Raw genomic sequence first — 72,089 nt, forward strand, 5'->3', positions numbered from 1 at the left:
AGATACTAGGTTAAATTTGTAGCAAATATCTTTTTCCACCATAGGGCTACTATTTTAACTTGCCTCTTAGTTTCTTTTGATGATAGATATATTTTAATGTTATTCAGATTAATCTTTGTGGAGATGTTAGTGCTTTTTGTCTTTGTTTTAAAAGTCTCAACATATCCAGGAAACATAAAGATGGTGTGTACTATATTATTTTCTAAGTCCTTTACAGTGTTGTTCTATAATAACTCATTGAAAAATCCTGTCTTTTTTCACCAATATGCAGTTACACGCACATACAAATATAAGTGTCCATGTATGCATGAGTTTAAGGATTATGTATTCTACTTAGTTGACATTAATTTATCATTTTTTCACTCTACTGTACCAGTGTTTTTACTACTAAAAATTTATAATACATTTATTATCAGGTAAGTCAAGTCCCTCTAAACACCCAATTCTTCTTCAAAATTTTCTTGGATAATCTTGTGCATAAATTTTATTTATTTATTTATAATTATTTATTTATTTGTTTGTTTATTTCATTACTTATTTATTTATTTTGAGGGAGACAGAGACAACACCAATGGGAGAGGGCAGAGAGAGAGAGACAAAGACAGAGAATCAGATTCTGTGCTATCAGCGCAGAGCCTGATGCAAGGCTCAAACTCATGAAATGTGAGATCATGATCTGAGCTGAACTCAGAGGCTTAACCAGCTGAGCCCCCCAGGCACCCCTGGTGCATACATCTTAAAATTCATATTGATAATGTTAGTAAAATCTGTTAGTTTTTATGGAGATGGCTTTGAATCTATAGATATTTTAGAGGAAACTTTACATCATTAAAATATTGAATTTTGGATCACTGAACAGAAGGTATTTTTCCATTTATTTAAGCTTTTATAAGTGTCTCTCAATAAAATTTTATAAAAATTTTATATGAAGCTTTCATGCATTCATTAAATCTATTTTGATATGTCTTTGGTTCCCAATCCTCTGCTAAAACTTCCAAGATCGCCATCAATGGCCAAAAAAAGAATCTGTTTTCAGTTTTCATCTTATTTGACCTCCCAGCAATATTGACAGAGTTGACCACTCCTTCCTAGATCCTTCTTTCCATATCTGCCATGACACACACAATTCTAATTTTCTTTCTAGATATTTTTTTCAGTTTACTTTTCCAGACCTTCTAAGGCTTCTCCCTTATATCTATAGTTTATCCAGCTAATTTCTTCCTTTCTCATAACTTTATATTTCTTCTGTTTACCAAAACATATATTTAAAAAATATTTTTTCCAGACCTTTCTTATGGATATCTTTCTAACTGGATATTCATACTGATGCATTAGAGTTATCCTAATATTAACACTTCTTACATTGGACCCTTGATTCCTAACTGAAATAAGTTCAAAAAAAAAAAAAGGAAACAATATTTAAAAAATATCCCTTGTACCTAAATAGATTATACCAATATCTGCTAAATTTACAGTGTCTAGGATAAATCTTAGTATTAAATCTTTCTTAAAATATTTTATTATTTCCTGTTAATTTAGAAAAATAAATCAAAATTCCTTAATAGGACTACAAGACCTGATTAACTGACCTTTATATCTCTCTTCATTTTTTAACTCCTTTCTCCTCTCTCTCTCTTATGTTTTTTCATTGTCTTTGACATTTTATTTCTTTTTTCCCATGACAAGTTTTGAAGATACTCCCAAATGTTTTCTCCTGTTAATAAATCTCTCCCTTTCTTCTTTCTCTTCTGAAACTTCATTTATTATTCTGATTTCATCTTAAATGCCACTCTCAAAAGACCTTCAGTGACTTCGCTGCTCTACCTAAAACAATACTAAAATCTCCATATTACTCTTTCTCAAACTCCGTGTGTGTGTGTGTGTGTGTGTGTGTGTGTGTGTGTGTTTACTCTTGCATTAACTTGTAAACTCATAGAGCTCATGGAGTAATTATCACATGTGTTCTACTAACAACTGGGCTGGAACAACTGGAACAAAAAATTGATCTGAGATGTCATAAAATCATTGCTTACCATTAAGAAGAAAGATATCTTTGATTGGTTTCTAATCGTTTTTATAATGTGTTGTTTTTAAAGATTGCTATTAATACAAGTTCTTAGTGTGGAATCATGTGTATCAATTCCAACTATGACTCTAAGGTCATCGGAGTAAAATATTGTTCTAGGCATTTAAATGCTATTTTTTTATTATTAATTTGTCACATAAGGACGATGACTTTTAATGATGCACCTACAAGCCCAAATTGAAGCTCATCATTATAGATCTTCCTAAATACCACAATATATTGTATGTGTTGTATATTCACATTTTATATAACAGTTAGATCGTAACGTTAATAGGAAAAAAGTTATACCTAAGAGCATGAGTCTGAGATTTTATTCTATGATGGAGTCTGAAATCCAGATACATAATTCAGTGGCTGGCTTTAGGCATTACCCCAGAGTAATTTTTTTTGTCTTTGACCTCCTTTTTGTCTTGTCTTTTTTAGATCATTATTTTACAACTCTATATAACTTTCGCATTGATGCTAATTATTCTCAGGTCACCTATACAGCCTTTCCTTTTGCATTTAAAATTGACTAATTCCACAACAAAGGACAATAGTCTTCAGTTTCATAAACTAAAATGATTGCCATTTAAAGGAACTACCAAATATACTTTTAAAAAACAGGATTATGAAATGGTCAGACTAACTGCAGAATTAAGGGATGTACAATCTAATACCTTAATTTTACAAATAAATTGTTTGAGACTGATCAGTTTTAATATGCTCAATATTTAACTTTTCAAGTGTTACTTGTAATTTTGTTTCCATATTCTATACTTTCAGGAAATATTTAGGGATAAGTTTTATTTATTTTTTTAAAGTTTATTTAATTATTTTGAGAGGAGGGTAGACAGAGAGAAAGAGAGAGTGGGAGAAAGGCGGAGAGAAGTGGAGAGAGACGGAGAGAGGGGGGGAGAGGTGGAGAGGGGGGAGAGAGAGAATCCCAAGCAGGTTCTGTACTGTCAGTGCAGAACCTGATGCAGGTTTCAATCTCATGAACCAAGAGACCATGACCTGAGCCAAAATCCAGAGCTGAATGAATGCTTAACTGAGTCACCCAGGTACCCCTAAGAAGAATAAGTTTTAAAAACACTTTCAATGAATCCCAAATTTGAATTAATTCTGTGCCTGCTTGATATCCTCAGAGATATCAAGGATGCTGGATTAAATGAGAATGCCTATGAGAATACCAAGATTACTGGATTAAATGAGAATGCCTATGTAACAGTAAAACCGAGTAAATTCATCTGCTAGGTCTGCCATAACAAAATAACACAGATCAAGTGACTTCAACAGAGATGTATTTTTCTCATCGCTCTTGTGACTTTGGGTACTCGTGAGTACTGTCTTCCTGGTCTGCAGATGGTCACCCCTTACTATAACTGCTTTTGTGAGCGGAAAGAGGACAGAGACTAGGGGCAGGAGGGAGAATATGGGAAAAGCACCCCTCCCCAAAAGCAGCTGGAGAGAAAGTGGAAAATTGGAAACAGCTGCAGGGCCTAAACTAAAAAGGGAGAAAGGAGAGAGGAGAGGGTTTAACTTCCATTAAAACTGTAAACAAGGGGAGTGCAAAGGCTGCAACTCCGCAGCTCCATACCTGGCGGTGCTCTGATGGGAAAGGTGAATCCCCAGCAACAGAGTAGGGTCTGGGAGGTTCTGAGGCCACACAGGGAAAAGCAGTTCCATTGCTGGAAGGACATTTGGTAGAGGCTGTGAGGCAACCTGGGCCCAGCAGACACCAGAGAGCGGCCACATTCACTGACGCTGGAAAAAGGTCATTAAAGGTGAAGCCTGGTGCCAGATGGGTGTTGAGATTTTCGATGATCCCTGAAATGCTGCTGCTACACCATCTTGCGAATTTCTTCTGGGGCAGGCTGGCATCTGACCACAGTCTCTAGGAATCGGCAGCAACAAAATAATGCTAACTTTCCTGGTTGCAGCCCATATTTAGCCATAGCTTGGTGAGACCCTCCCTCAGAGGGGTGGAAAGGGTCAAAGCCACAGTCCCTCAGAAGTAAGGGCCCGGGGAAAACAGCCACATCTGAGACAAAACTCAGGAGAGAGGTACTACCTGGGGCTCAGTTACGGACAGTGTAAAAGCAGGGAGTGGATGAAAGCTGAAGACAAAGGATGGATGCGTGATGGCTGACTGGGGAGAACAGAATTCCGATACTGGAGACTGGGTATCTGGGTGATGCCATTTCACCGATCCCATGCATGCGTATATGCACCTACTAGCGCCAAACAATCTGCCCCCAGTAGACTAGCACTGCCGTCTAGTGGAGAATGGTGCCATTACAATAAGCCCCGCCCAACTGGGCCAACCTTGCTCTTCAAGTGTCACCACCTAATTATGGACAATAAAGTGCTTCATATTCTGACTTCTAGGGGAAAAACGAAGTAATTTCAGTCGTATTTCAGTTTGTTAGCAGGTCCATCTATTCAATATTGTTTCTTTCTTCTTTTTTTCATTTCTTTTCTTTTTCTTGAGAAGAGAAAAAATTCATTTTTATTTTCAATTTTTATTAAAAATAATTTCTTTATTTTTTACTATATTTTTTACTTTTCTGTAATTTTTTTTTCAAATTCTAGTTCACTTCATCATTTCATTTTAGTCTACTTCATTGTATTCATTTTTTCAAATTTTCAAATGATTTTTTTTCTTCTTTCCCCCCTTTTTTTTTTAATCTATCAGGCCACTTTTAACCCCCAGACCAAAACACATCTAGGATCTAGCATCATTTATTCAATTTTGTGTGTGTGAGTTTAATTTTTTAATTATAATTTTTTAATTTTAATTTTTCTACTCATTAATTTCTTTTCTGCCTTCAAAATGATGAAATGAAGGAATTCACCCAAAATAAAGAGCAGAAAGAAACGACAGCCACGGACTTAACAAACACAGATAAAAGCAAGATGCTGAACCAGAATTTAGAATCACGACAGTAAGAATACTAGCTGGAGTCAAAAATAGATTAGAATCCTTTTCTTCAGAGATAATAGAAGTAAAAAATAGAATGAAATAAATGCTATAACTGAGCGGCAATCAAGAATGGATGCCGTGGTGGTGAGGATGGATGAGGGAGAACGGAGAATCAGTGATGTAGAGGATAAACTTATGGAGAATAATGAAGCAGAAAAAAAAAGGGAGATTAAGGCAAAAGAGCATGATTTAAGAATTAGAGAAATCAGTTGGGGCGCCTGGGTGGCTCAGTTGGTTAAGCGGCGGACTTCGGCTCAGGTCACGATCTCGCGGTCCGTGAGTTCAAGCCCCGCGTCGGGTTCTGTGCTGACAGCTCAGAGCCCGGAGCCTGTTTCGGATTCTGTGTCTCCCTCTCTCTCTCTGCCCCTCCCCTGTTCGTGCTCTGTCTCTCTCTGTCTCAAAAATAAATAAACGTTAAAAAAAAATTAAAAAAAAAAAGAATTAGAGAAATCAGTAACTCATTAAAAAGGAACAACATCAGAATCATAAAGGTCCCAGAAGAGGAAGAGAGAGAAATAGGGGTAGAAGGGTTATGTGAGCAAATCATAGTGGAAAACTTTCCTAACCTGGTGAAAGACACAGACATCAAAATCCAGGAAGCACAGAGGACTCCCATTAGATTCAACAAAAACCGACCATTAACAAGGCATATCATAGTCAAATTCACAAAATACCCAGGCAAGGAGAGAACCATGAAAGCAGCAAGGGAAAAAAGTCTCTAACCTACAAAGGAAGACAGATCAGGTTTGCAGCAGACCTATCCACAGAAACTTGGCAGCCCAGAAAGGAGTGGCAGGATATATTCAATGTGCTGAGTCAGAAAAATATGCAGCCAAGAATTCTCTACCCAGCAAGGCTGTCAGTTAAAATAGAAGAAGAGATAAAAAGTTTCCCATAGAAACAAAAACTGAAGTAGTTTGTGGCCACTAAACCAGCTCTGCAAGAAATTTTAAGGGGGACTCTCTGAGGGGAGAAAAGATGAAAATATAAATAAATAAATAAATAAATAAGTAAATAAATAAATACCAAAGCAACAAAGATTAGAAAGGACCAGAAAACACCACCAGAAACTCCAACTCTACAAGCAACATAATGGCAATAAATTCATGTCTTTCAGTACTCACTGTAAACGTCAATGGACTCAATGCTCCAATCAAAAAACATAGGGTAACAGAATGGATAAGAAAGCAAGATCCATCTATCTGCTGTTTACAAGAGAGCCACTTTAGACATAAAGACACCTTCAGATTGAAAGTAAGGGGATGGAGAACCATCTGTCATGCTAATGGTCAACAAAAGAAAGCTGGTGTAGCCATACTTCTATCAGACAATCTAGACTTTAAAATAAAGACTGTATCAAGAGATGATGAAGGGCATTACATTGTGATTAAGGGGTCTATACACCAAGAATACCTAATAATTGTAAACATTTATGCACCAAATGTAGGAAAACCCAAATATATAAATCAATTAATCACAAACATAAAGAAACTCATTGATAGTAATACCATAATAGTAGGTGACTTCAACACCCCACAGCAATGGACACAATGTCACAGCAATGTACAGATCATCTAATTAAAAAATCAACAAGCAAACAATGGCTTTGAATGACACACTGGACCAAATGGACTTTTAACGGATATATTCAGAACATTTCACCCTAAAGCAGCAGAATATACATTCTTCTCCAGTGCACATGGAACATTCTCCAGAATAGACCATGTACTGGGACACAAATCAGCCCTAGGTACAAAAAGATCGAGAATATACCATGCATATTTTCAGACCACAACACTATGAAACTCGAAATCAACCACAAGAAAAAATTTAGAAAGGTAACAAATACTTGGAGAATGAAGAACATCCTATTAAAGAATGAATGGGCTATCCAAACAGTTAAAGAAGAAATTAAAAAGTATATGGAAGTCAATGAAAATGATGACACCTCAACCCAAACCCTCGGACACAGCAAAGGCAGTCATAAGAGGAAAATATATAGCAATCCAGGCCTTCCTAAAGAAGGAAGAAAGTCCTCAGATACACAACCTAACCTTATGCCTTAAGGAGCTGAAAAAGAACAGCAAATAAAACCCAAAAACCAGAAGAGGACAGGATTCACAAAGATTAGAGCAGAAATCAATGCTATCAAAACCCAAAAAACAGTAGAACAGATCAATGAAACCAGAATCTGGTTATTTGAAAGAATTAGCAAAATTGACAAACCACTAGCCAGTTTGATAAAAAAGAAAAAGGAAAGGACCCAAATAATAAAATCAAGAATGAAAGAGGAGAGATCACAACCAACACAGCAGAAATAAAAATAATAATAAGAGAATACTATGAGCAATTACATGCCAATAAAATGGGTAATCTGGAAGAAATGGACAAATTCCTAGAAACATATACACTACCAAAACTAAAACAGGAAGAAATAGAAAATTTGAACAGACTCATAACCAGTAAGGAAATCGAATTAGTAATCAAAAATCTCCCAAAAAACAAGAGTCCAGGGCCACATGGCTTTCCAGGGGATTCAAACAAACATTCAAGGAAGAGTTAACACCTATTCTCTTGAAGCTGTTCCAAAAAATGGAAATGGAAGGAAAACTTCCAAACTGTTTCTATGAAGCCAGCATTACCTTGATTCCAAAGCCAGAGACCCCAGTAAAAAGAACTATAGACCAATTTCCATGATGAACATGGATGCAAAAATCCTCAACAAGATATTAGCCAACCAACTCCAACAATACATTAAAAAAATTATTCACCATGACCAAGTGGGATTTATACCTGGGATACAGGGCTGGTTCAATATCCACAAAACAATTAACGTGATTCATCACATCAATAAAAGAAAGGACAAGAACCATATGATCCTCTCAATAGATGCAGAGAAGGCATTTGACAAAATTCAGCACACTTTCTTGATAAAAACCTTCAAGAAAGTAGGGATAGAAGGATCATACCCCGAGATCATAAAAGCCATATATGAACGACCCAATGATGAAGTATCATCCTCAGTGGGGAAAAACTGAGAGCTTCCCCCTAAGGTCAGAAACCAGACAGGGATGTCCACTCTCGCCACTGTTATTCAACATAATATTGGAAGTCTTAGCCTCTGCAATCAGAAAACACAAAGAAATAAAATGCATCCAAATTGGCCAGGAGGAGGTCAAACTTTCACTCTTCGCAGATGACATGATACTCTATATGGAAACCCCAAAAGATTCCACCAGAAAACTGGTAGAATTGATTCATGAATTCAGTAAAGTTTCAGGATATAAAATCAATGCACAAATATCAGTTGCATTCCTATACACCAACAATGAAGCAACAGAGAAAAAACAAGGAGTAGATCCCATTTACAGTTGCACAAAAAACCATAAAATACCTAGGTATAAATCTAACCAAAGAGGTGAAAAATCTGTATGCTGAAAACTATAGAAAGCTTATGAAAGAAATTGAAGAAGACAAAAAATGGAAAAAGATTGCATACCCCTGGATAGGAAGAAACAAATATTGTTAAAATGTCGATACTACCAAAGCAATCTATGTATTCAATGGTATCCCTACCAAAATAACACCAGCATTCTTCACAGAGGTAGAACAAATAATCCTAAAATTTGTATGGAACCAGAAAAGACCCCGAATAGCCAAAACAATTTTGAAAAAGAAAACCAAAGCAGGAGGCGTCACAATCCCAGACTTCAAGCTATACTACAAAGCTTTAATCATCAAGACAGTATGGGACTGGCACAAGAACAGACACTCAGATCAATGAGACAGAATAGAGATCCCAGAAATGGACCCACAAACGTATGGCCAACTAATCTTTGACAAAGCAGGAAAGAATATCCAATGGAATAAGGACAGCCTCTTCAGCAAGTGGTGCTGGGAAAAGTGGACAGCAACATGCAGAAGAATGAACCTGGACCACTTTCTTATACCATACACAAAAATAAACTCAAAATGAATGAACAACCACAATGTAAGACAGGAAGCCATCAAAATCCTCGAGGAGAAAGCAGGCAAAAACCTCTTTGATCTTGGACGCAGCAACTTCTTACTCAACACATCGCCAGAGGCAAGGGAAACAAAAGCAAAAATGAACCCTGGGACCTCATCAAAATAAAAAGCTTCTGCACAGCGAAGGAAACAATCAGCAAAACTAAAAGGCAACGGACAGAATGGGAGAAGATATTTTCAAATGACATATCATATAAAGGGTTAGTATCCAAAATCTACAAAGAACTTATCAAACTCAACACCCAAAATCAAATAATCTAGTGAAGAAATGGGCAAAAGACATGAATAAACACTTCCCCAAAGAAGACATCCAGATGGCCAATTGACACGTGAAAAAATCCTCAACTTCACTCATCATCAGGGAAATCCAAATCAAAACAACAATGAGATACCACCTCACACCTGTCAAAATGGCTAACATTAACAACTCGGGCAACAACAGATGTTGGCGAGGTTACGGAGAAAGAGGATCTCGTTTGCACTGCTGGTAGGAATGCAAGCTGGTGCAGCCACTCTGGAAAACAGTATGGAGGTTCCTCAAAAAACTAAAAATAGAACTACCCTATGACCCACCAATTGAACTACTAGGCATTTCTCCACGGCATACAGGTGTGCTGTTTCGAAGGGACACATGCACCCCCATGTGTATAGCAGCACTATCAACAATAGCCAAAGTATGGAAAAAGCCCAAATGTCCATCGATGGATGAATGAATAAAGATGATGTGGTATATATATACAATGGAGTATTATTCAGCATTCAAAAAGAATGAAATCTTGCCATTTGTAACTCTGTGGATGGAACTGGTAGGTATTATGTCAAGTGAAATTAGTCAGTCAAAGAAGACAAATACCATATGTCTTCACTCATATGAGGACTTTAAGAGACAAAACAGATGAACGTAAGGGAAGGGAAACAAAAATAATATAAAAACAGGGAGGGGGATAAAACATAAGAGACTCATAAATATGAAGGACAGAGGGTTACTGGAGGGGGTCTGGGAGGGGGGATGTGCTAAATGGGTAAGGGGCATTAAGGAAACTACTCCTAAAATCATTGTTGCACAATATGCCAACAAATTTGGATGTAAATTTAAAAAAATAAAATTAGGGGGTGCCTGGGTGGCTCAATTGGTTAAGCATCTGACCTCAGCTCAGGTCATGATCTCCAGTCTGTGAGTTCGAGCCCCGCATCGGGCTCTGTACTGACGGCTCAGAGCCTGAAGCCTACTTCAGATTCTGTGTTTCCCTCACTCTCTGTCTTTTCCCCGCTCATGCTCTGTCTCTCTCTGTCTCAAAAATAAATAGAAACATTAAAAAAAAAATTTAAATAGATAAATAAATAAATACAATTTTAAAAATTAATTAATTAATTAATTAAAAAATGTTTTGAAGTATTGCAGCTCTAGTTGTAGGGGGAGAGGAAAGAAACATTTAAATTACATCGTAGAAAAACAGATATTTTCACACAAAACACTCAATGTCTATTTTCCTGAATAGATAAAGATGTGTGTGTGTGTGTGTGTGTGTGTGTGTGTGTGTGTGTTTTCCACTCTAATGGTACTTTCATGGTCAATCTGTACTGTCAATTTTGCAGTAGGTGATTGTTCTCCAACCATTAGCTTTGAATACCACAGCTGTCCTCAGTGTATGATAATCAAAGCTTCTAAGTTTTTTTATCTTGCTTTCTTAATAAAATTTTAATCTTTTACTAAACAACCCTCAGGATGTGCTATACAAGATATTCCATGATATACAGTTAATTAAAATTATTACAATTTCAGTGTGCCTGGTGGCTCAGTCAGTTGAGTATCTCACTCTTGATTTCATTTCAGCTCTCGATCCCAGGGTCATGGAACTGAGTGCTGTCATGGGGTCTGCACCAGGTGTGGAAACTGCTTATGATTCTTTCTCCTTCCCTCCGCCCTCCCCTCTGCCAAAAAAAATTGTTTTAATTATTAAGCATTCTACAGTTCCTACTGTAATTTCTACAATTTATTCTTATAAAACAATCATTTAATATGAAAATATAGACAAAAATATAAGTGGCATGAGAACAGAAAGTGATGCATACATACATAGAGGCACAAATGTGTGTTTGTATGTGTGTGTGTAGTTAAGAATGATTATGCCTGGTTACTAAAACTATATGGAACTCAGACTGCCGAAACTAGGAAAGAAAACAAAAAAATCCAAAGAGAAAAATAAATTATTTCTTTGTGTGTTTTTTAAAATTTTATATAGTTTTTCATAAGAATTTGTATTTTTTCCCATCCCAGGCCCATCATCTTAAGAATTTCATTTTTTGGACAGTCTACTCCCTTTCCAATGTTTGATGTATCCACACTTAATGTAAACTAAAATTTGGCTTTTTTAGTTAATACTGTCATGAAAAGTATACTTCACATTAATTTATCTCTTCTCAAATACCTTATTAATGATAAAAATTAATCTTGAGGATGATTAGTTACTTAACATGACTTTTTGACCTAGATGACACTCTTTTAAGTTGGAGGCCATATTGAAGAATCTCAAATATTCTCATCATTAAAATGAGTATAAGTGCTATCTTAAATATAGAGAACAAACAGAGGGTAGCTTGAGGGGTTGTGGGACAGGGGATCATCTAAGTGGGTAAGGGGCATTAAAGAATCTACTCCTGAAATCACTGTTGCACCATATGCTAACTAACTAGGATGTAAATTAAACAATAAATAAATTTTAAAAATAATAAAATAATAAAATAAAATAAAACAAAACAAAATAATAAAAAAATAAAATAAAACAAAACAAAACAGTGGTGTTCTGCAATGACAGTAATGCAACTACATAATTTGTTTTCTTTAAGTGGCTCAAATAGTTCCATTACCACTGTGAATAAACCATTTACCATTGTGGTTAGAAAAGTTTATTTTAGCAATTTCCATGCTTAAGGCCTCTCACTAAACAATGATTCTGTGGTGGTGATTTTTTGGTGTGTCTAATTGTCCACAAAACTAAGCCTGAAACTGGCATTTCATCTCATTAGAAACAAGTATTCAAAATAGAATAATAATAAATGACTTATAAAGCTGGTCATTTAAGAAAAATAGGGATATTTCAAGTGTCAAAGAAGTTTATATCTATACACATGTACATTTTGAAATATTGTTTTTAAAAATACAAAAAAATAGAATAAAATTACCATAAAACATATTGATTAGAAATGACATTTGCCGTCCCAGATTTCTTTTTTAACAGTTTTCATCAAATTTATTGTTTAAACATTCCTAATGCAGGCAAATGGCACTTGCAAAACTTTTAAAGTTAGTTTACTATTTTCTAAAATATTTACATATTAGTTACCATAGCCAAGAAGTAATTACCCTGTGCGTGTATTTTGTAGATGTGCAACACTACCAAGAACTCTGGCTTTTAAAACTTATATGTTTTTTCAAGGCAAAAGAAAGAGATTCTATTGTAAGACCATCTGGAAACTGGATGGTCTCAGGACAGACTGAGATTTAGCTGGCCTCTGAGAATATTTACAAAAACTAGTGAAATTTCATCATTACAGCTCTCAATGATTAAAGCCAACATATCCAATAAACCTCTATTGAACTTTGTGCTGAGGTTATGAGCATGATGCAGAGATAATTTGGAGTAGGGTAGGAATATTTCATGAGTACATAATGAGTTTTTGGAAAAAAGAAAATGTATGCTTATAAAATAAGGGGAATGATTTTTCTTTTTGGTCTCATAAAACTAACAAAACTGCTTGTAAAATTATAATAAAAGAGTTTCCAATGTTTTAAGGATAGTCAACTTGATGTAGTAAGCATACATCTATTGTTGACAACCTTGAAGAAGACGATATACAAGTGTCATTTTTACTATGGTAATTGGGCAGTTAACTTCAATAACATATAGCTACATCTTGTACACAGAGGTATGTTAAAACTTATTGTCAGTACTATCTTAAATCTTTAAACCAATTCTTTTTTTCTAACTTTTTTTTTTTTTAAATTAGAGAGATGTAGTGCAGGGAGAAGGGTGGAAGGAGAGAGATAGAAACTCAAGCAGGCTCCATGTTTAGTGCGGAGCCTGATGAGGGGCTGGATCCCACCACTCTGGGATCATGACCTGAAGTGACATCAATATTTGGCTGCTCAACCAACTGAGCCACCCAGACACCCCAAAACCAATTCTTTATATAAACATATTTAATATTATAGTATTCCTTATGGAAAAGAATTACTAATCATTTTCTATTGGAATGAGAGGGTAACTCAATCTAGTTACATGAACTTATGATCATTGAAACATGACAGAAAATATGATTTTCTATTTCTAGCTAAATGCTTCTGCATAAGAGGAATTTTTTTATCAGTAACTATATTATGTTTAATCGATTCTTTTAAGAATAATGAGGTCTATTATTAGTCTTCTCAGGGGAAACAAGCAAGGAGCTTTCAAGCAAATAAGTGAATTATCTGTAAAATTGTCATTGACAAGAAACCTATATTTTTATGCATGTAAGTAATGAAGGAATAAAAATGGAAATTGGAAAATCCTATACAAGATTCTTTGACAAGCCTGTGCTTGGTCATTGTCTACTCTAACACCCTTATAGTACAATCATAAATACTTAAAGTATTTTGAAATTAAATTCATTTTTTTCTCATTTATTTAAAAGTTAAGCTAGCTGTATCTATTCTACTAAACAGTGAGACTTTTCTGGAAAATAGCTGCAGGGCACACAAATCTTGAATCTTCAGAAACAGAAGTCTTCTACATTTTCTGAATAAAAGATGTATATAAATCATATTGGTATTCATAACATTTGTTAGGGAAAATCATTCCCAGGTCCAACCTTCCAAATCAAATACATCGTTATTCTAAATTTCAAACGTATTTCATATTGACTATCCTGGAATTCATTTTTTCCTGACTTCCTGACACAGATTTGATCCTCACTAATCTAGTTAATCAGCTTTGTTTAGGATCCCAATCCTGATCACCTTTTACTTTAACAAGATTCATGCTACTTTAAGGCAAATGTCTCCCTTACAGTTAGTGAACTATGTGTTTAGTACTTTCAAATAAGGTTATTAGCACGTGAGTAGAGAAGCAGATTGATGAAAGGAAACCGTCACTTTGACAACAGAAAGCATAGAAGAAGACTCTTTGACATCTATCATACTCACTGGTGCAGGAGATTCCAAAAAATCAAAATTTAGAGAAACAAAGGGAATCAAAGGAAATGAGTTACTATTCTCTGTGTACTTGGAAATGATAACAGAGAGAAAGGTCAAAATACTTTTTTAGGATGCAGAAATTTCAACTGGAATGTAAAGGATATAACTAGGTAATGGAGTACTTGATGGCTAAGATAAAAAACAAAAATAAACAACAACAACAAAAATAAAACAAAGAAAAAAATCTCCACAAGTATTAGTAAAATTAAGATTTATTGACCTATAATGATAGTAACATAAAGGTAACATATTATTGTCTGGACAGATCTCTACCACAAGGCATAGGTAATAATAGCTACTGTTTACTGAGCTTACTAAGGCAGAGTTCTAAAGACTTTGTAACTTTAATTCACTTAATAGTCATAATAGACCTATAAGGCAAGAGTCAATAATTTCCCATTTTTATAGGTGTTAAAAGTGAGGTTAATAGCATGTCCAAGGTCAACAAGTTTGTAAACAGCAAACCCAGGATTTGAACTTGGCTATTAGGAGTCAAAGCAGCACACTTAATCCCTGTGCTACTGTATTCATCTTTAATTGAGTGAGGAAGGCAAAATGAGTAACCTGAAGATATCAACAGAGTATGGTAAAGCTACATCTGAATGATACCGTGTTCTGTGGCAACTCAGAAGACAGTCATCTACTTCTCTCAGAACTGACTTTTGAAATAGGGAAACTTAAAGTGCATGAAGAAAATAATGCAAAACATAGAAAAAGACTAATTAAACAAAATGTTCTAAGTTTCTAAAATTATCTTGACAGTAATGAATGTAATAAATTATATTAATAACATTATTTTATTTTAATACATATTGGAACATAATAAGTTGTTATTGAAAGTGGAATTCAACTACCTCCATTTTGATGTCAGTCTGTACTTTCCAACTGATTAAATTATTCCTTTTTTTTAACTTTTAAATTTTATTAAATCCAATTTAGTTAACATATAGAGGAATAATTGGTTCAGGGGTAGAATTTAGTGATTCATCACTTACATATAACACCCAGTGCTCATCCCAGCAAGTGCCCTCCTTAGTGCCCATCACCCATTCAGCCCATCCCTATACACAACACCCCTCCAGCACCCCTCAGTTTGTTCTCTGTATTTAAGCGTCTGTCATGGTTTGCCTCCCTCTCTTTTTTTTTTTTATCTTATTTTCCTTCCCTTCCCTTATGTTCATCTGTTGTGTTTCTAAAATCCCACATATGAGTTAAATCATATGGCATTTGTTTTTCTCTGAGTTATTTCACTTAGCATACTACATTCTAGTTCCATTCACATTGTTGGAAATGGCAAGATTTCATTCTTTTTGATCACCGAGTAGTAGTCCATTATTATGCGTAATGGGCACCCATTTTCTTTACTCATTCATCAGTCAGTGGACATTTGGGCTCTTTCCATAATTCGGCTATTGTTGATCCTGCTGCAAAAAAACACTGGGTTTTATGTGTTCTTTCAAATCAGCATTTTTGTATCCTTTGGATAAATACCTAGTAATGCAACTGCTGGGTCGTAGGTTATTTCCTTCTTTAACTTTTTGAGGAACCTCCATAGTGTTCTCCAGAATGGCTGCACATCTTTGCATTCCCACCAGCAGTGCAAAAGTGTTCCCTTTCTCCACATCCTCACAAACATCTGTTGTTGCCTGAGTTGTTAATGTTAGCCATTCTGACAGGTCTAGATGGTATCTCATTGTGGTTTTGATTTGTATTTCCATGATGATAAGTGACGTTGAACATCTTTTCATGTGTCTGTTAGCTATCTGGGTTCTTCTCTGGAGAAGTGTCTATTCATGACTTTTGCCCATTTCTTCACTGGATTATTTGTTTTTTGTGTGTTGAGTTTGATTAGTTTTTATAGATTTTGGATACTAACCTTTTATCAGTATGTCATTTGCAAATATCTGCTCCCATTCCATCAGTTGCCTTTAGTATTGCTGATTGTTTCCTTCACTGTGCAGAAGCTTTTATCTTGATGAGGTCCCAAGGTTCATTTTTGTTTTGTTTCCTTTGCCTCTGGAGATATGTCTAGTAAGAAATTTCTCCAGCCAAGTTCAAAGAGGTTGCTGCCTATTTTCTCCTCTAGGTTTTTGATGATTCTGTATCTCACATGTAGCCTTTTCCTCCATTTTGAGTTTATTTTTATGTATGGTGTAATAAAGTGGTCTAGGTTCATTCTTCTGCACTGCCAGCATTACCCTGATTCCAAAACCAGACAAAGACCCCACTGAAAAGGAGAACCACAGACCAATTTCCCTGATGAACATGGATGCAAAAATTCTCAACAAGATATTAGCAAACTGAATCCAACAATACATTAAAAGAATTATTCACCACAGTCAAGGGGGGGTTATTCCTGGTTTGCAGGGCTGGTTCAATATCCACAAATCAACCAATGTGATATATCACATTAATTAAAAAAAGAATCAGAACCATGTGACCCTCTCGATAGATGCAGAAAAGCATTTGACAAAATATAGCATCCTTTCTTGATAAAAGCCCTCAAGAAAATAGGGATTGAAGGAATATAACTGAAGATCATAAAGGCCATATACAAAAAACACACAGCTAATACCATCCTCAATGAGGAAAAACTGAGAGATTTCTTCCTAAGGTCAAGAACATAGCAGTGATGTTCCTTTTCATCACTGTTATTCAACAGAGCGTTAGAAGTCCTAGCCTTAGCAATCAGACAACAAAAAGAAGTAAAAGGCATTCAAAATCAGCAACAAAGAAGTCAAACATTTACTCTTCATAGACTACATGATACTCTACATGGAAAACCCAAGTACTCCAAAACACTGCTAGAACTGATACATGAATTCAACAAAGTTGCAGGATATAAAATCAATATACAGAAATCTGTGACTTTTCTATACACCAATAATGAAGCAGTAGAAAGAGAAATCAAGGAATTGATCCCATTTACAATTGCACCAAAACCATAAACTACCTAGGAATAAACTTAACCAAAGAGGTAAAAGATATATATGTCGAAAACTAATGAAAGCTTACGAAAGAGATTGAATAAGACACAAAGAAATGGAAAAACTTATCATGCTCATGGATTGGTAGAAGAAATATTGTTAAAATGTCAATACTACTCAAAGCAGTCTACATATTCAATGCAATCCTTATCAATATAACACCAGCATTATTCACAGAGCTAGGACAAACAATTCTAAAATTTTTATGCAAATTTTAGAAAAGACCCCAAAGAGCCAAAATGATGTTAAAAAAAGAAAACCAGGGGCACCTGGGTGGCTCAGTTGGTTAAGCGCCCGACTTCAGCTCAGGTCATGATTTCGCGGTCTGTGAGTTCGAGCCCCGTATCGGGCTCTGTGCCAACAGCTCAGAACCTGGAGCCTGCTTCAGATTCTGTGTCTCCCTCTCTTTCTGACCCTTCCCCATTCATGCTGTGTCGTTCTCTATCTCAGAAATAAATAAACATTAAAAAAAATTTAAAAAAAAAAAAAAGAAAACCAAAGCAGGAGTCATCATAATTCTGGACCTTAAGCTGTATTACAAAGGTGTAATCATCAACACAATATGGTATTGGCATAAAAACAGACACATAGATCAAGGGAACAGAATAGAGAACCCAGAAATCGATCCACAAATGTATGGCCAACTAATCTTTGACAAAGCATGAAAGAATATCCAATGGAAAAAAGACAGTCTCTTCAGCAAATGGTGCTGGGAAAACTGGACAGCGACATAAATTCTTCTTTCTAACTTATCTTTTAACTCAGGCAAAATCTCAGTAGGCAAATCACCCTGTAATGGGAACCAAAACTACCTCCTTTTGCAGTAGGAACTGCCCTGACACCATCCTCTGTGATTGACCCCAAGACGATCAACTTGACCTTTACTGCCTACCCGCACATACCCACCAGACCTTTGACCCACATTTTTCTTTTTTAAACCTAGAAATATTTTCAGCACTTTGGAAACAGTCCTGTGATGTTAGTCTTCTGTCTTCCAGGGTTAGCCTCACTGAAATAATTTCTTTTCTTGTTTCACCACCACTAGTCTCTCTGCCTTTGGATTTTGTCAGCAGCAAGTGGTGGAACCTGGTCTCATTGGGATCCCTGAAGCCAGATGCTACTGTATCCCTGGGCCATGGTTACATTATCTATGCAATAATCTCCTGAGAATCCATTAAAATAATAATGCAAAAATTACAAAATATTTACATAGTAACTCAAACAGAATATCAAATGGCCAGTAGAGACCTTAAGATCTATTCAACTTCAGTAGTCACAAGGAAATGCAATTAATACTTCTGGATACATGTCCAAAAATTGCTTTGTGCATGTGTGTGTGTTTCATGAAAAAGACACTTATAAAGATAGTGAAACTCTTTTCATAGCTCAAACTGGAAATAACCCAACAATCCTCTTCACTGGGGTGAATAGGTGAAGTGGTATAATCATACAATGAAATTTTATACAAAAGTGAAAGTGAACAACATACAACTACAAGAGTCTCACAAATATCATGTTGAATGAAAGAAGTGAGAAAAAAATTACACTACATGATTCCATTTACATGCATCTCAAATAAATTAAAAATTAATCTATAGTGTTAGATGTTAGGATAGTTATTCTGTGAGTGGAAACAGCGATGAAACCACTTTATACACAGACTCTGGGGTACTTGCTTCTTGATCCGCATGCTGGCTACCCAACTGTGTTCAATTTGTGAAAAGTCGTTAAGCTGTGTACTTGTAGAGTGTTACTTTTATGTATGTGTTTTGTGAATATTTTTTTCAACTAAAAATATCTGTAAAATTAAATTTCAGAGATGGAATTAAATGTAGTGAAATGTGGTCCCTAAGTGCTCCAAAACATGAAAATATTTTAAAAAGACATTGTTCATTGGTAGTAATACTATTAATAGAGGATACTCAATTATCTGTACCAATTATGTATATATGTATACACAGGTGTATATCCATATCTATCTAAGTAATCTATCTACCTACCTATATTCTTAATCATTCATTTATATGATTTGATTTAAGAATCAGTATTATTAGCATTACGATTATGGACTAGGAAAGAAAATTTTGGTGTTAAAACTTTTTGAAATTATAGAAATGTTCATGTTTTTCTAATGTTTCATTTCAAAAATTGCATTTATCTAATTGATTGTGAGAGGGAAAAAAAACAGTTTTAGCCTTAAATATTCAAAGCAAATAACACACAGTTCCTTCCAGTACTGATGCTAAAATGAAAGAAATTTTCAATCTTATCTTCTGGGCAATAAGTCTCATAAAAAAAAGCCATTTTTCTCTAATAACATTTACATATTTTACTTTCAGTATAAAAACTCAAATTTCATCCTTTTTGAAAAAATGCAGTTTTATATGTAATTTTTTAAATTGATCCTTAAGCACTAAGAGCATGAAAAAAGTTACTCTTAATATATATCCATTTGCTACAGGGAATAAGTCTTTGTAGGTAAAAAAAAAAATAAATAAAATGAAATGAAATAGAAATAAAGAAACTTCCTGGAATTGGGCATAGCTTCTAAATGTTTTATTGTGTTTGTAATATATTTTAATTCAACACTATTTTGAAAGTCACCAAGGTTTTAGTTTTCCAAAAATTTTAGCTGTTGCCAGAAACTCTATGACAGTTCTTGGAAAATAAGGTGAATGAATTGGAAAGCTCCATTCTATTGCCTGAGAATCAAAAGGTCTAAGATGTTGGTTAAAGGAAAGGATTGAACCATAGTTTCATAAACTGTCTGCTTTTCCCTTCTGCTCCCCATGAGCTGTTAGCCAAAAGGAGAGTATAGACCACTTTCCTGGTGCATTTCCACTTAAAAATATGAAATAAATAAATGATATGTATTTTACAATTATATATTTAATTGTAGTAAATAAATTAGAATCACAATCAAAGATGAAGCAATTCTTCCCAGGATAAGAGAAACACATTGTTAACCACAACTGTGGTAGGCAGAATAATAGCCCTCCAAAGATGTCCATGTCTTGATCCCTGGGACTAGGGAATATGTTCAGTACATGACAAGGAAAGCCAAACTTTTGACTAAAGGTTGCTAATTGCCAGGTAGGAGGATTATTTTGGATTATCTCGGTGGGTTAAATGGAAAAGAACTTGGGTGGTAGTTGTTGGCTTTGAAGATGGAACAGGCTCATCAGTCAAGGAATGTGGGTTACCTCTAACAGCTGGAAAAGTTAAGAAATGGATTCCTCCAAAGAACCTCCCAAATGGAACACATCCTTACCAACACCTTGATTTTAACCTAGTGAGAAGTGAATTGGACTTGTAACCTACAGAACTTAAGATATTTTTTTGTTGTTTTAAGTCACTAAATATGTGGCAATTTGTTATATCAGCAACAGAAGATTAATACAACTCTTATGAGCTCTATTTTACAAGCAGCAAAACAGGGATGTTGTTACAGTCAACTCCTCAAACTGCATGGGCATGGTCTGGGCACCAGAACAAGTGTTCAGCAGTTTGTACAAAGCTGGGTAAAGAATCTCAAACTTATCCTGGTTTATAAAATATAAAACATGTCTCCACAAGCACATTGGTGTTGGAAAGCAAAAGAATATGCTTCACTGTGCACTGTTGGGGAACTGGCAAAACAAAGATTGGTTCCAACCAGAGCTGCTAATGCTGTCATTGAGGCCTGAAAAGCACCTGCTTACACATCATCTGCTTTAGTACCTCTGTCTCTAGTTATTGGGCAATGTTTCAAACAGTACATTTTGTGCCAATCCAAAGCAGATCTATCTGCATTTTCTGTAGATCAAGCTCTAAGATCAGAAGGTCATTGTTGACTAGCAGTAACTCAGAAGTATTTTAATATGTGATTCAAGGAAAAAGATTGATGTTTGGGCTATTGTTTGACATGGAGTAATTCTTACTGATGCAAAGGTAAATGAAGAACCATGTAAAAGAAAAAGTTAAATTCCCCTTTTGCTGTAGCCTATAATTGTGTTCTCTCAGAATACAAATAAACCGAGGAAAGGAGGCTATCAGAGTCAAATATGTTGGAAAACTGCTTAAGTTCAGTCCTGCCAAAGTTGGCATCAGACTGAGCTGTCTCTGGTACTCTTTGCCAACAGCCAAAATGTAAGCCACAGACAGAATAACTTCACATGGAGATCCTGAATCTGTAAAAATTGTTCATTCATAAATTGGCAAGAAGTAGATGGAGGAGACAGATTATATAGAATGAAATTCCAAGATGGGAGTGCATAATTACTGAACTATAATTTTAATGAAAAAATGTACAGATTTGTTACCAAGGTCTATATACAAATACAAAAGAGAAGAAGAAAATGTTGGGTTTATTCATATGCAGTGTATGAATCATTTTCAAACAGGGGTATTAATTTTGATAGTATAAGCCAAAGCATAACATGGTCATTGGATTAATTGGATCCTTACAAAATAGGTCAGATTGTGAAGCTTGCTTCAGCAATTTTTTTTCTCTCCTTTTGCAGTGATGCAAACTAGTGATGCAGGGGTAGACTGAGATAAAATGTCTGAGTGGAGTCTCTGTGAATCTAAATTTTTCCAGGTTCAAAACACTAGGGAAGTGAAAGTGACATTTATGTATTTTATAACTTATTTTCACTGTCTGATTATTTCAGATTGAATGGAGTTATGGAAATATGGGACCTTCTGACACCTCATGACTGATGAACTATAGCTCTGATTTTTATGATGATTGATTTTATTTTTCAATTGTTTTGATTTCTGAAAATTTAAACATCCACTTAGCGTGAGATTGATAATGGTTATTTGTCATGTAGAAAATCTGACTTAGATTTATGGAATTGCTTGACATATTTCAGACCTACTTATACATGTGAATCCCTATTATTTTGTTCATATATGAATTTGAAATAAAACAAGAATATCTGCTATTAGATTAGCATGAGAAAGGCAAGTTCTTATTATTAGTACCACAAATTCTAGTGATAAAAATACTGTAGTTTATTATATTACTCCCAGAAGAATGTGTGTGTGTGTGTGTGTGTGTGTGTGTGTGTTATTCCCCTCCATATAAGCCCCTCTAACAATATCAAATTAATTCAAGAATGACTGCTCTGAGGGGATGAACCACTATCAGCTCCTCAAATAAATTTTTAAACAGTCTTTGTGTGTAATAAAAAAAGAAGAAGAGTTCATTCTTGGCCCCAGCTGGCTAGCAGGCATTTATTATCTATGATACTTACACATGTCATTGTGAGTTCATCAAATCTAAAAGATTTTTCACTTTCACTTGAAATAATCATAGAAATTTTGAGTTGGAACTGACCCAGGACATAACCTTGCCTAACTACCCACCCAAAGTAGAAATTATCAATGTCAGTATCTCTGACAAGTGGTCATTCATTATAGATCTCAGATACTGTAAGTGACAAGAAACTCAGTGTTCTTTGAGTCAGGTCATTTCATTGTTGAATAGATCAGTTTTCTAAAAATATTGTCTTGTAAGTGATCTGCATCTTCTTAATAATATCTATTTGTTCTTTATCCAGTCTCTGTAGCTCTAAGACTAATTTTAGCTGCTCGCATCTTTCTCTCGCCCTTGTCTCAACATTCCATTACTTTTAATTATATCTTTGCTCTTTTGGCATGTTCTCCATGTTGGTCACCATGTTTTGAATACATGCTGATTTTTCATGATATTCTTAAATTTTGACTTGAAAACAGTATTGTTACTATTTTAGTATAGACTTCAGGGTGAGATATTGGCTCTCAGTCTTTTGAAGGCAGTTATTTCATCAAATACTATGTTTTTATTATTATTTAAATAGTTTTCTTTTCTTGGACCTCAAAATAGACTTTTTATTTCATTTTATTCTGTTTGAATTCTATCCAAGCACACAGCTCCCCAACTACCAAAACCCTTTCTCTAACCCTCCATTCACACATTGTGTGCAATAGTTTTTTTCAAGTGTATTTATTTTTTTGAAAGACATACGCACACACACACACACACACACACACACAGAGCAAGGCGGGTAGGGGCAGAGAGAGAGAGAGGGAAAGAGAGAATCCCAAGCAGGCTCTGCGCTGACAGTGCAGGGCTCGATCTCACGAAATGTGAGATCAAGACATGAGCCAAAATCAAGAGTCAGCCACTCAACCAACTGAGCCACCCTGGTGCCCTGCAATTGTTTGTTTGTTTGTTTTTTCTTTTTAACCATGAATCCAATACTTTACATTTCCCTAATGCCAGGGCATATAATTGTATTTATTATTATTTTTTCTTGTAATGTGGTGGTAGTTATTCCTCCAGTGTAGTATAATCTTTTCAAGCCTGGCTTCTGGATCTTCATCCAAGTCATCCATTAAAAAGAAATAAGTTTGATAAGAATGAGACCAAAGATGAGAAGTCTCTTTCCATTAATCATCCTTAATGTGGCATCTCTTTGATATGATATGTAAATCTTCTTGTTAGTTGGATAAAAGTTACCCAAAAAAACCATAAGGTCATTAGAATTTCTAGGCATTTTCTCATTATACATGTTCTGACCTGAGCTTCAACTCCTTTTAATGTGTTTGTTTTACCACTTTATATTGAAGGACAATTTTATGCCCCATTTTATGTCATTAGGGATGATGTACTCTACTATTTATTTATTTATAAAACGTGTTTAATTAAAATTACCCAGATCTCTGAGGAACTATTTCTGCAGTCTGACAATCCCCAGCTTCTACTACCTCAGATTAATAAGTAGGCTATCTGTGAGTACTTACACACAGTTAGAATGTGATATAAGAATAAAGACTTAAAAGAGTGAGCAATAATCATGATGAGACATACTCGGAGCTTTGGAGAGAAGTTACCCGAGTTTATGAATTCAACCAGTTGGATCAATATATGGCACATGCTGAGATTCACAGTGTCTTTTTTCTCTATAACACTTTAAGATATTCTCATTCAAGTATACCCTTCAGAAATCTATTAGCTTACCAAGAACATAAATGGAAAGCACATACCTAAAACAATATGAGCAAAACAGAATCCTAGGTTACAAAGGAAATTTGCTGAGGACATTAATATTATTACTATTATTTATTTCAGGTATCATTTCTGTGGCTGTTTGTTTTAAAGACAAAATATTGTATTAGGAGGGGAAAGTAAGCCTACATTTAATTTAAATCTTGTCCTAATCCATGCATATATCAAAAACTGAAAACGGGATTTAACCTTTAACTATTCCCCTTAAACAGAAAATAATTACAAAACAGAAGCTTGTAAGGAAATTGGAAAGAAATGAGTAGTACACACTTGTTAAATCCCAAAACTAACATTTTAGAGCAGCCTTACATTGGGTAAGATAGGTGTAAATACATCATTATAATAAAATAAGAGAAGACCCAGAACATAAGTCTAGACAGGAGACAGTAGTAAGTACTTAAATAGATTGTATCTCAATATTGGCTTCATGAGGTACAAAATGCCTGACTCAAGGACTGTTCCTTCCCCAAACCTCAAACATCTGAGAAAACAGTGTTTAAAAGCAAGAGTGAGAACCTGAAACCAGAATCTGAGCAACAGGAGAGGATGCTTGTTCCCCTTTAAACAACAACAGAGGGCCTCTGGAAGGAGAGAAAAATGGATTCTGAAATCTGGGGATCCAGCTCCATCTGTGTGAGCTTGGGTTACTCTCCCACTTCCTACTCTCTCCAAGCTATAATTCTCTCCCTATCCCTCTTTTGTTCTTCCTTGTCTTCCTCCTTCCTTTAATCCTCCCTTTTCCTTTTCTTCATCAATATTATCCTAAATTCCTGCTAGGAACTTTTCCAAGTCTTAAAAATATGCAGATGAAGAACTCTAATTTGGGTGAAAATGGGGGCAAATGGGCAATAGGAAGGGATCGTTCATTTATGTAGAATCTACCTTACACACCTCATTTTGCTCCACTGTCACAATAAGACTGGTTCTAACACATGTGGAAACTAGGACTCACAATTTTTAAGTTACCAGAAGCTTGGATGTAACTAAACAAATTATCTTTCAACTCAGAAAATAAAGAAATCAGCAACCTTAATAGTGTGGAGATGTTATTAATGAGTTATAGGAGGAAGACACCCAGTGAAATTTAGGTATGTGTGCTAGGGACAGGGGAAGATGGAGTGGTCACAAAAGGTTTGGTGAAGGTGATGGGAACCTACATTTGAGGAAGTACATTAAATCTATGGATAATATGGGAAATGGAGATCTGGGCACAGCAAGCTGTAATTGCCAAGGCACAGAACCATGAGAAAACATTGGCCATTTGATGAACCGTAATTTATGACATATACCTGCATCACAGGATACATGGCAGGAATGGTAGTCACAGAGCTTGAATAGAATTCAGGAACAAGATGAAGAAAGATCTGGTAAAATATGGTACTAAATTTAAACTTTAACAAAGGCAGTGGTAATCCACATACAGATTTTTAGCAGAGTAATTGCGCAATCAGATTGCACTTCTAAAATTTACTCAGAAATAATGAGGAATGGAGAAAAATAGTTTAGGAGAGAAATGATGATGAGTACTGAAGCATGGTAGTAAATGTTGGCAGCACTTTGAGAGATATTCTGGAGTAACTAATTTTGTGCCCAGCACAGCCCTTTTTAGAGTAATAGACAGACAGATGGCACTTATAAAACCTTGATGCGTGGTGATTAGTCTCTACATTTATATATATATTTTAATGAGTAAGAGGGAAGAGTTGGCATCTGTATATTATAGCAGCACATAGCTTTTAAAATAACATACATTTTCAAAGATTCTACTAGTAATGCAAAGCAGATTAATTTTTCACCTGAATGTATTGCCAATTGCATGTGCACCATACGTCTGCTTATATTCCACGTGCTTCCCACGTGAATCATGGTCTTTGTGCCGCACAGACAAAAAAGTTTCACAAAGTAGATTTTAGTGACATCTAATGTATTTTCTTTACATAGTAACTTTCCGTTACAAATCAGTTCTCTTCAAGATTAATCTCTAATTAAACAAACCTAAAACAAAAAGTAGTTATAATTCATCTACTACGATATGTTTTGCTGTCCTAGGAAAACTAAAAAAAAAAAAAAATTCATCTGTTTAACAACCTTAAAGTATATCCCATGGTCAAACACCACTCTCTATTTCTAATTTGGTTCCATGGAAGTCCTCAGTTATTAAAAGGAACTTTTAATAACTTTGCTTTGTACATTATTCCAAATTTTATCCATAGCTACCTAAAGTTTTTCAGCCCCTGAACTTGATCCTGGTTAAAGTCTGATTGTTATTTTCATATCAATATGCTTCCTCTCATTGCAAAGTGAAGTAGAGATTTGTAGGTGCTTTTGTATAAGAATATATTTCATCCTATTCATTTATTTTTTTTCCCCTTGGTATTAGATTTTCCTAAATGCAAAACATCTTTTTTTTTTTTTTGCATCATTGTATTTATGGATGTTGTTTTCATTCACCTGCCCCATGTTTTTTTGTTTAACGTATTTCACATATGGTTGTAAATCCTGAGTCTGTCCTCTTCTAAGCCCAGTATCCTTTGACCTACCTTCTAAATTTTGTTTTCTCATTTAGTTTTCTAAACAAAACATGCTCAAAACAATCTGTTCTTCCCTTAGTACTTGTATCACTTTATTTCTTTTTTTTTTTTAATATGCACTTTTAATTTTAAGTCCTCGTGTTTTCCTTCAATATTATTGCACTATCTGCCTTTTGCCATTTTGGAATACAGTACACAAAAGTTCCTCTCTGTTGTATTTTTATCTATACTTCAGACCAAGTATGTTCATAATACAGTACATTTTTCTGCCTTTAAAACAAATAGCCAAACCTATAAAATAGGCCCTGTTGTTGTCCTCCATCACCATGGTTATTGCAGCTTTGTATTCTAAGTTTTTTGGGAAAAAAGAAAGACACTAAGAAATACTGAGCCCAGATATAAAGGTCTTGGAGCACAGTGTACACAGATGCTCAATAACTGTGTGTTTCCGGAGTTACACATGTAGAAAGGCAGGGGCTGGGAAGAATTGTGACTGAAATCTGTAAAGCATGAGCAGTGTGAACTGACAAAAATTCAGCCTTTCCTTCTTTCTTGTTCTGCCAACGGATAAACTTACTGAGACAGAAAAATAACCATGTACTTCATTATGGTAATCAATAAGAATTTTTGTTGAAAATGTATTGTGTGCAGAGCGCTGCTCTAGATCCTTGGGGATATAAAGAGTTATAAAACACAGATCCTGCTGTTAAGTGTCTTTAATTTAGATGAAGAGTTAATATTTATATGATATATAAAACATATTTTTTGGATCCAGAAAAGAAGGCAAGGGAATATTTCACTTATTATAAAAACCAGACTGATGGGAAGTTAAACTTTCTGATGAGTTCACATGATGTTTCCACTTTTCTTTGCTCTGTGCAGCTTTCTAGTCTTCTTTAGGGAAAAACTTCAGGCTTAGCTATACCCAGACTTGGCTGTAATGTAGGGGAGGGGAATTCTCTTAAACATACACACATGCGCATGCATGTGCATACTTACGAGTACAGCTATGATATCTTTAGGTAAACTTATATGAATTCATTTTCTCTGATCAGCTGAGCAGTTCAATGGAGATAAATAAATCATACTTCTATGGATAGAATAAGCAGCATTAGTATATTTCTAATTTATATGGGCATAGCATAAGTTGAGATTGCCCATCTCTATATAGATATTGTAGAATAAACAAATGAAAATAAAATCAAAGTTACATCTTCATAATACTTTCGTAAAAATTATTTTAAAAGGGTTTAATATAAAAATGAAACTATAAAATGTATTAAAATGTTGGGAAATGTTTAGAAGAGAGCATTGCTAAGTATGCAAAACGTTCTACTTGATAAATATATGTAATAACTTTTTTTTTGCTTTTCACATTAAAGTATTTACAAACAAATAAAGTGAACATGTCCTAGTATTCAATGAAAGAATTAGGAACTCATCTCTGTAGTAAGATCTTAGCGTTTGTCTTTTTTTCTCTCTAGTTCGCTATTTCACTACATCTATAATTTACCTATCCATATATCTGTAGGGAAAGACATGTCTTTTTTTTTAAGTTTATTTATTTATTTATTTATTTATTTATTTTGAGAGACAGAGACAGAGAGAGTGCGAGCGGGGGAGGGGCAGAGAGAGAGAGAGAGAGAGAGAGAAACCAAGGAGGTTCCACACCACTGTCAGCACTGAACCAGACGCCAGGGCTGGACCTCATGAACCTTGAGATCATGACCTGAGCAGAAATCAAAAGTCAGATGCTTAATTGACTGAGCCACCCAGGTGCTCCAAAAATGTCTTTAGGGTAATCTGGTGAAGTATAACTTGGTGCAGTTTTTATTTTTTCTCTATTTTTTCCTTTGTTTTCTAAATTTTTTTGCAAAAACTAGATACTGGTATCTTTACAATAACCAGAAAGAGTGGCAGTTTTATGCATAAATTTCCATAGTCTTCTAGAAAACTAATTGTGTCAAACTATTTTAAGAAATTTAAAATGACGTAATCCTCTAGAGGCTTTTATTTATTTGCGTGACTCTGTCCTAAGGAATCAGTCAGACATAATCAAAGATTATTCACACAAATAGATTAATATCAGAATTACTGGGAAGCATTTGGAAAGAATCTAATTGCAAACAATCATAAAATGCTTAAATATTGTTTGAAATAATCATGAGACGGCATATTCTGCAACCTGTTAAATATTTAATGATCTGTTCACAATATAAGATGAAAATAAATAAATACAACTACTACATACAATGTAATATCAATATTGGCTCCTACACAGACACACATTCAGGCCCACATAGCATTTATACATTCAAAGCATAGCACCAAAAGGAAATACATTAATATAGGAGTACTTCCAATACGATTTTTTGTTCTTTATGCTTTTTTATATTTTAAAATATTCCGCAATGGAATCCTATTGATATTTATAACCAGTTAAAAGGATAAATGGTACAGAACTTTAAGGTAGGTGTCAATGTTTTTATTAGGTTTTGTGGGAATGGATATAAGAAAAGGTGTGGGTGTTTTCTTGATGGTCCAGACATGTAATTATGAAAGCAAGACAGAAGAAATAAGAAAATGGAAATATGTAGTTAGCTCCCTGTGGGTGTGTGAATTTTTAACTACTAGAAAATACACACTAAGCAGGTTTTTGTGGTTGGAAGATAGATTCATAATTTAAGAATGAGGATGTTGGAAGCTACTCAGAAGTCATTTGACTTCCAGCAGAACTAGATGAACACTGGTATTGTATTGTCTTGTGGCTGAAAGAATAGCCTGGAGGAAGTTATCCTGAGTAATTTCCATGTGCTCTGTTTATGTTGTGGCCTGCCAGAGCGTTTTCTGTAAGTACTGTCATGAGTCTGGAGTGCCAGCAGGCACTGATGCATGTTCCAAGATGCTAGATTCACAGATTAGACACACAGCATACATATCAAATTCTGATGAGCATCTCACTAATGATGCTTTCAACATTATGTAAGTACCAAGAGGTTCAAGGAAAGAAGAAAAGAAGCCCTGCTTATTTCCCTAAATACAAGAAGAATTTATGCTGCTGTGTTCTTAAATAATTCCAGGTTTTATAGTGTAATTTTGAGATTTAGCAAAAATAAGTGGACAGAAAAAGACAGGAAGCAAGGATCAGTAGATTCTTTCCACTTGTCCCAAGTAACAAAACAGATTCAATCTGGCTCTAATAGAATCGTATATTTGAGTGAAAAATTACCATGAATTTCAAATAGTCCTTGATTAAAAATCCTCAGGTAAAATCCAGTTTTCTGATTTCTACTTGTGTGACATTGTTATTTAACCCCTCAACTGCAGTTCCCTTTTCTATGAAAGAAGAGTAATCAAATCTACTTTATAAGGCTGGTATGGACTAAAAATGAGATTGTTATGTTGGAAGTGCAGTGCAAAACATTAAATACATATAGCACTGTTGGTTCTCCATCACCCTTTCTTTTTTAATTAACATCTGTTGTCAGTAATATAATGGAACTTCATATCAGATGTCTATGTGTTCAATTCCTAGAATAGTCACTTATTAACTGGGTTAATACCTGGGTTTCAATGTTTTCATCTATAAAATGGAATAATATTATCTATGTAAACCATAAGATGACTGAAAGTACTGAATAGAATATGGTGACATTTTACACACTATCATTTATTTGCATGTAATTATCACAACTTCCTAAAAAGCCTGTATTATCAGAGAAAGTAGGTAAATTTCACAGGATCACAAAAGTGATAAGAAGTAAATGGCAGTACTTAACACCAAGTCTTTTTAACATCAAAGACTTTCTGATTTTTTTAATACTGCTGCCTTATGATCCTGGTGCCTAGAAGCCACCCCAACTTATGCTTCGAGGTGGCTTCATTGTATTGGATAAGTTTCTCTGGATTTCTGTGTCATCATCTGTAACATAAGAAGCTGTATTAAATCCATTCTTTGCAATCTGGATTCTTTTGAGGCTATGGGTTCCTCCAATCTTATCAGAAGCAACTTTATGGGAAATTGAAACAAACCAGAAGGTTCCATCTCACCAGCTCCTTCAGAAAGAACAACTTTTCTATTATCTCTTTTATTTTCTTATTTGTATGCTATGATTTCATTTGTAAAAATACTGCATCGTTAAAGGCAAGCTTGAGACTGCCAGATTAGATATTCTCTATTTATTCTATAATGTCTAACTCTAATTAAATATATTAAAGGGCCATCGATTAGTCAGAAGTTCAGAATAAATAAAAGATAAGTAAGCAAATGAATATTTAACTGTAGAAATGTTTACCTAGAAGATATGCTGAATAAGAATATAAAGATGGAGCAAATTTGGGGACAGTTGCTTGTGCTGCTATTTCTAATAAAAATTAAGTACTTGGATCAAAAAAGCAAAAAAAGAAGATTAATTAAACTATTTGAACATGTCTAACAGAGTAGTAGACAGCTTAATAAGTATATTAATAAATATAATAGCAACAACAAAAAAAAAAAGACTTGGAATCAACCAATTAAAAAGCAGATGTCCAGGAGCACCTACAAACCAAGCAAAGTGCGATAAAGCATGAAGAAGCATAATCAAATATTCATCAAAGTCACTGATAAAACCTGTCCTGATCATTCATGGACAGATGATAGATGCAACCAGAGAAACAAGAAGGCATCTCTAGGGACCTTGAAGTTCACAGCTAGAATTTGAAGGCTGTAAACAAAGATATGAAAATTTCATCCCATCTTCTGATTGATTCACTCATTCATTCAGTGGTACACTCAACACACACTTATTAAAAATGATATAGTAAATGAGTAACTGGTGGAAAAGTTATTGAATAGTCAAATTAGCTTTCTATGACTATTATTTATAATATCAGATTAATACACTCTCAGGAAAAGGACAGAATTCATCTAAAATAGATGAAAGGTAACATTTGAGGAAAGATTCAATAATGCAATGAGAGAAATTTAAAATAACGTGTGTGTGTGTGTGTGTGTGTGTAGGGGAGTGCCTGGTAAATGAATAAAACCATATGCTATGGGGAATAACCTGTTATTGTCTAATCCTGTCCATCTCCCTTACTGCTACCTGAGACATATTCTCTACCTTGGTGTTCTAACTGGTCTCTATGCTTCTCTTTGACCCCTGACTATTCCTTGCCAACAAAGAAACAAAAATGGGCCTTTTAAAACCAAAAAGATTATATCTTGGCCCTACAGTAAGCCTCCTAAGGTATACTATCCTACAGAGATGCTCTACCTCTATGCCCTGCTCTCTTCAATCTCCTTTTTTGCCACTGCCCTCTGTCCATAAATACTGACCCATGGACTTTGGTCTATTTCTCAAATATCTCAAGTCAATCCAGTCTTAAGGCTTTTCTACCACTTATTCCAGCTGAGCTGAACTCTTCTTCCTGTCATCTTTCTAAAGGAGAGTTCATCCTATGGAGAACTCATTCTAACCTAAGCTTACATGTGATTTTCTCAGAATGTTTTGCTGGCCATCAGATCTGAACTAGACACTTTCTGTGTCACTTAGACACTTTCTGTGTCATCACTCTAACTTTCTGCAGGACCTGTGAGATTATAGTTTGTATCTTACTGAGTCACTATATTCACTAGGTCTAGCTGTTGCCTGGTAAATGCTTAATATCTATCTATCTATTGAGATGTGTAAATAAATGTGTATATATTACAAAAAAGCCAATTGTCAAGGTTATTTCCAGTCCAAAATAATTGAAGAGTGTCAGAAACAATATCAATGGCTTAAGATTATTATTATAGGTGCTTGAAATATGTAAAGTAAACAATGTTTATCTAAAATTTTCACCTAAACAGGGGAACCTAGGTGGCTCAGTTAGTTAAGTATCCTACTCTCGATCTCGGCCCAGGTCATGATCTTATGAGTTCGTGAGTTCGAGCCCCGCATCAGGATCTGTGCTGAGAGTGAGGAGACTGTTTGCAATTCTGTCTCCCTCGCTCTCTGCCCCTCCCCCGCTCACGTTCACACTCTGAAAAATAAATAAACATTAAAAAAATAAAAATGAATAAAATTTTCACCTAAACAATGTTTTCTCACAATTGTTACCAAGACTTGGTGACATGCTTTTGTCTAAGAAACATCAGTCAAAGAACATTTCATATTAGAAAAAGATCTAATACAGAGGCAAGGAAAGGAGGATAAAATGGTCTGTATACTTGTATACATTTAATCATAAATGCTTTTCATTTAATCATAAAAGCAACTCTGGAATATTATAAAATATGTTTATCCCTGGGGCACCTGGGTGGATCAGTCAGTTAAGTGTCCGACTTTGGCTCAGGTCATGATCTTGCAGTTCATGAGTTCGAGCCCTACGTAAGGCTCTGCGTTGACAGCTCAGAGCCTGGAGCCTGCATCAGATTCTCTGTCTCCCTCTCTCTCTGCCCCTCCCCCATTCACACTCTGTCTCTCTCTTTCTGTCTCTCAAAAATACATAAACATTAAAAATTTTTAAAAATATATTTTTTATCCCTGTTTATCAAATACTAGAACTGAGACCCAAAGAAACCAAGGGGCAAGCTTGATGACATAGAGCTAATGATGGAGGTATTACTTAATTCATGTTCATCTAATTTAAAATGACATTCTATCAAATGCCAGATTAGAAACATCCTTGAAAATGCATTTTTAAAGCAACAAACCACTTCCTTAAAATCAAGATCTTATATGGAAGCCTAATATGTAAAACAAACCAAAACAAAAGGGAAAAACTCTTCTATTTGTATAGATTCTACTCAGAGCTGAATTTCCTTTCCAGAGCAGCTCACATGTTTCCTTTATTTTCATATGTTCAAGCAGATTTAGTCAAATCTAAAAGGCTTAGATATCAGTCTGTCTTCTAAAAGTCACTCCATCTGCACAGTCTCTATATGTCTGTTGATTTCATTGACTTCTCTGAAATTTATTTAGAGGAAGAAAATAGAGACAAGGATATTGTTGAGAGGAGGAGATTTGTTTTAATTTGTTGTTTTTTTAGAATTTTAAAAATTTTTAAGAGGATACTTATTTTAAGGCTGTATTTGTTCAGTTTTACTTGGACTACATGTTCACTTAGGGTACTTTTAAGTAGGCTGATGGAGGGGGTGCTACATGACTACTGATTAATTTTGTAGTTAATTTCCAGTTTACATTATAAATTTAAAGTTATTACAACCTCCAGATACTGATCAGAGAGAAAAATAGATACATACATACATACATACATACACACATGTACTGATAATCCATTCTTCTTGTTTCAATTTATATTCCCCAATCATAACTGTAATTTTTATTTTTTTGGAATTCCCAGTTACTGACCCAAAAAGAAAATTTGAGAATGAGAAACATCTACCTATTGAATCAACCAAGAAGATTGCTGGCTGCACAGTTGTTCCTGGCATGGACAGCTTAAATGCAATGCACAAAATTAGGGTACGGTTGCCTGTTTTATGCCCTTACTGGGGAAATTAAGATATTGGATCCCAGCAAGGGTCTGCATGGTTGTACTGGTGGTAAAATGATGGCTCATATGGAGGGTCACGTGCCAGGCTGAGCTGAATATTTTGCCTATCCACAGTTGTGCTCCTCCCTACTGCAGACCTTCCAGGCCTCATCATTCCCATGTCATTTGCTAGCCATGTCATATGAAGCTCTATTTTAGAACTGTCTCAGGAATCCACTATGTCACAGGCAGAAATCTCAAAGACGTTCATTTTCTTTGCCTGTACCCAGGGTTTATATTTTCTCAACTAAACCCTCCAATTCCCCCCCCCAAATTATTTGATCGTAGTCCTTTCCCCAACAAGAAGCTACCTGGATAGCTTTCTAATAACAGTACAAGCATCTAGGAAGCTAACACCTGTTTCTTATATATTAAAGATAACTTACCTCTCAATTGTGATCAAGGGGAAATTTCTGGCTTCTCTCTCACATAAATATTGGGAAAAACATACTTTCTGGAGGGTTACCTCACTGCCCTATTCTTTTAATAAATTTTTTGTAGTACCTCTGAGATTAATTCTACTCTGAATCCCACCTCATCCCTTAATTCCTTCCTTGGTTGCTGGACAGTATTGCTGTTGTTCATCTATAGCCTCATGGTTCTGCTTCAAGGATAAGTCACCAAAGTGCTCACCCCACATACAGAACAACATTTAAATAATTGTCCATTCAATTTTCTCCTAGGCACTTCAGAAGACATGGGAGTGAGATTCATACCTGGCAATTTTTTCTTCCCTACACTTGGCAAGACTATAAATTGGTGTCGTTAATCCTTACATTTGGACATTTTCTTCATTTATTTCCAATTATAAATCATAAAAACAGTGATTATCCTTGTACCCTAGTCTTTTTTCTTTTCCTTATATTATACTATACTAATTTATTTTTAAATATTTTATTACACTATTTTTATATTTTATTATACTATACTATTTTACCTTTACTTTTTTTGTCTAATTTCTATCTCGTGCACTGTATTGGAAAGTCACTGAGAGAAGGAACTGTTTATACATCAATCATTGTACACTGATATCCCAAACACCTTGAACATTTTGTAGCCCATAGAATCTCCTCAGAGATAAAATCACACAGGTTAATCACACTTTTATCTTAAAAAGTAGTTAATTTTTCATTTGGAGAATATCATACTAACTTATGAACTTCTGGTGTTAAATTACAGGGCATTCAAAGAGTATATTCAACACTATAAAATCATTTCAAAAGTCAATTGACCAGAAATAGATTTCCTTTTAACACTGAGTTTTGCTTCAATGTTTTTCAGTAGAGTCCTCTTTTCAAACTATTACAGGATGCAAAACAAGATACCTATTTAAAAAATTATATGCTGTATTTTTCTTGTTCTAATATAAATCTTAGGTAATTATTACATAGTATCTGTACCACAATCTTTACAACAAAATATCAGTACTAGAAAGAAGTATAAGTATAGAGTCAAATTGTCTGAAAGAAGTTTCTTCTCAGAATATATTAAATTGTTCTCAAGGTAGCTTTCAGCCTGTGATTCACTATTTAGTTCTAGTCAGGATTATTGAACCATTTGGTCAATGAATCCAGTATGTAGGCAGAGAAATATAGATCAGTCTTTTGCCAAAGTTCTTTGACTATGAATCAGTTTAAGTATTCTAGTAGTTTGAGATGATGCCAGAAGGTTGTGAAATCTAACATACTAGGATTAAAAATGTGATCAAATATGACTTTGTACATAAATTACCTGCTGAAATTATAAACATATGGTCGTATGATTTTATTAGGTAAGCAAAAAACAAATAAGAGAATTACATCTTATCACGTTAAATTGCGTGTGTGTGTGTATGTGTGTATATAAACCACCATATAAATGTAACAAATTTATAATAATGCCTAATTACCTAATAAAAAACATGATAACATTAACTGGATCGAAAGTTTGCAAACATTTTTTGTAAAGAGCCACACAATCACCATATTAGCTTTTTTGAGCTATACAAGTCTCTGTCCTAACTATTCAACTCTGCCATTGCACATAAAGGTTAGAAGAATTTTACAGGTATATGCTATATTTTACCTTCACGATAACTTAAACTTTAGCTAGAATCTGTAGTTACTATGTAGAGATTTGCTGCTGCTTCCTTCCTTCCCTCCTTTCTTTGCATTTATTTTCCTTTACTTTTATTAATGTGTTACAGAATGAAATTCTTTTCCAAACATAGATCAGGAAATTCTTTTTGAGATGGATCAGGATGGTAGTACATCTTGTATATAATCACAGTTTTTTATTTGTTTTTACGTTCAGTGGCTGTATTCTCCAGGTAATTGTTTGAGTTCTTCATTTGCCATTGCTGCCATAACGTAGTTCTTAATTTATTGGTCAGGGTATCAAGCTAGTGGAAATGATTAGTCCTGGTATACAAAGGTAATGCTCTTCTTCAAAAATGTGATATTAAAAAAATGTTAAAAATTCGGTTAGTAAAGACAGCAATCTCTTACAACCACTAAATAACTATCAGCCTTATTCATTTTCTACTTCCTGTGTGTTCCTAGAGGTCTGGAAATTTTACTTCCATTCTGGCCTGACAAACGATATTGGAATGTAGTCTTAAGCAATTTCAAACTGATTGAACCTGTTCGAGATTTGGTGCTATCTTAAGTCGTTTCCTGACATGGGATTTAGCAGTAACAGAAGAACAACAAAACAAAGCAAAGCAAAACAAAACCAAAAACCTTTAGGTGAGTCCTCTTCATTTACCGTTCAGTAAATAAAACTAACTAGGTTAGTGTTGGGAAACAGTCAGAATACAGGAAATCTTCAGAGACAGGAGGACAGAAAGAAAAGAAACAAAACAAAACAACTCCATAATAGTACTTTAGTCTTTCTTCATGACAAAATACCATAACATCATATTAGTATATAGATATACATATAGATATAGATAGCATAATATATATATAGCATATATATACCATTATATATATGTAGCATTATATATATATAGCATATATAAATATAAATACACACACACACACACACACACACACACACCTTCTCTCTTTAGAAAGTAAAAATAAGGGGCTTCTAGAATCACTTCTTGGAAACTCACTTTCCCCAGAGTGCTTTGATGTTCTTTTGAATCATTGATACTTTTAATTCCAATAATTATTCAAGCTGGAAAACTTCAAATCAGTTCTTCTTTAAATTCTGTCCCTCCTCTCCCAACCAGTGATTCATGAAGCTCTCTCAATGGTAGCCCTTATTTGCATCGATCAAAACCTTTCTTCTTATTCATTCTAACATTCAGGCCCTCATTATTTCTGTTCTGAACCACTGAAATAGTGTCTAAATTCTGTCTTCTAACTCTGGTTTACCCTCGTTTCACACCAAACTTCACACACATCTCCAAGGTCATTTTGCTACAATACAGATCCCAACAAGTTAAGCCTTTGCTTTGATATTACGATGTCTCCCAACTTCTTTAGACAAAAGTCCAAACTGTAGTCACCATTATATTATTTTATGTTGCCAAGGTTTTTGCAGTTTATTTCATGGGTCTACACTGACAAGTTCCAAAATCTTGCTACACTGACAAGTATCTTGAATCTCTCAATATCTCTTCCAGGGAAATAACTACTTGCCATAAGTGAAGCAGTATAAAAGTTACCTTTTGTCTAAAATTGTACAAGGCATCATGAGTTCAGCACTTCCCACTTCTATATGTGTAAATAAATACAATGCAACATAGTAGCCTCTCAAAAAAGTTATTGTATTAGGTCATCAAGGAAAAGGATAATATTTCATTCATGCCACAATGCCCTAGGCAGTTCCCTAATTGCATTAAAGGATTTGGGGTGTGACTATGCCTGTAGAAAATGCACTCTCCATCAGAAACAACTAAAAATTTATTCAATCCAAGTGCTATAGAAAAAAATTCAGGAGCTGAAAAGTAGCACTATGGATACCAATGCTGATATCAGACAGTCCAAAGTTCTATACCTGAATCTATCTCCAATTTAAAAAAAAAAAAAATTTACATTTACTTATTTTTTGAGAGACATAGAGAGACAGAGCACATGTTGGGGAGAGGCAGAGAGAGAAGGAGACACAGAATCCAAACCAGGCTCCAGGCTCCGAGCTGTCACCCAGAGCCCGATGCAGGGCTCGAACTCACAGACCGTGAGATCATGACCTGAGCTGAAGTCGGATGCTTAACTGACTGAGCCACCCAGGCGCCCCTATCTCTAACTTTGTGATAGCAGTCCAGCTACCCAAATTAGGTATCATTTCCTAATCTGTAAAATGTTAGTACCTACAGATTATACTTTCAGATATATTCGTTAAAGTTCAATGAGTAATAGCAATTGTTATTATTAACTGAATTTCAAAAATCTCTCATTTATAGCCATTTGAGTACCCCTTCACTGAAATTTCTATTGAGGGCCACCTTAGGAGGAGTTCATCAGTAACACTGTGTTAGTAACTTTATTTTATATTTAGAAGTTTATAAATACCAACTAGATTTAGAACCTGGATCTAAATTTCTCTCCTCTTTCAACTGCTTATATCTGAAGATAGGGATTTTTTAACAAAGGGTATAAACATTTGAATTTCTTTTCATATAGAAGAGTCATCTTTTAAACTCTCCAATTTTGGATTTAGATCATATAGATCCTTCTATATGGAGGATAGAAGGATCCTATATAGGATTGTTTTGAGTAGTTCTTTATGTTCCAGGTATGTTCTCATACATAATAAACCTAAAAGAAGAATTTTGCCTTATACACATATAAACAGTCTCCTAATTAATGGAAGGAAAAAGGAATGCCAATTAAGGTTCTAATAAAAATTTCCTGGTATACATATATATTTCCTAGTATATTTAAAAGAGGTTGAATCTATTTTTTAACATTTTGTTGGATGCCATATTTTTATTATTACCTAATTATTTTTGTATAAAGATGGTATTTTAAGGATAGTTTCATGATTGCTGTCATTTATGATTGTGACTATGAATAATTGTTCAAATCTGCCATGCTTTGGTAAATTTCACCACTACAGAGAGTATTTAGCATAACAGTTATAAAGTAGGATAGTGTGTCTCTTAATTCAACATGTGCCTTGTTTCTATATGTCTTTAATTTCTTTCCTAAAATATTTATTGTGGTTTCATATGAAACCAGTCTATTACCAAGAAAAGTCTAAAGTTTTTATATGAATAAAATTATCCTTTTTAGTCTACAAATAAAAAATTACATGAATGGAGAAAGAACAATGTTTCTGGATAATTAGAAAAAAAATCTTAAAAAGCAGCTAAACACAATGTTACTAATTCTCTACTAATGCCTCTTCCTTCCTTAAGGTATAACATAAATTCTTGTTTAATAAAAAGTATACGTTTAGTGTGCATTGCCTTCTAGTTTATGTTATCTGAAAACTCCACATGGTTTTCACCGATAACTAATCAGTGGGTTAATCTAAATGCTTAAACAGAATATGAATTGTGATTCAAGCATTGTACTAGGTTCCATTTGTCAACATTTTATTCTCTAATAGGCTACCACAACATTTAAGTTTTCATCATTAGTAATCAAAATTTCATTTCTTTTAATATTTATACTTAGATATATGGGGCACCTGGGTGTCTCAGTCCTTAAGCGTCCAACTTTGGCTCAGGTCATGATCTCGAGGTTTGTGAGTTCAAGCCCCGCGTCGGGCTCTGTGCTGACAGCTCAGAGCCTGGAGCCTGCTTCGGATTCTGTGTCCCCCTCTCTCTCTGCCCCTCCCCTGCTCATGCTCTGTCGCTCTCTGTCTCAAAAATAAATAAAACATTTAAAAAATTAACATTTATACCTAGGTATAAGCCAGAGGAAAAAATCCACCTACATATTGTTTTATCAGAGACTTGTCATATGATGTAAATAAGACTAGAGGGATACTGAAAAGAATGCTGATAGCTTTAAATCTGACAGAAGCTAAATCTATTTACTTTTGCTTCAATTTTTGAAGTATAATTATCTAATAAAATTACATAATTCACATTACAAAGTTTGCCTTGTGAAATTTGCAGTTACTTACTTTGAATTACATCCTTATGTATCAATGATCTATCATTGTAATGCTTAACTAAATTTTGTAAAAGCTTATAATAGTAGTTCAATGAACTGAGAACAATATTTTATAACATTGTAAGCATACCAGATAGGGAATATCATTGATATATTTAAATTGGTGATAACTTTAACTTTTCATGCAATTCAAGAAATTGAATTTTCACAATCTTTTTAAAAGTTAAACAGCTGAACAAGCTAACAAACATAAAAGATGTCTTTTAAAAAGAGGTTTCATGTCTGCAGTCTATTAAAAAAATAAATGATCTTTACTTCAATATAGATTAATTGTGTTACCCCTAGGCCAAATGATATTTCTCTCAAGGACAAGATATTAGTTAGGGAGTCCAAGGTTCATTTTGTTAGCTAAATGAAAATAAATTGGTAACAACTTAGAGTTAGCATCTAAGAACTTACAGAGAATCACTGTAACTTGAAAGGGAGATTAAACATTCTATAAAGACAGATATCTCTCTCCAAAATGCAAACCTGTCATTATTTCTGCCAATCATATCTGTAAATTATTAGACACATAGACACACACAGACACACACAAATTCAATGTTCAGCCAGCATGTTCCAGTGTAATATAAGGCCTTATTACTACTGATTTGTTTTGTTAATTTGTTTACTCTATGCTTATGCCTTTCTAGTCACTGAATTATTTTGATTATCAACCCTGCTTATATATATATATACACATATATACATATGTGTATGTATCTGAATGAAAGAGATCACACACTACGAAAAATCTCTCTGAAACATGTAATTAATACTAAATGAGAACAGAGACTAAAACTCTTCCAAAAGTGATGTCTATTAGAATGCAATTCTATGTAAAATAAAATAATATAAATGTAATAAACTTGCTCCTAAACAGGCTTAAAGAACATTTTGGATAAATACAAGATTATGTGGGGTAGAGAGAAGAGTCTGGAGAATAGGGTGTATACAGAAGACTTGAAGAGTCATTGCCATTTGGTGAGTGTAAAAAGAAATACTTGGAAGTAACACTAAAGATCTTTGAATCAACTGAAGAGAAAAAGCTCTCCCTGAGAGTCAATGAGAATCATTGGCAATAACTGAACAGAGAATAGGTGAACAGAGAATAATGGGATCATTAGTGATTGAGGAAGATTTACATCACCCACACACATAAAGGGTTCAAGAAGAATTTAGAAAAGCAGGCTACATTGTTCTCATTCAGCTTCAGTGTTTATGAAGACAAAATATCAGTAAATTGAGTTCAAATCTGCTCTCCAATTCCACAGGTAAGAGTCAGAGAAACATTTTTCACTCTTCAACGCAAATATTCTCTTTTCTGACAGCATGACATTACTAATTTTTTTACATATGTGTATGAAGAAGGTTGGAATAGTAGATTCTGAAAGTAATTAATAGAATTTAACTTACCATGAATCTTTATCTTACTCTCCATGAGAAGAGTTGGATAGATATACACATACACAAAAAAAAGTTGAGCTAGATTAGTTCTTCTATTCAAAGCTAAGGAATAGGAATCGGGCCATAGTTGAATATAGACCTAATTTTGCTACTAAGGTCAAAGTTAATAAATGCTTATAGCTCTGGGTATAAAAGGAAAGTCTAGAGAATCAAGCAGAGTTGACATATCAAAGCTCAACAATGGGTCAAAAGTGTTGGCAGTTAGGCTGAATAAATAAGTAACGAAGGGGAAATGGCCAGCAGCTTATGGAAGTAAGGAGCCAGAATCAAGTGAAGAACAAGGTGTTTGTTTTGTTTTGTTTTGTTTTGTTTTGTTTTCTAGCACCAGCATCCAGATACAACAAACCCAATCTATGTTGACATAACCTGAGCTAAATAGCTTTTGGTACTTTGAGATCTCACATTGTGGAGCCCTGAAAATAAGATGAAAATGCTGTAGGTTTTGAATTCAGTGAATGAAATACATCAAGAGAAAAATAAATACCACAAAATATGCTAAGAAATTCCAGATTGTTCTCCCCAAAGAAAGCACGTGATATGAAAATAAGTTCTCTTCTGAAGCAAAAGAAAAGTCAAACAAAGGGAAATGTTGCTAATTATCTTTATCTGGGAATTTCATCAAAGACTTAGCATTTTGGGGTTTGTGGTTAACATGATTCATTGCTTATGTCCATGCTTTGCCTAGATTTTCTTCAGTTGCCCTCTAATTAGTGCTTAAGAAATTATGGTCAGCAATTTTAATGGTTTTGAACCCAAGGAAGAGGAAAAATCTTTTTAAAAATACCAGTTGTTCAATCATATCTTTTGGTAATATAAGAAACAACATGGCAAGAGAAGTTTGATTGTAAAGTGTCCACGTCCACTCACAGCCCCACTGTCTTCTTCTGTGTGTGCTCTAGTGACCTGTATCTAACTGGTATTGATGGAGTCTGGAAAAGCTAGCTACTCCTAGCACAGTGTTCTTTAACTATGTACTTCTTTCCCATAATTCTAAGAGCTCTTGAAATTTGATTTTCAATCTGTTTTAATTTCTTTAAATCTCTCAAATAGAATTTATTATTGAGGGTTCCATGGGGTCCTCATTGATAATGAGTAATTATAAAGCATTATCAGGTTAATGATGTTGTAAACTGTGATTCAGATCTCCAATGCAAAGAAAATAGCTTCAATACATTAAAAAAAAAAAAAGGCACTTTGAGAGCTGTGGGCTTTGGTGCAGACACAGCCAAGTCCAAGGACCACACCATGCACAATCAGTCACGAAAATGGCACAGAAATGGCATCAAGAAACCAAGTCGCAAAGATATGAATCTTTTGGGATCTTAACTTAGACCCGCAGTTCCTGAGGAATAGGTACTTTGCCTAGAAGCACAACAAAAAGGGCCATAAGAAGATGCAGGCCAACAACGCCAAGGCCATTAGTGCACATGCTGAGGCTACAATGTCCTCATCAAGCCCAAGGAGGTCAAGCCCAAGATCCCAAAGGGCAGTAGCCTCAAGCTCAATTGACTTGCCCACATTGCTTACTCTCAGCTGAGGAAACACGCTCATGCCCACATTGCCAAGGGTCTCAGTTTCTGCCAGCCAAAATCCAAGACCAAGGCAAACAAAGGCCCAGGCTGCAGCTGTGACTCTGGCTCCAGCTCCTGCTGTGGCTCAGTCTTCCAAAGGTGCCCAGTCCCCAAGAAAGGCTCCAGTGTAGAGGTTTCTGTTTGCCAATGTGAGGATGGAAGGACTGGTGTGACACCTGGGCTTCTGTCAGCATGGGGCTGGTGTCCTGTGCTCTTTGTACAAATAATTTTTTTTTAGAATTTCTAACAATTTTGCTAGTTCCTTATTTGAAGGAAATTTACATATTTAAACAAATCTGCCTGTGGGTAAAATTTTACCTCTGAGTTGTTTGGAAGAATAATTAACTGTGTAAGTTTTGCAGTGAACTTAGAGCAAATATGAAGTGCCACCTAAAAAAACTGACTGATAAAGAATAATCAAAGCACAAGTTCAACCTGAGAAAAACAAAAAAAATCTACTTATATAATGTTCAGAAACAGTCTTGAGCATAGATGAGAAATATTTACCCATGCACAGCATTTTCTATAAAGACTGAGAAATATTAATAGTAATTCTATAATTCTATAGCTCTGTGATTGCCAATCTAAAAAACAAATGAGAAAGTCTTATGTATGAATTAGGAAAGTATCTGAGCTATAGAAAGAAATTGTAAAAAAGCTTTTCACTTAAAAGAGTCTCATAAAAATTAAATAAAAGATAATTGCCTCTTTTGCATGGAATTTTAAAAGATCAATGTAGAAACAACCAAGGCAACCAAAGGCTCAGAAAAGTCTCTTTTTATTTTACTCTTCTCCCCCTATTTCACCCACCCCCCACCCCACTTTCTTCTGTAAGCCTCCAATTTGTTCTTGCTATTTATGAGTCTGTTTGTTTTTTTGCTCATTTGTTTGGCTTTTTTAGATTCCACGTATAAGTGAAATCATATAGAATTTGTCTTTGTCTGTTATTTTATCTAGCATAATATCCCCCAGATCCATCCATATTGTTGCAAATGACAGGATTTCATTATATTTTATGGCTGAGTAATATTCCATTAGTTATCTGTCTATATATCTATCTATCATCTATCTATCTATCTCACATCTTCTTTATCCATTCATCTACTGATAGACATTTGAGCTGTTTCCATATTTTAGCTGTAGTAAAGAATGCTACAATAAATATAGGGGTATATATATCCTTTCAAATCCATTTTTTTGGATAAATACCCAGCAATGAAATAACTGGATAGTGTGGTATTTCTATTTTTAATCTTTTAAAAAACCTATGTTTTCCATAGTGACTATGTTTTCCATAGCGCCAATTTACATTCCCACCAACAGTGCACAAAGTTTCCTTTTTCTCCACATTATCACAAACACTTGTCATTTCTTGTCTTTTTCATACTCGTCATTCTGATTGGTGTAAAGTGATATCTTAGTGGTAAATCACCTTCTTTTCCAGTCATAAGTCAGCTGTATACACCTATGTTCCATTCCATTAGAAAGTAGTAGTTAAATCAACTGCACATTAGAAAATCCTAGATTTTTTTAAAAGTTTATTTTTTTTTATTTGGAGGGAGAGAGAGAAAACACAAGGCAGAGAGAGGTAGAGAGAGAGTGGGAGAGAGAGAATCCTAAGCAGGCTCTGCACTGTCAGTGTACAGCCTGATGCAAAGGCCCAAACTCATGAACTCATTAACTCATTAACTCACGAACTGAGAGATCATGACCAGAGCTGAAGTTGGACACTTAACCAATTGAGCCACCTAGGAGCCCAGAGAAACTCCTAGAGTTGTAAGTACCCAAGACCATGTTCCCCCCATGAAGAGTCTAATGTAATTATTTGGGAAAAGGGCTCAGAGATGATTAATTCTCAAATAGCACCCTGATTCTAATGTGCAGAAAACTTAGGGAATCATTGCATTAGATGGAGCAAATGGCAATTCTATCAGTTTATTCCATGCTGGACACTGTGGTAATATCTTTATTGTATTATCTCATTTAATCCATCTAGCATTTCTACACTGCAGAAATTATTCACCTCATTTTGCTGTTGATACCAGCAGAAAATTTAAATAAATAACTCGCCAAAAGCAACACAACTTAGAAATGTTGAAGCAAAGACTCAAACTAAAGCTGTGTAATTTTAAAGCCTGCAATCTGAAGCATTCTTACTATCTAATTTCTACATCTAGGTTACAATAATAGAATCTTCCTTGTTTTTTTCCACTCCCTTTTGGCCCAAATTTGTCATATGTCATGAATCCGGGGACTGTCTTTGCTTCTTCAGAATTAGGTAAGATGTGAAAAAACCTAGAGGAAAATGTAAAAACTTTTAGCCTCCACCAGCCTCTGATGAATAGACATGTTTTGTGAGTTGCAGAAGATATTTGATATTTTTCTTTAAATTATTGAAGTATATAAATATTGGAAATTTTTGCTTTAAAATTAAATTACAGTTTCTCTTTGAAGTTATATGGGGTGCCTGGGTGGCTCGGTCAGTTAAGCGTCCAACTTCAGCTGAGGTCATAATCTCACGGTCCGTGAGTTCGAGCCCTGCGTCGGGCTCTGTGCTGACTGCTCAGAGCCTGGAGCCTGTTTCAGATTCTGTGTCTCCCTCTCTCTCTGCCCTTCCCCTGTTCATGCTCTGTCTCTGTCTCAAAAATAAATAAACGTTAAAAAAAATTGAACTGTTTGGATAGCCCATTCATTCTTTAGTAGGATGTTCTTCATTCTCCAAGTATTTGTTACCTTTCCAAATTTTTTCTTGTGGTTGATTTCGAGTTCATAGCGTTGTGGTCTGAAAATGTACATGGTATGTTCTTGATCTTTTTGTACTTACCTAGGGCTGGTTTATGTCCCAGTATATGGTCTATTCTGGAGAACGTTCCATGTGCACAGGAGAAGAATGTATATTCTGCTGCTTTAGGGTGAAATGTTCTGAATATATCTGTTAAGTCCATCTGGTCCAGTGTGTCATTCAAAGCCATTGTTTCCTTGTTGATTTTTTGATTAGATAATCTGTACATTACTGTGACATTGTGTCCATTGCTGTGGGATGTTGAAGTCACCTACTATTATGGTATTACTATCCATGAGTTTATGTTTGTGATTAATTGATTTATATATTTGGGTTTTCCCACATTTGGCACATAAATGTTTATAATTGTTGGGTCTTCTTGGTGGATAGACCCCTTAATTATGATATAATGCCCTACCTCATCTCTTGTGACAGTCTTTATTTTAAAGTCTAGATTGTCTGACATAAGTATGGCTACATCGGCTTTCTTTTGTTGACCATTAGCATGATAGATGCTCCATCCCCTCATTTTCAATCTCAAGGCATCTTTGGTCTAAAGTGGGTCTCTTGTAAACAGCATATAGATGGATCTTGTTTTCTTATCCATTCTGTTACCCTATGTCTTTTGATTGGAGCATTGAGTCCATTGATGTTTAGAGTGAGCACTGAAAGCTATGAATTTCTTGCCATTATGATGCTTGTAGAGTTGGAGTTTCTGGTAGTGGTCTCTGGTCCTTTCTAACCTTTGTTGCTTTTGGTATTTATTTATTTATTTTTTTCATCTTCTCTCCCCTCAGAAAGTCCCCCTTAAAATTTATTGCAGGGCTGGTTTAGTGGTCACAAACTCCTTTAATTTTTGTTTGTCTGGGAAACTTTTTATCTCTCCTTCTATTTTGAATGACTGCTTTGTTGGATAAAGAATTCTTGGCTGCATATTTGTCTGATTCAGCACATTTAATATATTCTGCCACTTCTTTCTGGCCTGACAAGTTTCTGTGGATAGGTCTGCTGCAAACATGATCTCTCTTCCCTTGTAGGTTAGGGACTTTTTTTCCCTTGCTGCTTTCATGATTCTTTCCTTGCCTGAGTATTTTGTGAATTTGACTATGATATGCCTTGTTGATGGTTGGTTTTTGTTGAATCTAATGCAGGGTCCTCTGTGCTTCCTGGATTTTGATGTCTGTGTCTTTCTCCAGGTTTGGAAAGTTTTCCGCCATGATTTGTTCACATAACCTTCTACCCCTATTTCTCTCTCTTCCTCTTCTGGGACGCCTATGATTCTGATGTTGTTCCTTTCTAATGAGTCACTGATTTCTCTAATTCTTAAATTGTGCTCTTTTGCCTTAATGTCCCTCTTTTTTTTCTGCTTCATTATTCTCTATAAGTGTGTCCTCTATATTGCTGATTCTCTGTTCTGCCTCATCCATCCTTGCCACCATGGCATCCATCTGTGATTGCAGCTCAGTTATAGCATTTTTTATTTCATTCTATTTTTTACTTCTTTTATCCCTTCAGAAAGGGGTTCTAATCTATTTCTGACTCCAGCCAGTATTCTTATTATTGTGATTCTAAATTCTGGTTCAGACATCTTGCTTGTATCTGTATTGCTTAAATCCTTGGCTGTCGTTTCTTCATACTCTTTCTTTTAGGGTGAATTCCTTCATTTTGTCATTTTGAAGTGAGAAAAGGAATAAGTGAGGTAGAAAAATTAATATTAAAAATTAAAATTAAAAAATATCAAAATTAAAAATTTAAACACACACACACACACACACACCCCAATCGAATAAATGATGCTAGATCCTAGGTGTGTTTTGGTCTGGGTGTTGAAAGTGGTTTGACAGATTAGATTTAAAAAAGGCAGGGGGGAAAGAAAATCATTGAGAATTTGAAAAAATTAATACACTGAAGTAGACTAAAATGAGACGATGGGAGTAAAATAGAATTTGAAAAAATATACATAAAAGTAAAGAATAAAGTAGAAGAAATAAAGAAAATTAATAAAAATTAAAAATAAATTTGAATCTTTTCTTTTTCTGCATTCAAGAAAAAGAAAACAAACAAAAAAGAGAAAAAGATAAAAAAAGGAAATTGCTTGAAAATTTGAAAAAGTGAATACACTGTAGTAGACTAAAATAAAATGATGGAAGTAAATAGAATTTGGAAAAAAATTACAGAAAAGCAAAATAGTAAAAAAATTACACAAAATTATTTTTAATAGAAATTGAAAGAAAAAATGAAGTTTTTGTCTCTCTGCATTCAACAAAAAGAAAAGAAAAAGAGGAAAAAAAGAAAAAGAAAGAAAAAGAAAAAAGCAACAAAAGGGTAATCGTTTGAAAATTTGAAAAGGTGAATACACTGAAGTAGACTAATATAAAATAATGGAAGTAGACTTTGAAACAATTTACACAAAAGTAGAAAATATAGTAATAAAAATTAAGGAAAAATATTTTTAATAAAAATTGAAAATAAAAATGAGTTTTTTCTCTTTCTGTATTCAAGAAAAAGAAGTGTAAAAGAGAAAGAAAAAAGAAAAGAAAATTGAATAGATGGACCTGCTATCAGATTGAAATAGGGCTAAAATTACTTCATTTTCCCCTAGAAGTCAGACTATGAAGCGCTTTATAGTCCATAAACTAAGCAGGCAGTGAGACTTGTGTTCTTGAAGAGCTAGGTTGGCCCAGTTGGGCAGGGCTCAGCGTAATGGCTCTGTTCTCCACTAGATGGCGCTGCTAGCCTACTGGGGTGGATTGTTGGGGCATTTGTAGGTGCCAATGTGCATGCGCAGGAGCAGTGAAAATGGCGCCACCCAGTTACCCAGGCTGTCCTCCCGGATCAGCAATCATGCACCCGACCTCTGTCTTCAGCTTTGTCCACTCCCTGCTTTTCCACTATCCGTGACCAGGCCCCAGGCAGTACCTCTCTCCCGAGTTTTGTCTCAGATGCGGCTGTTTTCCTTGGCCCCTTACTTCTGAAGGACTGCAGCTTTGACCTGTTCTGCCCCTCTATGGGAGGGTCTCACCAAGCAATGGCCAAATGTCGGCTGCACCCAGGAATGCTTGCTGGACCCTGCTGCTGCCGGTGCCCGAGACTACAGCCAGGTACCAGCCCGCCCCAGAAAAAGTTCGTGAGATAGTATAGCAGCAGCATTTCAGGGATTATGGAAAATCACAACACATCTGGCACCAGGCTTCATCCTTAACGACCTTGTTCCAGCACCAGGGAATGTGGCTGTTCTCCGGGTTCTCCTGGGACCAGGTGGCTTCAATAGTCTCTACCAAATGTCCTTCCAGCAGTGGAACCACTTTTCCCAGTGTGGCCCGAGAACCTCCTGGACCCCACTCTGTTCCTGGGGATTTGTCCTTCCCACCAGGGCACCACCAGGTATCGAGCTATGGAGTTGCAGGCTGCACTCCCCTTGTTTACGGTCTTAATGGAAGTTAAACCCTCTCCTCTCTCCTTTCTCCCTTTTTAGTTTATTCCCTACAGCTGTTTCCAATTTTACACTTTCTCTCCAGCTGCTTTTGGGGAGGGGTGTGTTTCCCGTATTCTCTCCCCTCACTGTCCCCAGTCTCTGCCCTCTCTCCGCTCAAAAAAGCACCTCCCTTCCTGCACCTTCTTGCTCCCCAAGTTCACTTCTCCACATCGTGTACCTGCTGAATTCTCTGGTTCAGGTTGTGCAGATTGTTGTGTTAAATCTCCAGTCAGTTTTCTAGGTGTGTAGGATGGTTTAGTGTTGGTCTGGCTGTATTTCATGGATGCAAGACACACAGAAAACTTCCATTCTGTTCTGCCATCTTGGCTCCTCCTCAAAATTATTATGAACTTTAAGCATTCCTGCCTTTTGCCCCAGAGCAAAACATTATATATTACAAAATTGTTTACTCTCTATTTTGGAAAGATGATGTAGAATAAAGACAGTTGGTTCCTCTTCTCTCAGGACATGCAAATAATGAGAAAGGCCCGTGAAGGTTTGTCTCCCTCCAGAATCAAGTACAATATGTCAGTAAAAATAAATAAGAGACAAGCATATATACAGATGTAAAAATGTCAAGTTGGATAACACAATTAACATCTCAGGCAAATTTTGTTTATAAACCATAATCCTAAATCCAGATTATGGAGAGAATAAAAGTGGCTCTCCTCTGTGAGATTTTCTCCTTTCTGCAGTCGCCCACTACTTTGAGGGTATAAGGTCTTAAGAAAGGGAGCAGGAATCAGGATGCTCAAAGGCAGCCCAAAATTGTGCTTCTGTTGGGTCCGCTTCACTCACCTGAAGAAGCTTTGGGACAACCTTGATATTACCTGTCCACTCACCACTGTAGTACTGGGCTCAGTCTGCTAATTCCTGTTATTATGCAATCTACCAACAGCAGCATGGGAAAAAGCAAGCCTGGGCTCAAAAGTTTGATCTTACATAATTCTCTGGTAAAGCCTTCTTACTGTTCTCTGATATTCTCCTTCCCTAGGGAGTTCTTACAGTCTTTATTTTGATTCTTCCCGTCCATTCAAAATCATTTCTTCTTCTGTGGCATCTCTAAGGTTGGACTAGGGCAAGAAGCCAGCAGTCTGACCTAGTGTACTATCTTGACAGTAACAACATCTGTTTTGCTTTTATCTTTTTAGAGGTGTTCATTTTCATGTCCATTTTGGCTCAGAATTGATAAACTCATCTTCACTGAGTGATATTGAATGTCTCTCTTTTTACTTACTATGTAATTGGATTTAAAGCTGATCGTGTAAGGCATTAAACAACCAATATATTATTTTTTCTTCTTGTTTTTTGTTATTGTTGCTTGTTTGTTTCACCACTCAAAATCAAGTTAAATCTTTATTCTATCCTGTTTTACTCTGCTGTAAAATATAAACACCCTGAATCAAGAAAAATAGTAAAGTGTAATCTAGGTTGAATTTCATGATAAAAGGTATTTTTAAAGCAAAGAGATTTTTTAACAGTTAAGAATTTTTTTCATCAACAATGTAAGCTGCTTATTTGAAATTGTAGCATTATTACAGATGTGCATGATAAATTGCTTCTGAATGCATGCTATCCTATAGTTTTAAAACATAAGAGTAGGATGAATATCATATTCGCTATGAAGTAGCACTGCCCTTACAGAAAAGCTTGACAAAATATAGAACGTGTTCTATTACTAGGAAGTGCTATCTCACCATTTAACAAAGAGATTAATGTGGAAATAAAAAGGAAAGATGAGTTCTGACTTCGTTAAATTGTAAATTCACCATCTCCTTGATTTGCTCTACTAAACTCTAACTTGGACATCCAAGGGTACCCCTTCACAACTCAATGCCACTCTATCCTGACTTTGCGTGGCAAATTTCCATGCTTGAATCATTTCTGGTCTTATGCTTTTCAATAAAAATCCATCAATTCTGGAACAAATTTTCAGCTACTGTCCCAATACCAGCTTCACTCATTTCCTTTATCAAAGATAGTTTGGGGGGAAGTAATTGTTTAAATCAGTGCTTCTTTAAATCAATGTCTAGCCTGAGCTGAAATATAAATTTTCAGATAATTTTCAGATAAGATTCAGGGATAGTTTGTTTGTTTCCTTGTTTTTAAATTAAACTTCTTAGGTGACTCCTAAGTGCAGAAATGTTTGAGACTTGCTGCCCTAAACTCAAGGAGTAGATAACCCTAAATTTGTAGACTGAAAGGTATGAAAGAAAAACATCAGGCAAACAAGAGGAGGGTTATTTACTTCCAATCATACCATAATGTTGATCAATTATTACACCCAGACATAATGCTTGCCAGGAATCAGTTAAAAAGTATTTAAATGTTCATTATACACACCCAGCAATTACGTAATTGCTATGTAATTTCTACCTCTTGAATACATAGGCTATACCACATTTGTTTTTGGTGTAAAACCACAAATGAATTGGTCCAATTTTGTGTACAATGTAATAGTGAAAGAGTGGGTTTGGGGCCATGTTGGAGAATAGGTTTCAACATATGAAATTTAGGGACGTAAATATTCGATCTGTATCACAACCCCTGCCTTAAGTGAAGTCAGACTCTTCTCAGAAAAAAATGTTTTTTTTCTCTAGCCTCTCAGCTTATCCTCAGTCTTCTGTAATAACCTCATAATCTGTGGTTAAAGGAACGATTTTCTCCACTGTTCTACTTCAGCTACGCCTTACTCTGGCCATATGAGGCCATAACTGCTCTTTTTCTGGAACTAGATTATATAGGCTTTAGAACTGTCCAGAGGGTTTATTTATAGCCCTGTTTGCCACTCACTAGTCATACTATATAGAGCATTTTACTGAAAAATTTTAAAACCCAGATCTTGGCTTGTGTGAATTTCTTTTGGTCAAAGAGAAGTATACAAGCCTTGTATATGAAATGAGACTTTCCTCCTCCCACCTCCTCATCCGTTTGTATCAGACCTAGACAAGACAGAATCCCGTCATGGGCTCCATGCTTAGAGGGCACCACATACCACAGGCATAACAATCATATTTAGTATATTATAAAAATTCTATTATGCATGAGTGCCTTTTCACTCACTTCTAGGACTCAAGAATGGAATAACGCAATTCAACTGTTTCAGTAACTAAAACTTTTAGGGTCCTAGAAAAACATGTCTCCACATCTCTTGATTAATGTCTCAAATCAAAAGGTAAATAAGTTATGCCACTGCTTACATTTTGAGAAATAGGGACTATGAATTAAGAGAAGAATTTACAAAGTACTTATGCAAGAAAACAGGCAGTTTAATTAACTTCTTAATTAAACTTATGTAGCACAAAGGCAATTGATTATTATATGAAAGTATTATTTTTAACTTTCTCAGTTATGTCAGGGTATTCATTTTCTCATTTTTTCTTTTTACTTTTTCCATGTACTAATTTATTTCCAGAATTAATCATTAGTTAACAAATTTTTCATAATGATTATCCTAGTAGGCTGAGGATAATTTTAAACTATTAAATAATTCATATTGCACTATATTTGTACACGTGTTGTTCCAGTTCTAAATGCACGCAACATAGCAGCAAGTATTTATATTAGCAATTGCATAGACACTGAATGTTGAGATTAAAATATTATTGTTTTTGTGAAAGCAAAAATAAAACTGAATAAAATATTAAAATGTAAAGAATAGTGTCAGAAAATTTTGAGTTAAAACTCCAATGTGTATTAACTATAATTTGTATCTGCCTTTTAATTTTAATATATAAATTTAATTTTAAATTATAACTGTTTTGGGGTGCCTGGGTGGCTCAGTTGGTTAAGCTGCTGACTTCGGCTCAGGTCATGATCTCGCGGTCCGTGAGTTTGAGCCCCGCGTCGGGCTCAGTGCTGACAGCTCAGAGCCTGGAGCCTGCTTCAGATTCTGTGTCTCCCTCTCTCTGATCCTCCCCTGTTCATGCTCTGTCTCTCCCTGTCTCAAAAATAAATAAAACATTAAAAAAAATTTTTTTTAAAAATAAAAAAATTATAACTGTTTGTAACCACATATGACAATATTACTTTTGTATTAACATTAGTCTACATGCATGTAAAATCTTAACCAAATTTTGAGTGCTTTGAATACAAATATAATTGTTAAATCCTTTAGGTCATCACTGTTAGTTGAATGCCAGTTATATGAAAATCTTGATCATAACAACATAATTTCTCAAATTTTATGGAATAACTATCTACTAATTTATAAATTACATATATTCATTTATTTCTCATCCATACAGCATTTGTCTATAAAACCATATCCATACATGTGTAATTATTAAGTTGTCTTTGATATTTTTCTCACTTCCATGTAAAAACTATAACTTATTCATATTTTTCTATTTTGTCATAAATTGTATATTTCAGGGTATACATTTTACTTAACAGTTAGTTTGGTTTATTACTTTTAAATATATGGATTCACAGTAGATAGTGAATCTCATTTATACTTTTTGCCATAGATACTATTTATTTTAGGGGTAGGCCAATTTTTCTCCAAAGCATATCAGAGTGGAGACACAGAACTGAGAGAGAAGTTTTTATTTGATCTAAATTGTACCATACCTATATGTGTGTGTGACAGTGTTTACCAGGTATTAGATCTACCAGAGAAGACAGATGATAGTAATGGAGAGAAAGGAGAGATTCTAAAATGGTTTAACTAACCTAGTTAGAAAATCAAAAACAAGCACAATAACAAACACATTTTATGAGGCAATGTCTGACTGTTCACTTAATTGGGTATACAATTTTAGAAGTAAATTACATTGATTTCCCCTCAACATTTATGGTAGATATATTTTCATATGTAACTTTTCTGTGGTTTTTCAAAGATGCCAAAAAATATGGTTGTAATAGCATAGCAATCTGATCTTGATGGACAAGGGACTATTTTGCAAATGAAATGTTAATGTTTGTGAAGATAGATTTCCTCTCTTCTCTAAAGGGTCAACATGGTTTTTATTTATTTTTTTTAATGTTTATGTATTTCTGAGAGAGAGAGAGAGAGAGAGAGAGAGAGGGAGACAGAGTGAGAGTGGGGGAGGGGCAGGCATAAAATCTGAGACATAAAATCTGAGAGAGGGAGACATAAAATCTGAAGCATGCTCCAAACTCACAAACGATGAGATCATGACCCACGTCGAAGTTGGATGCTTAACCAACTGAGCCACCCAGGTGCCCCAAGAGTCAACATTATTTATCATATGAAATAGAATAGGCTTATATATCACTCTTATCAGTTTGTATGAATTTAAACATTTAGGAAAAAAAAAGAAAGAAATATTGACTATAACTTATTAATCAAGATAGAACATTTTATTCCACCCAGAGATGGCAATATGTACCAAAATACAAATACTGCATGATTCCACTTACATGAGTTATCTAAAACAGTCAAATTCATACAATCAAAGAGTGAAATAATGGTTACTAGGGGCTGGAGGAAGTGGAAAATGAATGGGCCTAAGTTTCAGTTAAGCAAGATGAAAAAACTCTAGAGATCTGCTGTTCAACACTGTAAATATAGTCAACAGTATTGTACATGTAAAACCTTGTTCAAAGGGTAGATACCATGTTAAGTGATCTTACCAAGGTAAGTGATATGATGGGAAACCTTGGATCTCTTGCAAAGATAAAGCACTGGTACTTGATATTATGGGTGTCCTGAAAAGATTTTCCTGAAATCTGAAGAATGAATAAGAATAAATTAGGCAATGGGTGGGGAGGGAGTGTTTAAAATAGTAGGAACAGCACATGCAAATTCACTGACATGAACAGAAATTTGACAGGGATGGAGTGGTAAAAACACCAGTGTGATTTTATCACAAGGATTGATGAGAATAATAGCAAAAGAATAGACTGCAAATAAAAGAATAGGCTTGATGTGAATGGCCTTATTGGTCTAAAGGATTTTGTATTTTATCCAGAAGACAATGAGAAACAAAGTATTTTACATGAGAGAGTAATAGGATATCTCTTCATCTTTAAAGATCCCTTTGGCTGCAGTATAGAAAGGAAACTAGAAAGGTAAATAGTAGATGGTCACCAAAGACCATGCATAAGTCAGAGTAATTCAGAATAGCAAAGATTACTTAGAGATGGAAAGGAGTGGTCACATTTGAAAGCATTTGAGGAGAAAATTTTGAAAGGAATTGCAATAAACTGTATAGTGGTTGAGTGTGGAGAAACTATCAAGATACAGTCTAATTTTCCACCTTGTTTAGTTAAAATTCTACTTTACTTTCTGTGTATAATTATACAAGAGTACATAATTGGAAGACATGCCTGCATTTTTTTTTAAAATGTCCTCTAATTTTTAGAGGACAGAGGCATTAATTGAATATGGGCATGAATAAATCATATGGACTAGAGTTAAGAGTGGGAAGAAAATAATAGCTTTGGGCTATAGCAGTTAAAGGTTAAGACAAAGTGCCAAAACAAGACTGAAAAGTGACCAGAACATAAATAGATGGTGCAACCTTGTAAACTCAAGAAAAATTGAGTGTTTCAGTAAGGATGAATGGTAAATAGTTTTAACTATAGCTGAGGGGTCAAGTAAAGTGAATTTGAAAATGCCTGTTGGAATTAGAGACCTTAGAGAAAGTCATTATTATAGAGTGATGAAGGCAAAAAACAGCCTCTTGTGGATTACATAGAACTGTACCTCTGATCCTTCTGAACAGAAACTAAAATTATGAATCTATTAAAATCAGCTAACATTTGACTTTGTGAGTCAGTATCAGCGATGGAGTTAGCAGCATAAATATGTCTAGAGATTTCTAGGCAGATGGAGCTAAATCTAAAGAGGAGATGCAACATCCTACCAAATAAGATTTTTTTGGGATCTAATGAGTCACTGGCCAAGAGAAAGTGCTGATTCTGAAGAATTTATGGCAGGAGTAAAAGAAATGAGACAAACAGGAATTCTTTCTCAAGTCTTATGTTTGAGCTCATCATAACATCTGTACATTCTTTTATTTAATTATATTTATAACACTTTGTCTTTTTTCATGATAATTTTGGGGGAAGCTATCTCCAGAATGCAAATTAATGGATGTGTATAAGAAATCACTTCTGTATGGGGTGGAAGAAAAGTGAGTCTCTGGCTTTGTTCTCAAGAGGCTTACATACACAGACATGCATATATAAAGTTTTCAAAGACCCTGGGTAGAACAAGGAAGATTATAAACAAATAAATGCTTACATCAATACATTTCTCAAGCCACAGGTCAACAGATGCCATAGGAGTTCGAAGATGATGGGTTTCTTCGAGGCCTGTCTCTAACCCTTCTCTGTTTGTCCTTCCAAACGGTGTGCTTTTTTGGGAAATCTTCCAGTTAAATTGGCATTGATCAAAATATGCACAGAAATGGACATTACCATGTAACATTAAATCAACTTTAGATTAACTTGTACATTTAGGTCAAGGCATTTCATAAGTGCTGAATTTCTTACTGACAAAAAGATTTTCTCTGCTCACTAACTTGAGACATCTCTTAAAATCTCATCCACTACTTTCAGCATATTTTTTCAAGTTTTTTCTTCCACTTTCACAAACATTTCTATTTTCTGACAGATCCTTTTTATTTTTCTACCTCTTGTTCTTTTCCTAGCCATATGTGTGTATGTATATGTTTGACCATATACCAATTATATTCAGGAAATAAAGGTTGTATTTTAGTGATAAGTCAATAGAACAGTCATACATTTGCTAATATCTGCTGACCAAGAAAAATGAACAAAACAGTAGGTGTGTTTTAATGTCAAATCTACTAAAATTATTATGTGACTGAAGCATATATAATAGAATTTTAAAGAGGTCCAGAATCCCATATCTGAAAACCCTGAGACCACAAATATTTTGGAAATCAGAATTATTCATATTTTAGAAAGGTAATACATTCATGGGCTGTATTCTATAATATTCCCAGCAAGTTATAAAACAATACCCTCTAGTTACATAAAGAGCCATTACTGAAGTTAAACAGTCACCCTATTTGGGATAAAAAAAATTATAATCATTTGTGTTTAGCTAGAGTCAAATCATATAGTAATACACTAATGAGTGATATAGTAGATAAGTGCAAACTGTAAGCTGTAAATATTCCAATAGTGTTTAATTTTATTTTTAAATTTATATTTCTATGTCTAAATTTATCTAACTCTCCATCTACATGTAATGAATATTTGTTATATCAGATTGGGAATCTTAGCAAACAGGTCACTCCAACGTTGACACCTTCATTTCCATCAGGTTGAAGTGGATGTGTGATGATGGACAGAGAGGATTCTCACATAATAAGGCAGAACTTTGATAGTCTGCTTTTGAAGAGAGATTTCAGGTTTGCCTTTCCCAATAAATAGCCTCCTGGCTAAGCAGTCTCTGGGTATAAACTGCTGTAGTTTCCTGCTGATTGATAAATGGATCATGATCAAGGAAAGCAATTACTTGATCACAATTTTTTTCCATATCTTAGGGATTTTTCCACCTGTGTTCATGAACATTGCTTTCCTCATGCTTGTCATTTAAGCTATCTCTTCATCATCCATGGGCTTGTACAACAGGTGCATTGTTGTAAGTGCTCATCATTCATTCCTTAGTTTTCTCCAAGGACTATGTTATTTTTCAGTTAGTATCTTATCAAATTTGTCAATTTCAGCTGCTTCATGATTTGCAGAAACATTTTGCTATAGGTTTTCAGATATTTTACATGATGATGCTTCTTGAATTCCTAAATGTTTACATTTATCTTTTATTGTTAGTTATTTGTGATATATTCTAGGTTACTTCATCACCAACAGGTCAGTTAGCAGGATAAGTTTACTTCACTAGCAAATCTACTTAGTACCGGTACCCGTTATTATTTGTTTGTTTATTTCTTTTTTGTTTAACTATAAGGTATTTTCCCATTTTTCTTCAGTTCTGGTAACCACTATCAGGCTCCGGTGTAGAAACTTCAACAACTTAGGTTTAAGTTTCTTCAAATCATATGTTTAAAGTTTAAAGTAATGTGGGGGGCTGCCTGGGTGGCTCAGTCAGTTAAGCAGCTGAGCCTGATTTCAGCTCAGGTCATGTTTCATGGTTCATGAGTTCGAGCCCCACATCTGGCTTTCACTGACAGTGCAGAGCCTGCTTGAGATTCTCTCTCTTTCTCTGCCTCTCTCTCTCTCTCTCTCTCTCTCAAAATAAATAAACTTTTTAAAAAAATTTTTTTCAACGTCTTTTTATTTATTTTTGGGACAGAGAGAGACAGAGCATGAACGGGGGAGGGGCAGAGAGAGAGGGAGACACAGAATCGGATATAGGCTCCAGGCTCAGAGCCATCAGCCCAGAGCCTGACGCGGGGCTCGAACTCACGGACCGCCAGATCGTGACCTGGCTGAAGTCGGACGCTTAACCGACTGCGCCACCCAGGCGCCCCAAATAAATAAACTTTAAGAATTTTTAAAAATAAAAACAAAGTAATATGGAATTTTCTACATCACATTCCTCATTAAGATACCACACAAATATACCTCGATGAAGCTAGTGCAGTAACATCATTTGTGAGATATTACTACTAACCTTTGCTATTTGTATTTCTTTTATTACATATGGATTTATATTTAATACTTTTGACAGTTTCACTATTCAAGTTACCCCAGTGTTATTAAGTACAAAACAATAAACCGAATATTGATGAATTTAGGTGTGTTACTACTAGTAATACCAAATCTCTACAGTTCAAATAACATTTTGGTACAAAATAAGTTTCATTGCCAAATTTCAAGAAGAGGAAAGAGAAGGAGGAGGAGGAGAGGGAGGGAAAGGAGAGTGAAGGAGGTGGGAGAAGGGAGAAGGAGAGACGGTGGAGGGGAGGAGAAGATAAGAAAAATAGAATTTTGATTTTTGAGCTTATAAGATTTTTTAAGTTACCCTGAAATATTGTAGATCTGTACTAATTTAAGAGGGAAGTTTTATTATGTGAGTTAAGGAGAAATTTCTTTTGATAAATGAATACTTATGATTAATATTGAAAGATAACAGATGTTAATAAAAGACACATAATACTAGTTATTTAATTCCCTCCATTATAATTAAAGTTGACATTATACATTTACATTCTTTTCGTCATAAGATTTGCAGTGATAATGAACATCCTTATGTGTGTCAGAAATGTTAAGAATATTTTAAGACCTAACAATTTATCATTGTTTACCTGAATGCATTTAGAGTTACAAACAAGACATCCAGTACTGTTCAGAAACTGTTCATCTCAAGTTACTGACTGTTTTCAATGAGGAAACATGTATTTTACATGTGAAGTTTACTACAAACAGTAGATGGTAGCTAGAGCTAGAGCCATGATATTTAGAAAATCTTAGATTTTTCTGTTTTTAAGTGTTTACACACAATTTTCACTTTTAACATTGTTTGACTTTAGTCTTTATTTTATATTACTGTGGTTGAAATGGTTTTCATTCACATTTCTAGGAAAGCAATAATTGAGGATATTATGCATCATCTTGATTCATTTACTAAATAAATTTTTATTCTATTCCTACCTTATGTCAGTCACTGTTTTAGGCATTCTGGACCCAGCAGGGAAGCAGTCAGACCTCCTGAACTATGAAGGTTAAACGAGTTAATATAGCATGACGCTTGGAAGACTACTTGACACATAGCAAGAACTTAATAGTTATAGCCATTAATAATGTTAGTGGTAACTTTATTTTATTATTTGTTTAATTTACTTTTTATTAAAAAAAAACTTTTTATATCCAAGTTAGCATATAGTGCAACAATGATTTTAGGAGTAGATTCCTTAATGTCTCTTACCCATTTAGCCCATCCCCCTTCCCACAGCCTCTCCAGTAACCTTCAGTTTGTTCTCCATATTTATGAGTCTCTTATGTTTTGTCCCCCTCCCTGTTTTTATATTTTTTTTGCTTCCCTTCCCTTATGTTCATATGTTTTGTCTCCTAAAGCCCTCATATGAGTGAAGACATATAATTTTTGTCTTCTTTGACTGACTGATTTAAGTGGGTGTTGAAGTACCCTAGTATTTTGGTATTATTATCGATGAGTTGCTTTATGTTTGTGATTAATTGATTTATAAATTTGGGTTTTACTTGTATAATAAATATATACTGATTTATATATTTGGCGCATAAATGTTTACAACTGTTAGGTCTTCTTGGTGGACAGATCCCTTAATCATGATATAATGCTCTTCATCATCTCTTGCGACAGTCTTTATTTTAAAGTCTAGATTGTCTGATATAAGTATGACTACTCTGGCTTTCTTTTGTAAGCCATTAGGGTGGTAGATGGTTCTCCATCCCCTTCCATTCAATCTGAAAGTATCTTTAGGTGTAAAGTGGGTCTCTTGTAAACAGCATATAGATGAATCTTGTTTTCTTATCCATTCCATTACCCTATGTTTTTTTTGATTGGAGCATTGAGTCCATTGATGTTTACAGTGAGTACTGAAGATATGAATTTATTGCCATTATTTTGCCTGTACATTTGAAGATTCTGGTGGTGGTCTCTGATTTTGTAGTCTTTGTTGCTTTCAGTCTTTTTTTTTTTTTTCATCTTTTCTTCCCTCAGAAAGTCCCCTTAAAATTTCTTGCAGGGCTGGTTTAGTGGTTACAAAGTTTTGTTTGTCCGGGAAACGTGTTTTCTCTCCTTCTATTTTGAATGACAGCCTTGCTGGGTAAAGAATTCTTGGCTGCAATATTTTTCCAATTCAGCACATTGAACACATCATGCCACTCTTTTCTGGTTTGCCAAGTTTCTGTAGATACGTTTGCTGCATACCTGATCTGTCTTCCCCTATAGGTTAAGGACTTTTTTTTCCCTTGCTGCTTTCATGAGAGTATTTTGTGAAATTGACTAGGATATGCCTTGTAGATGGTCGTTTTTTGTTGAATCTAATGGGAGTCCTTTGTGCTTCCTGGATTTTGATGACTGTGTCTTCCTCCAGGTTGGGAAAGTTTTCTGCTATGATTTGCTCACATAACCCTTCTACCCTTTTTTTTCTCTCTTCATCTTCTGGAATCCCTATGATTCTGATTTTATTCCTTTTTAATGAGTCACTGAGTTCTCTAATTTTTATTTCATGCTCCTTTGCCATAGTCTCCCTCTTTATCTGCTTCATTATTGTCCATTCCATAAGTTTGCCCTCTTTATCACTGATTTGCTGCTCTGCCTCATGCATCCTCGCAACTGCGGCAACCATTCGAGATTTCAGCTCAGTTATAGCATTTTTTATTTCATCTTGACTTACTTTTACTTCTTTTATCCCCACAGAAATGCTAATCTATTTTCAACCCCAGCTACTATTACTATTATTGTGATTCTAAATTCTGGTTCAGACATCTTGTTTATATAGTCCCTGGCTGTCATTTCTTCCTGCTCTCTCTTTTGGGGTGACTTCCTTCATTTCATCATTTTGAAGGAAGAAAAGGAATTAATAAGGTAAAAAAATATTAAATTAAAAAATTAAAAACAACATGCATACAAAAAAAGTGAAATAAATGATGCTACATCCTAGGTGTGTTTTGCTCTGGTTGTTGAAAGAAGCTTGATAGATTAGAGAAAAAAAGGGGGAAACAAGAAAAAAAAGGAAAACTTTTGAAAATTTGAAAAAGTGAATACAATGAAACAGAATAAAATGAAATGATGGAAATAAAATAGAATTTGAAAAATTTACAAAAAAGTAAAAATTTTGGAGAAAAAATTAGAGAAAAATATTTTTAATAAAAATTGAAAATAAAAATAATTTATTTCTCTTTCTATTCAAGAAAAAGAAGTTTAAAAAATTGAATAGATGAACCAGGGAACAGAGTGAAATACAATTGAAATTACATAATTTTCCCCTAGAATTCAAACCCTGATGCACTTTATAGTCCATAAACTAAGCAGGCAGAGACATTTGTGATGTTCCTGAAGAGTGAGGTTTGCCCAGTTGGGCAGGGCTTAGTGTAATGGCTCAGTTCTCCACTAGATACCGCTGCTTAGCTTACTTGGGTGGATTGTTGTGAAGCTTGTGGGTGTGTATGTGCGTGCATGGGAGGGGTGAAAATGGCATCACCCAGTTACCCAGTCTCTAGTATCAGAACTCTGTTCTCCCCATCAGCAATCGTGCACCCATTCTTTGTCTTCAGCTTCCGTACACTCTCTGCTTTTACACTGTCCATGATCAAGCTGTCAGGCTGCCAGGCAGCACCTCCCTCCTGAGTTTTATCTCAAATATGGCTGTGTTTCCCTACCCCTCACTTCTGAGGAACTGTGGCTTTGACCCGTTCTGAACCTCTGTGGAAGGGTCTCACTGAACAATGGCTGGGTGCCGGCCGTGCCCAGGAATGTTTGTGGGTCCATGCTGCTTCTGATGTTCAGAGACTGTGGCTTGGTGCCAACCTGCCCCAGAAAAAGTTCACATGACCTTGTAGCAGCAGCATTTCAGGGATAATGGAAAATCACAACACACATCTGGCACCAGGCTTCACCCTTAACATCCTTGTTCTAGCAGCAGTGAATGTGGTTGTTCTTTGGGATCTGCTGGGACCTTTTTGTGGTGTGGCTGTACAACCTCTACCAAATGTCTTCCCAGCAGGAGATCTGCCTCTCCCCTGTGGCCCAAGGACCCCCCGGACTTCACTCTGCTCCTGGGGATTCGACCTTCCCACCAGAGCCTCCAGGTATTGAGCTGTGAAGTTTCAGACCCTTCACTCCCCCTGTTTATAGAGTCTTAATGGAATTTAAACTCTCTCCTTTCTCCTTTCTCCCATTTTAGTTTACTCCCTGTGGCTGTTTACACTTTTGCACTTTCTCTCCAGCTATTTTTGGGGGAGCTGCTTTTCCTGTACTCTCCCCCACTGCCACCCCTCTCCCGTCTCCCTCCTTTCTCTGCAAGCAAAAACAGCTCCCTGCCCTCTGCAGCTTCTCTCTCCCCCAGTTCACCTCTCTGTGCCACGTACCTGTTGAGTCTGTGGTTCAGGCTGTACAGATTATTGTGTTAATCCTCAAATCAGTTTTCTAGGTGTGCAGGATGGTTTAGTGTTGATATGGCTGTATTTCATGGACACGAGATGCAAAAAATCTCCCATGCTGTTCCTCCATCTTGGCCCCTTCCCTCCAACTATATTTTATCATTAAGCAATTCATCTGGGAATTACCTACTATAAATATATATGGACATTATAATATTTTATGTGGAGATTGATGCTTTGTAATAAACATAGCAGGTTAATAGGGTGGCGTGCACTTTAGTTAGAATAGTGAGAAAAAAAATTTTCAGGAACTGATATTTAGGCTCAGAACTAAATGAAGGGAAATAACTAGTCCTACAGAATTCTTGGGAAACACTATTTTGATAGAATAATATTTAAGTGCCATTCCCACAAGGAAGGTAAGAGACTAGTATGTCTAGAGGCTTTAAAAAATGTAGCTGGCACATGGCACACCAGGAAGAAATAGGTAGGAGATAAGGTCAGAGTTTTGTAGGTTATTATATACCATAGAGGAGATTGAGTTTTATGCCAATTGCAATGGGAGAGCAAGTTAAGGGTCTTAAGAGGAACGATATTACCTGATTTGAAGTTAAAACATCATGCTTGCTGCTCTTTGCTTCTTTGTGTGGGAAAGAAGGCCAGTTAGGAATCCAAAACCATAGTCCTAGCTAGACATAATGTTGGTTTGGACTGGTGTTAGCAGTGGAGATGATGAGTTCAGGATATATTATAGATGGAGCACTGACAGGATACATTGATGAATTATATATAAGAGATGAGAAAATGAGAGGAATCAAGAATGGGTTTTTGAATTGAACACCTGAATAGATAGTGGTAACATTATTCTAGAGAATACTATAGGAGAAACAATTGATATGTGACTGAACTTGTATATGTGGGGTGGGGACAGTGAGTGTGTGTGTGTGTGTGTGGAAATCATGACTCCTCTTTTGCTAACTATTCAGAAAAGATGGTGTTCCTTAAGTAGAAACATGTGTGATAATTCCTTATATTACATTTTCAGGAAAAAAATATTGTACAATTGTCTGTTTGCTTTCTTCAGTCAGTCACTGAGTTTTTAGTGCACAAAATGTTTCCTCTTTCAAGTTGGCTACCTGGAAATAGAGGGATAAATTTCATACTTAATTACAATAAATAATTAATTCCAGACATATAGTACATTGCCATCCTTTCCTTCTAACTGGATTTTGAGCAAACTTTACATTTTAATTAGCTTGCTTCATATGTAATTTAACATGTTACTTCATGCTAGTCTGGAGACCAGTTACTCCATAAATCATAAAAGAATACATATGTCTGAGAGTGAATCAACAAATATCCATTTCTTCAGACTCAGTTCATCAACAAATTAGAGTCAATAGCAACACCACATACAAAATGTATCTACCTCTTGATGAAATGAAGCAATGTGCCATATTTGACCTGTGAATCATAAGTTTCTTCTCTTTCCCGAAGAAATAATATTTGGATAAATGAGCATATTTTCTTATTGAATTGACAAAGAAAGTTGGTAAAATGTAGAAACAGCCACGGTTTGCTTCAGAGCCATCCATTTAATGTAAGAAAAGGGGCAAGAGATTGTTTTAATTCATACACAGACAAGAACAGTCCTGTACACATGGTTTAAGAAGTACCACTTGAGAATGTTAATTTACATAGTCCTGTTCCATGGCTGAGTTAATGGAGAAACAATGCATGCATTTAGTTTTGGCCTTAAAAGAGATGTATAAAACTTATTTTATTCTGTTACGTTTTCAGAGAAGCTAATAATTCTGGCCCTTAAGTGCTTTGCAAACACTGAACTCACTTGTTCTCTGTCAGCTCTGGAATAATAGCATAGCTCCACACCCATTTTAAGGAAAACATTGATTTCTTCTGGCCCATTTCCTCTTCTTTGCAGCACAAGAGGGCTGTGCAGCCAGACTGCCTCATGCAAGCCACTAGTTCCTCTGCACACTAGCTTTGTGCTCTTGGATAAACTGCTTGCTTTTTGAAGCTTCATTTCTCATTTGCAATCTAGATATGATGTAGTGTTTTTTTTTTTTTACAATCATTGATAATAAATAAATCACATAATACAGGTATTGGGGAAAAAGTGCTAAATTAAACTTAGCACTATCATAGTACTGGGTTTTATTTTATTTTATTTTTTTTTGTTTTTTGTTTTTTGTTTTTTGGTTTTTGCAGGGGTGGGGGGCAGTTCACTTCCTGGGCCCAATAAAAGGAATGCTCACTGGAAGAGCCAATAATGACAATTAATTCAAAGTGATTTTAATAATTCCTTTGTCGAGACTCTCCCTCCAGCAAAGCAAATAGCAAAAACCCTTGACTCACAAAATAAAGTCATAAAGTCAAGAGTATTTAGAAGTCACCTGGAAAGTGTCAAGCACAGTAGGTAAATGAGCAGTAGTTGTGTCTTCGTCGCTTAGTTTTACATTAGGGAAGATAAAACAGATATAAAATATTTGCTTGAGAAATGAGACTAAGATGGAGAATATTGGGGAATGCATAACAAGCACCAATGGCTTGAAAAAATACATTAGCTATGGTTTAAGAAGGATAAATATAAATAAAGTAAATGAAGAATGAGGGGGAAAAAAGGAGTTCAAAACAGAAGGAAGATCAAAGATACTATATAACTAGCTCAAAGCATATGAAAAGATGCTCAGTATCACTAATCATTAGGGAAATACAAATCAAAAGCACAGTGAGATATCATCTCACATCCGTCATTATACTAAAGAAAATGTAAAGACACAGAAAAATAACAAGTGTTGTTGAAGATGTGGAGAAATTGGAACCTTTGTGCATTGTTTGTGGGATTGTGAAATGATGCAACAATTATGGAAATTCTTCAAAAAGTTGAAAATAAAACTGCTATATCATCCAGGAATTCCACTTCTGGAAATATATCCAAAAGAGTTTAAAGTAGGGTCTTGAAGTGATACTTACATACCCATGTTCATAATAATACTATTCACAATAGCCAAGAGATAGAAACAGCATTAGTGTCCATCCATGGATGAATGGTTAATGGAAATGTAGCATATACATACAATGAAATACTATTCAGCCTTAAAAAGGAAGGAAATTCTGCCACATGCTATATTATGCATGATCCTTGAGGACATAAGTGAAATAAGCCAGGCAGAAAAACTGACAGCTGTTGATTTCACTTACATTTGGTATCTAAAGTAGTTAAATTTATAGAAACAGAAAATAAAATGCTGGTTATCAAGGGCTTTCAAGAGGGGTAAAGGAGAGTTGCTCTTCATTAGGCATAGAGTTATGGATTTTCTTTCTTTCTTTTTTTAATGTTTATTTATTTGAGAGAGAGACAGAGACAGAGAGTGACTGGGGGAGGGACAGACAGAGAGAGAGAGAGAGAGAGAGAGTGAGACATCCAAAGCAAGCTCCAGGCTCTGACGTGTTACCACAGAGCCCAGTGCAGGCTCAAACTCACAACTGTGAGATCAAAGCCTGAGCCAAAGTCAGATGTTCAACTGGCTGAGCCACCCAGTTGTTACGGATTTTCAAGATGAAAAAGTTCTGGAGATGTTTTACAAAATATAAACATACTTAACATGACAGAAATGTATACTTGCAAATAGTTAATATGGTAAATTCTATATTATGTGTTTTTACCACAATAAAAATGCAAACAACCATAAAAACCTAAAACAGGATTGGAGAGTGTCCACAGAGGTTAGATGGATGCCTTCACCCAAAATTTATTCAGATGTTGAAACTGATCACACCATATGTGTGCTAGGAGGGTATGAAAAGATTGACTACTCATCTAATAATGAGGCTTTCTGGGGAAAACAGAATAGATTTCAAAACAGGTCCAAGAATGCTATCAAAGAATAGGAAGGAAAACTGGCTTGGGGTTTCATGGTGGCTAGTAGGTGGGGCAAAGAGAAGGTTCCTCCATGTGGGTTGGAGCTCGTGTGGTTTATACTTTCCAGTAGTACCAAAGGAGGGAATATCTGAACTTTCTTACCTCATCCAGATGTGAGGCAGAAGAAGGAGTAGGAGTAGTGGACTTGAAAATCATCAGTAGTCGAACATAAAAAAATAGTCAGACTGTTATAATTCATAATTGTTCCAGACTATTAGAATTCATGATGTTTGGCTGGTGACTTAAATATGCCATATTTCATTGAATTATATCTGGGCTTTTTAAGTAAGCTACTACTTTATTATCCTTTATAATAATTGTAGCTTTGAGGCCATAAATTAGGTGAAATTTCTGTTGAATGCCTTGTTTATGAGCTCATCATTGGTTTTGTGTAGTGTCTTGTATTGTGGCTTTACATGTAAGGAAACATGTTTGACATTCATTTATATTTAAGATATATGTGAAGTGAGATATTTCTAGCGTTCTTTACCCCAAAGTAAAAAACAAACAAACAAACAAACAAACAAACAAACAAAAAGCTTGGATAAGAAATTGTTGCTGATATTGGCAACACCAGACAGCCAAATCACTGCAAAAATGTGGAGATGGGGCAAGTGTTGGCCAGGGCATCCAGTGCTAAGATGACTGTCTGAATTTAACCAATTAAGATGACCCTCAGGTACCATTCTGAATTGGCCATAGTCTGGTTAATGAAAAGCAGCATCTCCTCAAGAGCTCCATCATGTGAATGGTGGCGACACAGTCTTTAAAGTATAGGAATTCCCTCTACTCTTCACACGGTATGGTCAGGATGGGGATGACCTCACCATCCAGCACCATGGCATCTGGCAAGGGACTGACTTCAGGAAAAAAATCACCCTTCCTAAAGACAAAATATGCCAGAGAACCCAGGCTTGCCTCTCTTTTAGCAAGGAGAACCTGGTGGCCATTCCAACCTTGCAGGAACTGCAAAGCATGATGGGCAGCTAGGTATCAAGGATCATAGACTTGGATTCTCTGTTTCCAGAAGAGCACAGTAGCAGCCAACAATTGCCAGTGTAATGTATAGCATGAGGCTGAGGAGAGCAGTTTCTTATACCAGAAATTCATAAGCAATTTATGGCCATTATGAGTAGCCCAGAGATTCTACGATACATAAAAGAAAGTTACTGAAGACCTTACAGGGAAGGAATTTGTAGGGAATACTAATGGGAATATTGTTGTATTGCAGCTTGGGAAAATTCTAGAAATTTGTTGTAGGGGACCTCATTCCATGTGAGTGACTTTTCAAGTAACAGCATAGATAGGCTTAAGTAAAACTTAAGTAAAAAAAATAAGTAAAATTGCAAAATATATTACCTGTGGAATCTGAAGGACATTGGCTTTGTTTTACTTTTATGGATGCTAAGAAGGTCAATAACTGTTTCTGTACAATGTGAGGGATAGAGAAACCTTTGATTACCAAATACTTTTCAGGAATTTAACTGTAGTGGCAGGGCCTTGTACTATGTATAGGGCAAGGACCTATGTCCTTTTTGTGAGTTCCTTTGTGAGTATTTGTATGCCCTGAATGAGTGTCAAATGAATCTTCTCAGTGGAGGATATCTTCCATGTGATGTCACACCTGTGTTCTTAGAGACAGTCAAGTGTGACTAAGATCTTTCCTGCAAAGGTTGTATGTGATTGGAGGGCCACTGAGGTACTGGATGGCTAGCTGGGTAAAGGGGTATTGTGTTCCTTCAAAGAAATATGCAAACAACAGCTGCAAGCTTGTTGACATGGGTACCAAATACAACACTTTAGCTAAATCTATGACTGAAGTGTATTTTGGACACTGAAGTATTTTACCTGTTGCTGATTAGGTGGTGTAGGTAATTTCAATAAGATTGACAAATAGATAGAGACACCAGTAGAGACACATGCCAGGATCACATTAAAGAGAGCCTTATTTTTCATACTCATTCTTTTTTTTTTTTTTTTTTTTTTTTTTTTCTTTTTTTTTTTTTTTTTTTTTAAATTTTTTTTCAACGTTTTTTATTTATTTTTGGGACAGAGAGAGACTGAGCATGAACGGGGGAGGGGCAGAGAGAGAGGGAGACACAGAATCGGAAACAGGCTCCAGGCTCCGAGCCATCAGCCCAGAGCCTGACGCGGGGCTCGAACTCACAGACCGCGAGATCGTGACCTGGCTGAAGTCGGACGCTTAACCGACTGCGCCACCCAGGCGCCCCTTTTTCATACTCATTCTTAAACACCAATTATAACTTCTGATTTAGTTTGGGATGAATCTGTAATGAGGACAACCTTGAACCCAGCAAATGTAGCACAAAAGAGCACAGATCAAAGTACAAGGTTGCCACCAGGCCACAACACAACTGAAGACATGCTAAGAGCAAGCAACAGAGCTAGTAAGACAGCAAGAGAATAACATCTTCCGGGGGCATGGTCATTGCCCAGACTCCCTGTTCTCTGTGCCAGTAGCTGTGTCACCTTGCACAGGCAGAATCGATTCAGTCAAAATCTGGTTTGAAACTAATGATGCAACACAAATATCAAGGGGATTTAAGAACATTTATTACTCACACGATGAGGCTTTCTGGGGAGAGCAGGGTGGGATTCCCCACAGATCCAAGAATGGCATGAGACAGCAGGGAAAAGAGGTTGGCTTGGGATTTTATGGTGGTTAGGAGGTATGACATGGGTTAGAATTCCCATACACAGGTCAGTGTTTGACTGGTTTGAATTTCCCACAGGTGCCAGAGGAGAAAGAATTCAGGCTTTCTTACCAATTTTCCCAGATGTGGGGCCAAAGGGAAAGGGAAAGTAGTAGAGACTGAAAGCTCTCAATAGTGGAACATCAAAAATGGAGTCAGACTAATATAAAGAGCATTATCAAGTCACTGAGGTCAGGGAGAACATAAAATTTTGAAGGAAATGAGAGTGTGGCTAAGTGGTAAGAGCAAAGTTGGAAATAAAAAGGGAAGACTATGGTGAAATGTGTTAATTACCTTAATGCATTTTTTTAAATAATTGCAAAAACATCTATTCTTTGCAATGAAAATAAGAAATCTGTATCAGAATGCATAAGAAAATATTTTTCTTATGCAAGGAGACGAAGGAAACCAGGAAACCAGGAGACGAAAGGGAACCAGGACTTGAAGGTGGGTCCTGAGGAAGTGGAGCACACCACCAAGGGCAGGGTAGTATTCTGCTAACTCTGTTGAAGGGTTGTGATAAGATTGGTCTGGCAGTGGAGAGAAAAATAGAATTGAAGTCAGGAAGCAACTGCTTCTGTAGGAATTAAGAGCCATTGGCTGAATGACTTTATAGGCACAGTAGTCAAACAGGAAGGGAAGAGCCCTTTGTCTGCCTGCAGTTTTCAGATCTCCTCAAAGAGCCCTTGTTGGCAAAACCTAAGAGGGAATCAGCTGGTAAAGAGGGAAATGTAATTTGCACAGTCTCTACCCCAGCATTATGCATGTGTAGATGGATGAGTTTGAAGCCGAAAGATTCTAGCTTAATAACCAGCACAACATAGAAACTCAAAATCTATTCAGTGTATTTATAATGTAGTTGGCCTTAAATGGTAAATAATATGTTTAGGGAAAAGTCTGCTATTGTACATTGTAGAGAAACATGTAGTAGATGGATGTAAGGAAGAGGACTTCCCTCTGGCCTCTTTTCTCTTTTCTCTTTGGAACTAGAGTAATTGTTGATAATCTATACCACCAGTCCATATTACAAGAATGTTTTTCATTGAGTGCTAGACTGTCAGTACTCTATACATCATTTTTGTAACCTTTCAGATACTACTTCTAATTTGGTAATGATGCCATATTGATTATTCAATAGGTATATGTCAAGCATCTACAATTTTGTAAGTGTTATTGGTGGCTAAATAAAACATTTAGAGGTCCTAAGAACAGAAGAGATTTGTAAAGCCCATTTCTCCTGGCATATAATAAAATATGAATTATTAATATTCAAAACTTACAAGCATGCTAAAATAAAAGTAGATGTTATTACCAAATTCTAGACAAGTCAAAAATCTGAATTAATCATCTTTCTCTCTCTCTTTTGTTCTTGCTTCTATGAGACCCACTTTACCAGGGACTGGGATTACATTAGGCTTCCATCCTCAGTAATCCAACATGGCCTCAGAACCTCAGAGGTCAGCAAGACTTAGGGTTATTGTGCTTGTGGAGCTTATACATGCTGCCCACTTCCAGACAATGATTCTATTTTCTTACTGGGTCTAAGCAAGCAAAGAAGTATCGCTTTCTTTTTATGGCCTCAACACCATAAGGGGGATTTGTGCGGCCTGTACAGAAAAGAACTCTGACTATAAATTAAAGCATAACCTACAATTTTAA

At 35.4% G+C, this 72,089-nt stretch overlaps 1 pseudogene; it reads left to right on the forward strand.

Annotated features, from left to right (window-relative positions):
* Positions 1-3,166: 3,166 nt before the first annotated feature.
* LOC131516637 (large ribosomal subunit protein eL29-like) lies at positions 3,167-43,661 on the forward strand (annotated as a pseudogene).
* Positions 43,662-72,089: the final 28,428 nt, after the last annotated feature.

This window comes from Neofelis nebulosa, chromosome 1 (assembly GCF_028018385.1).
Source record: "Neofelis nebulosa isolate mNeoNeb1 chromosome 1, mNeoNeb1.pri, whole genome shotgun sequence".
Lineage (NCBI taxonomy): Eukaryota > Metazoa > Chordata > Mammalia > Carnivora > Felidae > Neofelis > Neofelis nebulosa.